At 33.6% G+C, this 51267-nt stretch overlaps 2 protein-coding genes and 2 long non-coding RNA genes across 19 annotated transcripts; all 4 read left to right on the forward strand.

The window, feature by feature from the left end:
- Positions 1-7643: 7643 nt before the first annotated feature.
- LOC107261936 lies at positions 7644-11169 on the forward strand. Of its 8 annotated transcripts, none has more exons than XR_007217492.1 (6): positions 7644-7855; positions 7984-8050; positions 8210-8337; positions 8501-8681; positions 8876-10342; positions 10937-11169. It is a non-coding gene; the product is annotated as an uncharacterized LOC107261936 (long non-coding RNA). The 8 variants fall into 8 exon arrangements; XR_007217493.1 differs by lacking the exon at positions 10937-11169 and having other exon boundaries at positions 7658-7855; positions 8876-9124; positions 9160-10785; XR_007217494.1 differs by lacking the exon at positions 10937-11169 and having other exon boundaries at positions 7661-7855; positions 8890-8993; positions 9094-10785.
- Positions 11170-22269: 11100 nt separating this feature from the next.
- Positions 22270-27437, forward strand: LOC107261935. Of its 8 annotated transcripts, none has more exons than XR_007217484.1 (4): positions 22478-22606; positions 22735-22801; positions 22961-23299; positions 26819-27437. XR_007217484.1 is itself a non-coding variant. In XM_048379671.1 (3 exons), exons 1-3 carry the CDS (start codon positions 22340-22342, stop codon positions 23267-23269), a joined length of 414 nt encoding a protein of 137 aa, XP_048235628.1. In that variant the 5' UTR covers positions 22273-22339; the 3' UTR covers positions 23270-23476. The 8 variants fall into 8 exon arrangements, 1 of the variants encoding a protein (XP_048235628.1); XR_007217483.1 differs by lacking the exon at positions 26819-27437 and having other exon boundaries at positions 22480-22606; positions 22961-23088; positions 23251-23476; XR_007217485.1 differs by lacking the exon at positions 26819-27437 and having other exon boundaries at positions 22270-22606; positions 22735-22819; positions 22961-23476.
- A 15923-nt stretch (positions 27438-43360) lies between these two features.
- Positions 43361-45538, forward strand: LOC107262683 (nuclear-pore anchor-like). Of its 2 annotated transcripts, XM_048379515.1 has the most exons (4): positions 43361-43410; positions 44027-44170; positions 45137-45264; positions 45429-45538. In XM_048379515.1, the coding sequence occupies exons 1-4, from the start codon at positions 43375-43377 to the stop codon at positions 45445-45447; spliced, it is 327 nt and encodes a 108-aa protein (XP_048235472.1). In that variant the 5' UTR covers positions 43361-43374; the 3' UTR covers positions 45448-45538. The 2 variants fall into 2 exon arrangements, 1 of the variants encoding a protein (XP_048235472.1); XR_007217418.1 differs by lacking the exons at positions 43361-43410; positions 44027-44170 and adding an exon at positions 44609-44782 and having other exon boundaries at positions 45429-45526.
- Positions 45539-45559: 21 nt separating this feature from the next.
- LOC125371059 lies at positions 45560-47190 on the forward strand. The gene is made up of 3 exons (XR_007217261.1): positions 45560-45609; positions 45716-45833; positions 45899-47190. It is a non-coding gene; the product is annotated as an uncharacterized LOC125371059 (long non-coding RNA).
- Positions 47191-51267: the final 4077 nt, after the last annotated feature.

Below are 51267 nucleotides of genomic sequence, written 5' to 3' on the forward strand. Positions count from 1 at the left end.
AAAAACCCCCATTATGATATGCTGAAAAGATTATTTTGGTATTAAATTCATTAATTTGGATAAATTATTTTCATTATCTAATATTAAATCAAGTTTGAACTAATTCTTATCTTTGAATTTAGTTGCATAAATTGTTCTGATTATGTGTATTAGTTATTAAAAATGTAAAACATTATGACTTATTTATGATTCTTTCTAAAAATAACAAATAAAAAAGACGTCTCTATGGTTCTTTTTAAGAAAGAATATGCTAGAAATTAGACCAATTTAAAAATATTAATTTAATTATCTTGAAAGAGTTTAATAGTTTTAATAAATTTAAGGGCTGAATTAAACTTTTTTATTGTATCAAATTAAATTTATAATATAAGGACCAAATAAAGCAGCTCTTTGACAGATTGACTGATAAGAAGAGATTGACAAAAGATTTAAAATTAACCAAAGCAAATATTAAAGAGGTACTAGAGTTAATTGATCTCTTTTAAACCATCAAATATAGGCTGGATTAAGTAGGTGCATTAGGATTTGAAGTTGAAGGAATTGATATGGTAGGAGCATGTGAACCATCATTAAAAGGATTCATATCATGATGATTAATGAGTGGAAGAAATTGTGTCTTCAAAGCAAAGTAATTTCAAGATGAAAATTTAATGGCAAAGCTAAAGTTTATTGTGGAGTGGAAGAAGCATCAATAATCTTTAGTTGTAGGGCTTTGATACCATGTTTAGACTTGAAAAAAGTTCTATTGGAGTGATATGAATTAAGTTACACATCAGAATATTTATAGGATTACAAAGCCAATAGCTATACAGCTACAAGCTAAGAGATATAAGACTTATCTATGTATGAAGATGATAAATATTAAAAAGGATAAGAGATAAGAGATATAAGAGATGAGAGAACTCTAAGAGATAATGGACTCTATCTAACAATTAGTTTACTTTTAGAGGACAATATTAAAATTGTAAATTTGTCCAAATCTGAGTAAGAGTAATTAACTTGTATTTATATATAAATGTATTAAGATTTAGATAAACTTCTGATAGAAGAATTTGTTATTAATAATTGATATAAAATTAATAAGATTAAGCAATACAATTGTATTAATTAGTAGAAGATATATTTTAAAAGTACAATATAAATTAGAGTATTGAGGATAATATAAATTATTTTACCAAATTTTAGAAAATAGGCCTACATTATGCTAACAATGCTAGGTTCTTTTTGAGTTACAAAATAGAGAAAGAACACTCGCACTGAAAACTTTATTTAAGTTGATATATGCTAGGTTGTTATATTTTGATTATTAATGTAAGAACTTAAATAAAATCACATGCCAACAATTATATGTAACAATTGGTATCTTGCATTTTCTTTTGGATGCATTCTAAAGGTAATTGCAAAAAGAAAACCTAAGTTCCAATAAATATATGATGAAACTTGTACCATTTTTAAAAACGATATTAAATATCAAATCTTATTTAGCAATATTAGTTGGGTGGATATTTTTGTATATCCGATTCGACCGAACTCTAATAGAACGAGTTTAGGTAATTGTAAAAGAATTTGGGACGAGTTTGAAATTGAGTTCTAATATACTCGTGTCGATTTTGGATGTGAACCCTCGTATACCCGCTCCCTACCACAATTATTTAAATGAATATAAGTATAGCTTACTTGAATCTGGTACTCGATCCCATTTAAAATTATGTAGTTTAGATTTAGTTTTCTGTTAGTATATTTTAAAATTTAATTATTATAAACGAGTATATCAGAGCATTATAGGCCAACTTGTTATGCCCGAGAAAGACGGAGGTGACCAAGTTTGTATCCACAACAACAGAAAGTCTGTAGAAAGTCTAAGAGATCGTGTCATGGACAGACTCTAGTTAGGCAGTCTGACCCAATCTAAAACTCTTGAGACAACAAAGAGAATAAATCTTATTATATCTAAGCCGACCTCTGCGGATTTTTTTACTCAAATAGACTATCAAACATCTATATAAGGAACCATATTTTCATATACATGCTACTTTACACCTTTAATATACTTAAGCCACTCTTTCACAAATTACTGACTTAATTATCAGAGTAAGTGGCTGGACAATCCCGTTCGTCGCTTTCTAAACATCTTTATAGGTACTTTGGAGATTGAAGCAACCTTTAAAGATCTTATTGATAGCTCAATCCTTGACCGAGTTATCAAGTACCTATTTAATTATTCGAATATTTATATAAATGGATATTTAACGTGTAAAGTAACTGCTACCTATTTAAATATCCATATAATTTATTTAATTGTTATATATTTTTATCAAATTCGTATAATATATATGTTGATTCCTGTTTGGATATAGAATGAATTCATATAACAAAGATAAATTTTTAAACAAATTTGAAAAAAATTCAGATAATTTTAATCGAGCTCGAGTGTGGTATTCTTATCCTAGCTATTCCCATTGCTTCTAAAAGAAATATAGAATTAGCTTGCAAATAAAAAATGATCATTGATTACTTTGATGTCCCTTTTAGTTGGTTCTAAGTGATTAGAATTACCTGCATGTATAGACTTGAGATCTTAAACACGCTGGATCTCAGTTTTGTATGAACTAGAGGAGAAAGCTGGCATCATTATGGATGAAAGAGGTACTTGTTATTTTAAACTTGAATATCTACACTTGTTTATTTGTTTATATACTTTTTTGTAAATATTAATTGGTCGTCTGTCAATTCATTTCTCTTTTTGAATGTCTGAAAGATACATTGACTATGCATCATCATCTTTAAAAGTGTGAGAACATAACATGGAAATTGGATTGTTCCTTAGAAATGACTATATCCAATGAGGGGACCTTAACATGATAGAAGCAGCGGAAGCTGAAGCAGTTATGAGAGTTGATAGGAAATCATCATCTTAGCAACCATACACCCCAATAACTAATGAGTTACGATACATATGGAATGCAAGAAAACACCCTCCAATCAAGATGATTCCAAAACCCAAGGATCTCCTCAAGTGAAGTTAGAAAAAACTAGTTCCAACAATGAAACTAGCACTTGAATTCAACTCCAAACGCCACAAACCAAGTATGATTTGATAAGTTATGAATCAAACACAAGATTTTGGTTAGAGAACGCCACAAACTAAAATTAGTTTGATAAGTTCAAAGTTCATGCAAGAACTTAAGCAAAAACACTCACAAAGAGCAAACAAAGATTATCATTCAAAATTCTATTCTTTACAAATGAATTTGGCTTTGATATTTATAGCCAAAATAAGACAAAGAAACCTAAATAGATGTCTTTTAAGCTTCCCCACGTTTTCCCTTTAATTCCCCTTAAAACTCATTAAAAATGGCTGTTTTTTACATTGATGGCCCTCATTTTGTAACTCCCCAAATGACAACTAAACATGTGGCACTCATTTGTCACTCCACACAACACACATATAACTCACACCTAATAAAATAATCCTTAATTAAATAAAAATAAACTAAAACAATTACTTAAGCTAAAACCCAAAAGATAAAAACCCATATAAATATGAATTAAGCCCAAAGGCCTAATCATAGCTGAATGGCTTTTATTCTTCAAAATGGACTGAATGCTTCATTATAAGGTTGGATTCTTATTTTCATGCATGAGTTGCATTTCCATTTTGGGCCTTTTGATGCATGCCTTTTCAATGGCATCTCATGGCAGCCTTGATTCATATCAAGAGTTCACCTAGTTGGAAATTTATATTAATTTTTCGAATCATGCTTCTTTCTTGTCTGAACTTGGTAGCTTACACTCATTAGTTTTTGTATTGTATGCCTCTAATAATATGTGTAGTATCATCCTTGTGCCAGGGTTTCTTTGCATTCTCATTAGAATGTAGTTGAAGTTCCTTGCTTAGCTTCTGGTCGCTACGGTTTGTTTTTGGCTAATCAAGGGATCATGAGTTGTTTTCATTAATTAGGAATATGAGTGGCACTTCTTTAACCACGCCATGGGTCCTGTTATGTTTCTTATGTTAATGATGGTCCGGGTACCGGGATAGTCTCAAAGAAGGTGGGCTTCCTCTACATACTATTTGTCTTGGGGGATTCCAAGGTTAAATAAATAACAAAGGAAAGAAGATGACCAACAAGATGTTTAGTATTTCAGGCGATGGGTGTCTCCATGAGGGGAATTTGAATATCTCATACTTATTTATTGTGCTGAATAATGTGCTGAATAATGGGTTAGATAGGCTGTGTTTTTTGAATTGCTGAATGTTTGCTCCAGAGTTGTTCGAAGTGGGGGGTGGGGGTGTGGGGTGGGTGGGGGTTACCTTATGATGCTTACATAAGGGCCTTTTCATGGATTGAATTATTCAGAAGTTAAATGGACAAAGGGTCAATTTGCCCCTTGAACTTATGTCCAAGGGTCAAATATATCAAATTTAAACTTTTTCAGCAAATAGCCCCCTGAACTTAAATCCAATGATCAAATACACCAATCTAAACTTTTTCAGCAAATAGTCCCATGAACTTGTGTCCAAGAGTTAAATATATCCAATTCAATTATTTTTAAAATTTAGGTTTTAATTAAATTATAAAAATTAAAAATAATATTTATTTTATTTATTTACTGGTATAATATCTGGTGACGTGCTATACAAGAGTGTATTTGAAATATTTTAGATTTTGGATTTAATTGATCCAAAATGACAAGTATTAAATAAGTCAAATTTCAATTTTCTAAGGATTAAATAAGTCAAAATTCAATTTTCTAAGAATTAAATACGTTCAATTTCAACTTTCTTAATAAATGGCCCCATAACTCATCATTTTTGGGTCAATTAAATTTGAATTTTAAATTTTGTCAAACACACTCTTGTACAGTGCGTTATTGTATATTGTATCAGTAAATGAATGAAATAAATATTGTTTTTTATTTTTATAATTCAATTAAAACATAAATCTAATATTATTTTGCTTTTAAAAAAAAAATTGTGTGTATTTGACTCTTGAACACAAGCTCAGGGGACTATTTGGTATAAAAGTTTAAATTGGATATATTTGACCCTTAGACATAAATTCAAGAGGCTATTTGCTAAAAAAGTTTAAATTGAGTCTGTTTGACCATTGGACATAAGTTTTGGAGGCAAATTGACCCTCTGTCCGAAGATAAATAGGCCTCCAACAGTTCTTGGTGGGAATATCGATATGGTTAATTTTCTGCAAATCCAAGTGAAGGAATATGGTAGGGAGTATTATATAAGATAATTGTTCAAGTTTTCAATTGTTAGTATATGTTTCTCCATTTGAAGGTTATTGTTGCGTGCTTTTAGTGTTTTGAGAGAATTCTACCATATGAAGGTTTGACTATTCTTAAAGGTTGGCTGTGGAAAGGACTGCATCAATGATCTTCTTGTTTCCCTGGTATATATGGTCTTCATTAGAACTGGTGCTTCTTTTGATAACTTGTTTTGTGGCTTAAGATGGACATCTGGTGAACTTGTGAAGGGATGGTGACAACTTATGTTGTGGCGAAGGTGGAGAACTGATGAACTTGTGAAGGGATGGTGAGATGGCAGTAGAGTGGGGATTCTGCTGTTTTTGAAGTTGCCCAAAAAGGAGCTTAAAAGCATCATTGCTGGCAGAAATCTTGGGGCCTCCTTAACAGAAAAATCTGAAATTACAGTTAAAGAACTTTGGCTTTGGTTCATTGTAGATAGGGATCATCTTAGAAGACTGCTGTTTTTTTTGCCGGGATAAAGATTCATAGATGCCTTGGTTAAATCTCGAGTTTTGATATGATAGCGTAGCTTAAAACTTGCTATTGGCAAGTGGTTATCATCATTGGGACTTTTGCAGGGTTTTAATTCTCTAAGTCATTGATATAGATGCAAATGGCAGTGGATTGCTTTGGAGAGGCCTAGGAGGGACAATTCTTTTAATTGTTCAGCATTCTATCTTGCGTTGGTTAGTGAAAGATATGGAGTCGATCAAGTGATCTTACATTCTTAAAGATGTAAGCCTGTTTTGCTACGGTGGCGAATTTATCTTAAAGATGTTGTTACTTCTCATCAGATGACTTATCATCTCTCTCTCTCTCTCTCTCTCCACATATATATATGTGTGCGTGTGCGTTTTTTTTTTTTCATTCCCTTTTTCCATGTAGTGTTTGTCTATTATTCCTCATCCGCAATAATGGAGGAAATGATAAAAGCAACAAGATATAATGTTTGTATTTGCTCCTTTTTCATTTACATGAATAAACCTAGTCCACTTTTTGTATCCGCTGTGTACATCATATAGTCGCATGCAAGTTTTAATGTTGAAAAACTATTATTGTACTGAATGTATGTGGTTCTTCTGTGGGATGTGTATTTATACTGACAAACTTGTTGACTATATAGCGGAATATAGTAGAATGGCAGAATCACACTCTGTCATCAACCAAAAGTTGCAGCATTCAATATCTGAACAGGAAAATCTACAGAAAGCAATCCAAGAACTAAAGGTTTATGTCAATTCCAGTCGGTTATACATCTTCATGTCTTATAGTTATTCCTTGCTGATGTTAACTTGCATGTTTTGGTTTCTAGGCGAATTTGAGGAGTGAACGTGAGAACTCTATGGCTCAGAAGGAGATTGTGGATCTTCAGAAACAGGCATGGATGTTAGGGGCCTTTTTCTTTCATTTTGTTTATTCAATTTTAGTGGCTTATCTTGCTTAATCACTTCCAATTTCCTTGATATGATTTTTGGTTTTCATTATCCTTCAGCCCACCCCTTACCGCCCCTTGAGGACACCGGCATGAGACTAATTTTATATAACATTGATGTGTTGACTTGGAAAAATTATTGTGACTAGGAAAAGAAAAAGAAATTCACCAAAATTGTCGATTTGAAGTATTACATGAAATATATTTCTTTCTTAAATTTTATTATTCTACATATATGCTAGCGTGTGCATTTATTATTCTAAAAGCTCTACAACCATCTTAGATGTTGGCTGTGTATCAAGGCATGTGTACATATTTCCTTTTGATAAACTATCGTTATAGTTCATTCTTTATTTTGCCTGCCAGTACCATTCTTTTAATGCTGACTATGATTTTGCAGGTCACAATTCTTCTCAAGGAGTGTCGTGATATACAACTTCGGTGCGGGTCTACTGGGCATGATGATGCTGATGATTGCACAGCAATTGTTGCTGTTGAGATGGATATGCTGTCTGATGCTGAAAAAGTAATTTCAAAACGCCTTGTAAGTTCATGTTCTCAAATTTTAAGCTTGGACATTGAAATTTTACCTATTTGTTTGTTTTCTGTGCTTAGCTTTTTATCTTTTCCTTTTCTAAGTGGGGAGGATTGGCTGTGCACATAAATTATCCTACAAATTATTCAACAAAGCCACATTTGATGAGCAGTTTAGCACAAGAATTACCAAATATGAGCAACCGTTGAAGAAACGATACGTCGTACGTAGAGGGCATATGTGCAAAATTCCTTTTTTAACCTTCCTCCTTTATTATATGTTTGCAGAAATTAATTAACTTACCAGAAACCAAAACTGCCGTTTTTTTCAAAACTTTGACAAAGGAATCCATTCCACTGTGACCGTCCATCTGAATATGCGAATCGGTAATAAAAGTAATTCAAATAAAAACGCAAACAAAAAGAAACTAGCCGTTACGGCTCACAAATTCAAATGCACAACACTAAGTTGCCCGTTTGTTTTTTCATTAAAGAGGAAGAGAAACAAATCTCTTCTTCTTCGTCCTCGAAAATACCTGCAAAATCAGTAGAAGCCATTCTCTCTCTTTCAACACTCCTCTCTCTCTCTCTCGAATACTGCATTGTTCTTATCCTGAGATTTCTGTGAGTATTGTTGTTGTTTATTGAATTTATTTCCTTAATATCGAAGCTCATGATCTTTCCTTATGTATACTGGAAAGGATTAAACTTACCAAGTGATTTATCTTCTGTTTCTTCCTTTCCCTTCTTAGATTTCCTTGCGATTGAATTATGGTTGGTTGATTTCTTTATTTGAGACGATTGCTTAATCTGGACCTGGTACTGCTTATCGAAATTGTAGATACTTGATTTTTAGTTTTCCTTTTTTTCTTTTTCTTTCCCTATTCTTTCTCGTGCTGTTTTGTTAAGTTTTCAGCAGCTTAGTTGAATTTTACAGTCATCTAATGAATGTGTACCTCATCATTTTGTTGGGTGTAGATGAAGAGAGAAATTAAAGAACTGAGGCGCCAGAGAGATTTTGCACAATCTCAAGTGGATGAGTTGCAGAAAAAACTTCAAGAGGACCAACGGCTTCAAGCACATTGGAATCAACACCACGTCCATCGGTAAAGAACTATCTCTCTCTCCTACGCTGATGCATTATTATGAAAACTTGAGAACAAGGAGATAAACCGCTGCGACAGAGCAAGGAAAACTATGTTAAGGCAATACATCATCAACTGCACCTTTTACTCTAATGCATGAAATCCGTAAACTCGAACATCTCAGGAGCAACTTGGAGCTCTAGAAGTATTGCAAAAGGAAAGTCATAGTCTAGGTGATCGAGATGCAGCGGAGTCCATTGCCAAGCTGCAAGGGAAATGCAACCTATTCAAAAAAGATTGTTGATGTTGTTGAGAAGGAAGAAGGGGAGTTAGAGGAGGTGAGATTGATTTGGATATGGAACCAGGTGAGAATATATGAACATTGATGGGTTTTTTATGAAGTTGCTTTGGATAGTGTAACTGTAAAAAAAGAAAATGATGCTTTGGAGAGTGTAACTGTAAAAAGTAAGCAAAATTTGCTCATGTTGAACTTCTTGATGAAGTTGTGGGTTGTGGGATAAGTTGTTCTACAAGTGATTTTTGTTTTGATTTGTTGTAGATCATTTGATGCAGTTTGTAAATTGGAGGGCTTGCAGGAAGTTGTTCTGGGAAATAGCATTTCCAATAAAGATGATCTTATTCAATTGTCATTCACTGCAGTTCGAGTGATTAATTCTGTGAGTTGTGTTCTACGAGGTTTATCCTGATTTTATTTCTTGGTTAATTGCAATGCTGATTATTGTCATTTACACGTTTTCTCCTCGATGAACCATATAGTAAGAGAACATAACAGGGACAGCTTTTCAAGGTGTCACTCGTCATCCCTTCTGTTACATATTGTAGACTTCTTTCTCTGGTAAATAGGTTCCTTCTCTTTTCACCCCTGAGCATTCTGAAGAGGTATGGCTAGTGTAATTTCAATCTTAGATCTTGTTGTTTCCTTTGTTACTTGCTATGGTATTACTGTCACTTGGGTTGATTTTCTGTCATTAAGAAGTCTAGAAGTGGTATATGTTTCCACAGATTGAGATCGTGCTTGCCTCTAGAGATTCTTCTGGTGTTTTTTTTTGAGTTCTTAGAAGGATAATGATGTGATTGGTAAAAGTTCAGGTTACAGAACTGAAGGAGTTTCGGATTTTAAGAATATGCTGATCCAATTTCAAATTTTAAGAATAGATCGGCTTTGCTTCCTTTATTGGATCTATACCTCTACCAATTGTAGCAGCTATCTATTTCATCTAGACCATATTTAGACAGCTTCTGCTGTCCTTGGTTTCTCTTTATGTTCTGTAACCTCCTGAACAGTTTCAGGATAAAGTTCATACTTGGCTTCTCTTTCTTCATGGGCATTTCAGTACTCCAATACTTCAGATAGTACTATAATCAAATAGGATCAAAATGCGGGTCATGTTTACACTGGTTCCTTTGTTAGACCTCCACAAATATCAGTACCCAATTATTAGGCTGCCTGTCATCCATCACCTACACGGGAATCAGCACTTCCTTTACAGTATAATATTTGCGGTTCATTTGGTTCTCTGTAATATTAGGAAATTCCTTTTCATTTTCTTCAGCTGGATATAATCTTGAGGATGAGGAGGGCATTATTGAATCGGAGCAACAAGTTTCCTGGCAGAAAACTTTTAGAGAGCAACAAAGATAGCAGACTATGGGATGTATGCTTTGTATCCGTCATCAGTAGGACGCAGTTTTATTTGTTATTCACATAAGCTGAGCTTAGGCGCTTGAATTGGTTACAACAGCATTTGGCAATGCATCTTGGAGATGAGCCTGCAATTTCTCTATCCTGAATGTTTTCTTCTCTCTTTTTAGCCTGCGAACTTACACGAACTGACACATTTCTTGCAGTTGTTAATATCGAATGAATGCTTAAATTAAATATATACCCTATCGGGACTCCAAGCTCACTCATATATTGCAGCACTCTCTCGGCAGGAATGCACAAACTGAGCAGAACCACAGCCTCCTGACCCTTCAAAGGAGAAAGACTTAAAAAGTTCAGCAGGTGAGTTTCAACAGCTTAATTGTTGTCCAGTCATCTAATGAATGTGCTATATATACATCTCTTTATTTGAGACGAGTCTATCAATTGCTTAATCAAAATAGTAAATTATTATGATAATTAGACAAAGAAAAAAGCGGCTCTTTTTTAAAAAAAATGATTGTGTGAAAAGTGAATAGATGGCAATTAAAGTACATTACTTGATTTTTTAATGGTTACCAAGTGAAACACTTTATTTTTGTGTTGGTTTAGCATGTCAGTGCAAGTAACTAAATTAACATGTCGTGTTGCCTCCCAAGACAAGTTTATTTTCTGTTATCATCTTCCGTAGTTTTACTATTTGTTTTATATATTTAATATTATTCTTAATTTGCTTTTAATTTCTGTTTATTCTATAGTTTATTTGTTTATTTGCATATTTGCACTTTTATTTTCTGTTATCTCATATTTCGTAGTTTTACTATTGTTTTATATATTTAATATTATTCTTAATTTGCTTTTAATTTCTCTTTATTCTATAGTATCTTTGTTTATTTGTTTATTTGCACTTTTATTTGCTAATTTTGTTTACTAATCTAATTCTTTTCATAGTGACAGGTTCTAATTACCCAGTTTTGATATCCTAAGCGGTCTTTTATGGACTTTTAGGATTAATTTAGTTAATTAATTAGTTAATTCCTTATTTGACTTTTTGAGGCTTTTAAGCTATGGTTGTAATTAATTCCCCCTTAATTGCCCCGATCTCCTTAATCCCTTTCTGGATTTCTCTTTTCTCCTCCCCCCTTCTATGTATGTTTTATTTTATTGTTTTTAGATTTTCACAACATATATTTAAGGGAGTAAAATCAATTTAGGATTTATGAGCAATCATTCAGCATGCCTAACATAAAATGAATAAAGCTTACCAAAGTAAGCTTCTGGCACCTCATATCTGCATTCACTTTAAAATGCTAATTTATCACTTAAATTTAGGTAATAAAATTGGATTCAAATTTGGCCACCTTGCATGTGAAAGACAAAAAATCTGAGTTACCAAAGTACCTTCCGTCAGGACTAGTTTTGAGTGCTAATATACCTCCTTCTATATAGCTTTGGACTTTTAGGATTAGTTTAGTTAATTAATTAGTTAATTTTTTATTTGATTGTTTTGGCGGTGGTTGTAATTAATTCCCCTTGATCGCTCCGGTCTCCTTAATCCCTTTCTAGAATTCTCTTTTCTCCTCTCCTTTCTATAAATGTTTTATTTTATTGCTTTTAGATTTACACTACACATGTCTAAGAGAATAATAAAATTAGCTTAGGATTTTTCAATCACCCCACAATGTCAAACATAAAATGAACAAAGCTTACCAATGAAAGCTTCCCGCGCCTTATATACGTATTCACTTTAAAATGCTAAGATTATGAATCCCACACCTAGATAGTATCTAAAGTACCAAAGTACCTCATTCTAGGACTGGTTTCGGGTACCAATGTACCTTTTTCCAAGTTAGAATTGTTTGTTGACCTCACATATTATATAAGATAAAAAAGTTCGTGCTTAAATAAGTAGAAGTGACTAGATTAAGGTAATCTTGTTAGGCTAGCAAACATTCATTTACTCTAGCGGATGCCTAGGCATGTGCCTCATGCATTCCTTATTCATACCCTGAGCCCCCATAATTTTTGACATTGGGGAGGGAGAATTTTAGGCTCTCCGCGAGGGGTATAAAGCTACCATTCTTACTCTTCAATTTGTCTCGACGTTTAGGGTGTTGACTCCACTTCACATGATCATTGTGGTCCTTTAGGTCTCTTAACCATATGACTTATTTCAAAATGGACCTAGTACTAAGAACGGTTCCTCGACACAACGATGAGGTCGTAAATCAACTAGGGCCGAGCCTAAAAACCTATTGTGCTCACACATTCTTATATAGTAAAGAGAAGAAATTTTTTTTAAAAGAACTAGAATACCTTTAGTTAATCTAATTATTTATTCGAATATAATTTTTAATCTTAATTCAATCCTAATTTTATTATAATTTCATATGCAATTCTAGTCCTACAAAAGATTGATGAGTATCACTACATTAATTTAATTAGTGATTCATCCAATTGATGAATTTAATTTCATATATATAAGAAATTGATGAATTAGTTTATCATAGACCTATGAGTTTATGAGCATTAGTAGGTTTTTAGGGCCAACCCCAAGTGATTCGCATCCTCGTCACGTTGTTAGAGAATTTTTAGGCTCGTTTTGAAATAAGTCGTTCGGTCGAGGAACCTAGAAGACCACAATATTCATTGGACAATCGAAGAAGTGGAATCGCCACCTAAGATGTCGGGTCAAGTAATAGGTTTCAAAAATTAGGTACGAATAAGGAAGGTTTATGAAGTGCCCTGGCCTAGGCTACCTAGCCTCCTTAGTGCATCTGGTCCCTTTATTGGTTTAGTGGTCATCTTCGCCACTTTATGCAAAATCTCAAAATTAGAGATGGTCTCATTGGATAGTTTCCTTGTGGCTGCCCAGTCCTAAGTACTCACTTCCACTTTAGTAGTGCTCTGTACCCATATTGGCCTACAAATCTCTCAGTCATATCTTTCCAATTATCTCTTAGTTTTTCATTCAACTGCTAGTACCAACAGGCAACAATGCCGATCAAGTAGACGCTAAAAAGTATTGGATTATCTGCTGCTTGGTCATATTAGTGCAGGTACCAAATTAGTAAGCATTCAAGAAAGCCTAAGGATCATCAGAACCATCGAATTTCTACAGGTCAAGAAGATCCACTTTGGATGACTTCCCATTATTGAGCAACTTTTGCATATGTCCATTTGTTTAATAATGTCTTTGAGTCGAGGATTTTCTGCGAGAGGTGCAGAAGAAGAGCTAGTATGCTTTAAGCGAAGAAGCGGCAACTTCATCGTCACCATCAACAAACTCAAATGGATGAGTTTGTGCGAGCTCGGGGTTTAGAAGCCTTAAAAAATCAAAGCGTTGATGTTTTCTTTGAAACTGGACAAATTTAACGGTGCATAACTATGGGTCGAACCAACGTGAGTTCAACTCACAGTAAGCAAGAAAAACCAAATTTTCACAAACATATCATAAAAAATCCAAGATGAAAAAGAAAAACAAGAGGAACAAAAGTTTCTAGCACTCTTAAGACTTAGAAGTCTTAGTTAAAAATTTCCAAACTTTTTAATTAGACTACTTATCTAAATTACAAATTAATGGTAAACTATATATATATATATATATATGTATATAAAATATTTTAATTGACCAAAATGCAATTTTTCTTAAATCATTTTAGCCCTCCACTTTCTCTCCTTTTCATTGTTTGCTCTCTCTCACCTCCCTTTTTGTTCAAGCACCAATCTTATTGTGATATTGGAATTCAATTGAGATTGTTGTTGAATTATTGAATATTTTTGGATTATCAATGTGTTTATAAGCATATTAAATTATTTAAATGATGAGATTTTTGTATTATTGTGTGTGGTGGAAGATTACTTGGATATCAATAATTTAATTATTTAGAATTAAGGTGTTGTAATAATTTATTTAAGTCTAGATATTATTATAATTTATGTGCGAAAGTCAGGTGGGGCATGTTGATCGTGTTGTGCTTTGCATATGATTTAATTGGGTGTATTGTGTAGTTTTGAGGTCTGAATGGTTTTTGGATGGATATAAAAATATTTTCTGCAGGTTTTCGACTCGTTTTACCACGGAATTAGTCCGATTTTAGGAGAGATGCTACCCGATTTTCTGTAGATATTATAGGAAGTCATTTGCATTTGCATGTGAAAGACAAAAGATCTGAGTTATCAAAGTACCTTCCGTCAAGACTAGTTTGGAGTGCTAATATACCTCCTTCTATAGCGCTCTTCTTTGGACTTTTAGGTTTAGTTTAGTTAATTCTTGTTTTGATTGTTTTGGCCGTGGATGTAATTAATTTCCCTTGATTGCTCTGGTCTCCTTAATCCCTTTCTAGAATTCTCTTTTGTCCTTTCCCTTTCTATAAATGTTTTATTTTATTGCTTTTAGATTTACACGACACATGTCTAAGAGAATAAAACAACTTAGGATTTTTCGATCACCCCACATGCCAACATAAAATGAACAAAGCTTACCAATGTAAGCTTCCCGCGCTTTATATATGTATTCACTTTAAAATGCTAAGATTATGAATCCTACACCTAGATAGTATCTAAAGTACCAAAGTACCTCATTCTAGGACTGGTTTCGGGTACTAATGTACCTTTTTCCAAGTTAGAATTGTTTGTTGACCTCACATATTATATAAGATAAAAAAGTTCGTGCTTAGGCTAGCAAACATTCATTTACTCTAGCGGATGCCTAGGCATGTGCCTCATGCATTCCTTATTCATACCCTGAGCCCATAATCTTTGATGTTTGGGAGGGAGAATTTTAGGCTCTTGGGGTATAAAGCTGCCATTCTTACTCTCCAATTTGTCTCGATGTTTAAGGTGTCGAACTCCACTTTCTTGATGATCACATGATCATTGTGGTCCTTTAGGTCTCTTAACTATATGACTTATTTCAAAATGGACATAGTACTAAGAACGGTTCCTCGACAAAACGATGAGGTCGTAAATCAACTAGGGCTGAGCCTAAAAGCCAATTATGCTCACACATTCTTATATAGTAAAAGAGAAGAAATTTTTTTAAAAGAACTAAAATACCTTTAGTTAATCTAATTATTTAATTGAATATAATTTTTAATCTTAATTCAATTCTAATTTTATTATAATTTCATATGCAACTCTAGTCCTATAAAAGATTGATGAGTATCACTATATTAATTTAATTAGTGATTCATCCAATTGATGAATTTAATACTACATAATTTAATTTTATATATATAAGAAATTGATGAATTGCTTTATCATACCTATGATAGAGTTTATGAGCATTAGTAAGTTTTCAGGCCTAGCCCCAAGTGATTCGCATCCTCATCACGTTGTTAGAGAATTTTTAGGCTCGTTTTGAAATGAGTCTTTCGGTCGAGGAACCTAAAAAGACCACAATATTCATTTGATAATTGAAAAAGTGGAATCGGCAGCCAAGATGACAGGTCAAGTAATAGGTTTCAAAAATTAAGTACGAATAAGGAAGGTTTATGAAGGGCCCTGGCCTAGGCTGCCTAGCCTCCTTAATGCATTTGGTCCCTCTATTGGTTTAGTGGTCATCTTCGCCATTTTATGCGAAATCTCAAAATCAAATATGGTCTCATTGGATAGTACTCACTTCCACTTTAGTGCTCTCTGTACCCATATTGGTGGCCTACAAATCTCTCTGTCATATCTTTCCAATTGTCTATTAGTTTTTCATTCAATTGCAAGTACCAACAGGCAACAATACTGATCAAGTAGACGCCTGCTGCTAAGGTCATATTAGTGCAAGTACCGAATTAGTAAGCATTCAAGAAAGCTTAAGGATTATCGGAACCATCGAATTTCTACAAGTCAAGAAGATCAATTTTGGATGGCTTCCTATTATTGAGCAGCTTTTGCATATTGTCCATTTGTTTAATCATGTCTTTGAGTCGAGGGTTTTCCCCCAAAGGTGTAGAAGAAGAGTATATGCTTTAAGCGAAGAAGCGGCAAGAACGAGCACTTCATCGTCACCATCAACAAACTCAAATGGATGAGGTTGTGCGAGCTCGGGGTTTAGAAGACTTAAAAAATCAAAGCGTTAATGTTTTCTTTGAAACGGGACAAATCCAACGGCGCACAAGTATGGGTCGAACCAACGTGAGTTCAACTCACAGTAAAGCAAGAAAAACCAATTTTTCACAAACATATCACAAAAAATCCAAAATGAAAAAGAAAAGAAGAGGAACAAAAGTTTAAAGATGAAAATAATTTGAAAAAATCGATCAAATATCAACTTTAGCCCTCAAGTGGCGGCTTTAGTGTCAAAAATTAAATTAAAATGCTTGATTAATAGAGAATAGGTGTTTAATTTGCAAATAAAAGATAAAAAAAGTTATACTTAAATTTTCTCCATTTTATAAATTTTCTCCATTTTAAAATTTCAAGTTCTTTTATATTAATTTGGAATTGTATTGGAGCTATTGATGGTACCTGTATTCCTGCGATGGTTACTGGACGTGACATTAGTAGCTATCGCAATCGTTATGGAATAACTTCGCAAAATATTTTAGCAGCTTGTATTTTTTATTTGGAATTCAAATATGTGCTTAGTGGGTGGAAAGGATTTGCATATGATTCAAAAGTGTTAAATAATGTCTATCAAGGAGTAATAGATTTAAAATGCCACAATAATGTACTTTTAATCTACTTATTGCAATTTCAATTTATTTTCATTTTTTATATATATTTTTTGTTTTCTTATCATATTTTTTTTATTATATTTATGTTAGGTAAATAATTTTTTGGTGTATTGTGGATTCCCAAATCGACTTCAGTTTTTAGCTCCTTTTCGAGGTGTTCGCTATCATCATCTTCAAGATTTCCAAAGTCAAGGTCGTCGTCATCTTGAAAATGCATTTCATGCTTCTTTGAGAAATAGAGTTGAGAGATCATTTGGTATTTTTAAATCACGCTTTAAAATTTTTAAAACAGTTTCTCCATTTCCATATATAGCGGGCAAGCAGAGCTAGTGTTGGCATGTGCAGGATTGCGCAACTTTCTCCGACAAAAGTTTCATTCGGATGAATTTCCAGTTGAAGCAGATAGTGAAATTTTATGATTTCCAGCTATACCAGTTAATCAAGAAGAGAATTTCGTTGAGGCTTAAAAGCAATAAAGAAATACTGCCAATGAATGGAGGACTACTATAGCTACTAATACGTGGAATGATGTTAATCATGTGGATAACTAACTCCATGTAACAAAATTTAAAATAATCTACTAACTGAAATAATCTATTATTTTAAATTTTGTTACATAGAGTTAGTTAGATTATTTCAATTAAAGACATCCACTTTGATTAATTACCTTAAAATTTGTATTTTATCATTATGATAAAAATTATTTTATTACATCAAAATAATAGCAGCAGAGTCACTTTGAGCGATCATACTTCTAATGTCACATTCCCAAGCGGTGGATCAACCATACAGAATTGCCATAGCCTCTGCCATCTCAACATCCAAAACTTCATTATTTTTTTTAGCTGAAGCAATAACATTTCCAGCATAATCTCAGATGATTACATCCAATCTGGTTAACTTTAATTCCTGCTTCACCAAAGCATCAATGTTGATCTTGTAATGTCCTTGGATCGGTGCTTTCCAATGAACACTAGTTGGTCTTGTTTGAGGAAGATTAAATCTGATGAAATCTCCATGATCCCCCTTTCCATTAACAAAGTGGTTTTTGGCATTACCAAAGCATAGCATACCAAACTGCACGAGACCATGGACATTCCTTAAAAACATGGAATAATGACTCCTCACCAAACCACCATTAAACTTCGCTCCTAACTTCAATTTGATATTGGAATTAAATTTGATATTCAATTTGATATCGTTTCTACTTCAATTCAAGTTCTTATTTGGAATATTATCTTATTTTAGGTAAAGATTCAGAGTCTGTTGTGGATCCTAGTGATCCATTAGTCTGCTAGGAGTTTTTTCTCCGTTACAATTCAAGTGAGTGGATAAGCTATAACAACATATAATTCGATTAAAACAATTGGAATATTTTCTAAGAACTCAAGAACAGATAAATGGTAATTTGGATTTTGTATTTATATAAATTAGAGTTTATACAGTTGGATGAGTGGTGTACACGCATTTACGTACCCTGTAGGATCACACTTGGTGTAAAGTATTGATTCAGTAATAGAAACAGATGATATTTTAGTATGCACGCATTGGGCGTATACTGGGCAGTCCCCTTTCGAGGGCATTACCGGCAGGCATGACAGAGATTTGTGCTTTGGGTTGCTAGGTAAGAATTATCAACTTTATCACTAACATTTATCTAGTTGGTTAGAGTTTTCAGACTGTATTTATAGTACGAGATATGATATTAACTTCCTTATATATTGCCCTTTATCATCTCATTAAGTTTCGTACTCACCCCTTTATTTTTAACATTTTTAAGATATATCTTGTTGTTCTGTTAGTAGATCCCTATAAAGCATTATCCTCATTTCTCCTTCTTCAAAGTTACTCCAACAAACTTTATTATTATTTCTGTCGTCTCCGGCTATATATACCCCTAAGTAATATTTAAATATTAGATTCCTTATGATAATTTTTGAATGTCACGATTCAGTAAATATTTTCATGTTATTTATTAGTGTATGGTTGTCATTATGTTTTAGTAGTAAGTTTAGTATCGTCTTTTATAATATTAAATTCACAGAGTTAGTCCTTTAGTACCTATCTATCCGTATAGGGTTGGGTCCATAGGTAATCGGAATATGAATAGGAATATCATTGCTGATTATCATAAAATAGTTAGGGTTAATTACTAATACCTCTTTAGATTTGAATAAATTTACATGTCCAATTTTATTTTTTCAGAAATGAACTAATACTCCTTTTATATTTGGTTCTATTAACCATCGACCCCTTCCATCATTTTTCTCACCAGTCTACCACTCAAAGAGCTTAATTGATAAAATGAAAGTTCAATTTAGTCTTTATACTTATTATAAGTTTAATTTGATCTAATTAAGAAGTTCAATTTAGCCGCTAAACATATTAGTAAGAATTAAATTTGTCGAAAATATGTAAATTAGTATTTTTTAATTGTTCCCATTTTCTTAGCATGACTTTTTTATACAAAAAAATAAATTTGTTTATTGGTAATTAAGAAAAAATAAAATTTTTCCCTTTAAAATTTCTATGCAGTATTTAATTTTTTTCTTAACTTTTTGTTTTATAACTAAGAATAACGAGATTCCCACTGTCCCTGTCTACTATCCAGCGAAACCACAGCCAAGGGAACGGGCTTGGCGGAATCAGCGGGGAAAGAAGACCCTGTTGAGCTTGACTCTAGTCCGACTTTGTGAAATGACTTGAGAGGTGTAGGATAAGTGGGAGCCTTAACCGGCGACGGTGAAATACCACTACTTTTAACGTTATTTTACTTATTCCGTGAATCGTAATCTCCAAACTATTTAATTCTAATGAGAATAATTAATTTTTTGTTATTTTTTTATCTTGAACATTTTAAAATATCTCAACTATCAATTTATTCTTATTCTTTTAATGCAGAGCTAATTCCAATACTTACTACCATTACCATTACCGTCCTAAAATCAGTTTAAAGAACCCCGATATGCTGAAAAGATTATTTTGGTATTAAATTCATTAATTTGGATAAATTATTTAAATTATCTAATAATATTAAATCAAGTTTGAACTAATTCTTATCATTGAATTTAGTTGCATAAATTGTTTTGATCATGTGTATTACTTATTGAAAATGTAAACATTATGACTTATTTATGATTTTTTTCTAATAATAATAAATAATAAAGACCTCTCTATGGTTTTTTTAAAAAGAATATGCTAGAAAATAGAGCAATTTAAAAATATTAATTTAATTATCTTGAAACAGTTTAATAGTTACAATAAATTTAAGGGCTGAATTAAACTTTTTTATTATATCAAATTAAATTTACAATATAAGGACCAAATAAAGTAGCTCTTTGAAAAATTGACTCATAAGAAGAGATTGACAAAAGATTTAAAATTAATCAAAGCAAACATTAAAGAGGTACTAGAGTTAATTGATCTCTTTTAAACCATCGAATATAGGTTGGATTAACAGTAGGTGCATTAGGATTTGTAGTTGAAGGAATTGTTGTGGTAGGGCTGTGTGAACCATCATTAAGAGAATTTATATCAAGATAATTGATGAGTGGAAGAAATTGTGTCTTCAAAGCAAAGTAATTTCAGGATGAAAATTTAATGGCAAAGCTAAAGTTTATTGTGGAGTGGAAGAAGCATCAATAATCTTTAGTTGTAAGGATTTAATACCATGTTTAGACTTGAAAATAGTTCTATTGGAGTGATATGAATTAAGTTACACATCAGAATATTTATAGGATTACAGAGTCAATAGCTATATAGCTACAAGCTAAGAGATATAAGACTTATCTATATATGAAGATGATAAATATTAAAAAGGATAAGAGATAAGAGATATAAGAGATGAGAGAACTCTAAGGGATAAGAGACTCTATCTAACAATTAGTTTACTTTTAGAGAACAAGATTAAAATTGTAAATTTGTCAAAATCTGAGTAAGAGTAATTAACTTGTATTTATATACAAATGTATTAAGATTTAGATAATCTTCTAATAATTAATATAAAATTAATAAGATTAAGCAATGCAATTGTATTAATTAGTAGAAGATATATTTTAAAAATATAACATAAATTAGAGTATTAAGGATAATATAAATCATTTTACCAAATTTTGGAAAATAGACCTAGATTATGCTAAAAATGCTTTTTTTGAGTTACAAATAGAGAAAGAACACTCGCACTGAAAACTTTAATTAAGTTGATATATGCTAGGTTGTTGGATTTTCATTATTGATGTAAGAACTTAAATAGAATCACATGCCAATAATTATATGTAACAATTGGTATCTTGCATTTTCTTTTGGATGCATTGTAAAGGTAATTGCAAAAAAATAAAACCTAAGTTCCAATAAATAAATAATGAAACTTGTACCATTTTTAAGAATGGTATTAAATATCAAATCTTATTTATCAATATTAGTTGGGTGGATATTTTCGTATATCCGATTCGACCGAACTCTAATAGAACGAGTTTAGGTAATTGTAAAATAATTTGGGACGAGTTTGAAATTGAATTCTAATATACTCGTGTCGATTTCAGATGTGAACCCTCCTATACCCGCTTCCTAACACAATTATTTAAATGAATATAAGTATAGATTACTTGAATCCGGTACTCTATCCTATTTAAAATTATGTAGTTTAGATTTAGTTTTTCTGTTAGTATATTTTAAAATTTAATTATTATAAATGAGTATATTAGAGCATTATAGGCCAACCTGTCATGCCCGAGAAAGATAAAGTTGACTAAGTTTGTATCCACAACAATAGAAAGTCTAAGAGATCGTCTCATGGACGCACCTTAGTTAGAGAGTCTGACCCGACCTAAAACTCTTGAGACAACAAAGAGAATAAGTCTTATTATATCTAACCCGACCTATATTTGCAGAGTTTTACACTACACCATATTTTTAGATACATGCTACTTTACACCTCAATATACTTAAGTCACCCTTTCGTAAATTACTGACTTAATTATCGGAGTAAGTGGCTGGACAATCCCGTCCGTCGCTTTCTAACCATCTTTACAGGTACTCTCGAGATCGAATCAACCTTTGAAGATACTATTGATAGCTCAATCCTTGACCGAGTTATCAAGTACCCATTTAATTATTCGAATATTTATATAAATGGATATTTAACGGGTAAGGTAACTGCTACCTATTTAAATATCTATATAATTTATTTAATTGTTATATACTTTTATTAAATTCGAATAATATATATGTTGATTCTTGTTTGGATATAGAATGAATTTATATAACAAATATAATTTTTTAAATAATTTTAAAAAAAATTCAGATAATTTTAATCGAGCTCGAGTTTGGTATTCTTATCCTAGCTGTTCCCATTGCTTCTAAAAGAAATATAGAATTAGTTTGCAAATAAAAAATAACAATTGATTGATTTTTTTTTTCAATTCGGATATTTACCGTATAAACGAAAAAAGATACAATAAATAAAATAGCTTCAGAGTTCAGCAAAGCCACAGTTAATGAGCAGTTTAGCACAAGAATTACCAAATATGAGCAACCGTTGAAGAAACGTTACGTCGTACGTAAAGGGCATATGTGCAAAATTCCTTTTTTAACCTTCCTCCTTTATTATGTTTGCAGAAATTAATTAACTTACCAGAAACAAAAAAAATGCCGTTTTTTTCAAAACTTTGACAAAGGAACCCATTCCACTATGACCGTCGACTGGATCGTCGATCTGAATATGCGAATCCGTAATAAAAGTAATTCAAATAAAAACACAAACCAAAAGAAACTAGCCGTTACGGCTCACAAATTCAAATGCACAAGACTAAGTTACCCGTTTGTTTTTTCATTAAAGAGGAAGAGAAACAAATCTCTTCTTCTTCGTCCTCATACCTGCAAAATCAGTAGAAGCCATTCTCTCTCAACACTCCTCTCTCTCTCTCGGATACTGCATTGTTCTTATCCTGAGATTTCTGTGAGTATTGTTGTTGTTTATTGAATTTATTTCCTTAATATCGAAGCTCATGATCTTTCCTTATGTATACTGGAAAAGATTAAACTTACCAAGTGATTTATCTTCTGTTTCTTCCTTTCCCTTCTTAGATTTCCTTGCGATTGAATTATGGTTGGTTGATTTCTTTATTTGAGACGATTGCTTAATCTGGACCTGGTACTGCTTATCGAAATTGTAGATACTTGATTTTTAGTTTTCCTTTTTCTCTTTTTCTTTCCCTATTCTTTCTCGTGCTGTTTTGTTAAGTTTTCAGCAGCTTAGTTGAATTTTACAGTCATCTAATGAATGTGTACCTCATCATTTTGTTGGGTGTAGATGAAGAGAGAAATTAAAGAACTGAGGCGCCAGAGAGATTTTGCACAATCTCAAGTGGATGAGTTGCAGAAAAAACTTCAAGAGGACCAACGGCTTCAAGCACATTGGAATCAACACCACGTCCATCGGTAAAGAACTGTCTCTCTCTCCTACGCTGATGCATTATTATGAAAACTTGAGAACAAGGAGATAAACCGCTGCGACAGAGCAAGGAAAACTATGTTAAGGCTATTATCATCAACTGCACCTTTTACTCTGATGCATGAAATCCGTAAACTCGAACATCTCAGGAGCAACTTGGAGCTCTAGAAGTATTGCAAAAGGAAAGTCATAGTCTAGGTGATCGAGATGCAGCGGAGTCCATTGCCAAGCTGCAAGGGAAATGCAACCTATTCAAAAAAGATTGTTGATGTTGTTGTTTATTGAATTTATTTCCTTAATATCGAAGCTCATGATCTTTCCTTATGTATACTGGAAAAGATTAAACTTACCAAGTGATTTATCTTCTGTTTCTTCCTTTCTCCTCTTAGATTTTCTTGCGATTGAATTATGGTTGGTTGATTCTTTATTTGAGACTGTCACGACCCCACCCGTGGGCCCGTGACCGGCACTAGGGAATGGGTAGGCTTAAGGCCACCGAAACCCGTAGTAAGCCTGACACTCACTGATTTAAACAAATCTCATCTCAAATTAATATTATTAAAGCCACAATTTATCTTAACAGCTACATTCTACATAAATACTTCGGTCTGCCAAAAAAACTAGGCGAGACCTGAAACTCAGAAAATTTACAACTGATACATCTACTATTACTACTGCGGAGAATCTAAGATTTACCAATTTACATACCAAATCAAATACATCACCCGATGATGAAGGAGTCGGGTTACTGAATAAGAGTCGCGAGAGGACTAACAGTCACGAATCTGAAAAACAGTAAAAATGAGACTGTCAGTCTCGAGAGTGAGTTAAAATCAAATAATCTGGGGACTATTGCATTCTTCTCAGAAAATATAGATTATTCAAATCAGTATATCAAACCATGCACGTAAATACAAATCACATTATAATCAAATACCATAATAAATAAATAAATAAAAATATATATTTACTTTTACGGGACGAGTGGCTCAGTAGAACCCTAACCCCAAATTCTAACAGCCATTTTGGCTCTCTTAATCCAATAAGACTGGCGCCCCGAGAGCAATGCTCGACCAGGGACCTTACCTCCAGTCTGGTCACTTAAGTATCCAAATAAGAAATCTAGTAGCCATTCGGCTCTCTTAATCCAATAAGACTGGCGCCCCGAGAGCAATGCTCGACCAGGGACCTTACCTCCAGTCTGGTCACTTAAGTATCCAAATAAGCCGGCGCCCCGAGAGCAATGCTCGACCAGGGACCTTACCTCCGGCAATTTACACAAATCAGCCCAGAGAGCCATGCTCGACCAGGGCAAACCCATAAAAATCTGATTACATGTCCATGATCATTACCGGTGCGCACGCGGTCCTGATGTAACCCATCAGGCGGCATGTTCTACGAAAGCCACATCCCCAAATCGAAATCATCACATATAATAAATATCATTGTATAATGAAATCATTCAACCATATCAAAATAACAATTAACAATTAAGAGTAAGACATCAGGCAACTCATATGGAAAACTGATTATATTTGGTATCATCATAACATTACTATAATAATAATTATATTACCTTTAATAATGAATAATTCAGTGAAATTATTTACGTTGCGATACTAATAACCATATTAAGCATGAACTTTCAAAATAGCATATTAAAATCAAACTTAGCAATAGCGCAATGATTAAATGACTTTAACTCACAGAATTGGGCGACCTCCTAGCTCTGCTCCGGTGCCTCAGTTGGAGCGAGCCGAACAGACAGATCATCTAATCACAGAAAACAATTTATCAAAACGCTGAAGCAATCGATCATTAATCCTAGGTCTAGACTCCTAGGACTGACTGTCTAAGAATCTCGACTCAGGAGAATTCTACCGAGAATCCGGCAGAACCTCCCCTACAACACGAACATTACCCCCTGTAAAAACGGGTCCAGGACCTGCCAGAAGAACACTCCAAATATCCAACAATTTAAACAACGGGAGTTGGGTCCCCAAACTTCACTATTTCCGACTCGCCACACAAAGACAAAATACGAGGCGTAAACCGATGACAATTATTTTTGACTCACAATATCATCAAATACTCGATATAACCCAATAGACACAAATTAAATCAAAGACCAAGATCAACGGCCAGAGAAAATTACCGAGACGCTTGATCGCTCGGTCGACTCGCCTCCAGCCGCCGGAGTCCGATCGACGATTCGAACACACCATCGGACTCACAACGACGCGCTGATGACGATCCCTGCTTCCGATTTCTCGATCTGACACCCGATCATCCGGAGAAATTTGCGGACGATCACGGTCGTCGATTTGCAAACGGAGCCCGATCGCCACCAAACCGGTGCCATTTCGAAGCTTGAGCTGAGGAGAGTCGGGATACGTCCTCCGATCGTCCATCCTCCGCCGGAGCTCGCCGAAAAAACCAGAAAACACGGCTGCCACCACTTCGCCAGAACTCTCTCCTCCGGCCACCAAAACCGACGCCGCTGCCGCCAAAAGGAAGCTCTCTTCGAGGGGAGCTGATCGCCACCGAGATCGGCCGAAAAGGCCGCCGGAAAAGGCCGGAACGACGCTCGGAAGCCGCTGCCACACGTCACGCGATTCCGCTACCTGCGGACGCCATCGTGCCGCCGCCACGCCGCGCCCCGCCGGCTGTCCGCGGAAGGACACTGCCGCCGCAACACTCTCTCTCTCTCTCTCTCTCTCTTCCTCTCTTCTTCCCCGATTCTTTTCCTTTCAATATCGAAATTAGGCCCCCGAACTTTTTTTTATTACAATTTGGTCCCTCAACTTCTTTAATTACTTACAATTTCATGCTGCAGAACTTCAATTTAACCCCCAAACTTCTTTCTAGCCTTTCAATTAAGCCCTTAACTATTTAATTTGGGCCAAATCCGAATTATTGAAAATACACAATTACAAAAATACCCCTGACCGACATATTTATTTATAAAAATACCAAGCTCACAAATTTCCATTAAAACCCCATAAAAATAACATTATACTTTCAATCCTTATTCCAAAATATAATTTTACTTATATAAATATGCATTTGGGAAAATTTTGAATAACCAAAATATAATCATTTCTCAAATAATTTACTTGAATAATTTCTTAAAATTTCAAACTAATTGGGTATGGAAAATAACTCATTTATTAAATATATAAAAATTGGGGGTATTACAGAGACGATCGCTTAATCTGGACCAGGTACTGCTTATCGAAATTGTAAATACTTGCTTTTTAGTTTTCCTTTTTTTCTTTTTCTTTCCCTTTTCTTTCTCGTGCTGTTTTGTTAAGTTTTCAGTAGCTTAGTTGAATTTTACAGTCATCTAATGAATGTGTACCTCATCATTTTGTTGGGTGTAGATGGAGAGAGAAATTAAAGAACTGAGGCGCCAGAGAGATTTTGCACAATCTCAAGTGGATGAGTTGCAGAAAAAACTTCAAGAGGACCAACGGCTTCAAGCACATTGGAATCAACACCACGTCCATCAGTAAAGAACTGTCTCTCTCTCCTACATTATTATGAAAACTTGAGAACAACGAGATAAACCGCTGCGGCAGAGCAAGGAAAACTATGTTAAGGCAATACATCATCAACTGCACCTGTTACTCTAATGCATGAAATCCGTAAACTCGAACATCTCAGGAGCAACTTGGAGCTCTAGAAGTATTGCAAAAGCAAAGTCATATAGTCTAGGTGACCGAGATGCAGCGGAGTTCATTGCCAAGCTGCAAGGGAAATGCAATCTATTCAAAAAAGATTGTTGATGTTGTTGAGAAGGAAGAAGGGGAGTTAGAGGAGGTGAGATTGATTTGGATATGGAACCAGGTGAGAATGTTAATAATGGGGGATTTTTTCAATATGAACATTGATGGACTTTTTATGAAGTTGCTTTGGAGAGTGTAATTGTAAAAAGTAAGCAAAATTTGCTCATGTTGAACTTCTTGATAAAGTTGTGGGTTGTTGGATAAGTTGTTCTACAAGTGATTTTTTTTTTTTTGGTTTGTTGTAGATCATTTGAAGCAGTTTGTACATTGGAGGGCTTGCAGGAAGTTGTTCTGGGAAATAGCATTTCCAATAAAGATGATCTTATTCAATCGTCATTCAATGCTGTTCGATTGATTAATTCTGTGAGTTGTGTCCTACGAGGTTTATCCTGATTTTATTTCTTGACTAATTGCAATGCTGATTATTGTCATTTACAGGTTTTCTCCTCGATGAACCATATAGTAAGAGAACATAACAGGACAGCTTTTCAAGGTGTCAATTTTTGTAATACTTATTCTTTCCTATAGTGAAAATTTTTACGTCACCAATGTGGAATAATCCCTTCTGTTGCATATTGTAGACTTCTTTCTCTGGTAAATAGGTTCCTTCTCTTTTCACCCCTGAGCATTTTGAAGAGGTATGGCTAGTGTAATTTCAATATTTGTTGTTTGCTTTGTTACTTGCTAGGGTATTACTGTCACTTGGGTTGATTTTCTGTCATTTCTAGAAGTGGTATATGTTTCCACAGATTGAGACTGACTCTAGAGATTCTTCTGGTGTTTTTTTTGAGTTCTTAGAAGGACAATAATGTGATTGGTAAAAGTTCAGGTTACAGAACTGAGGAGTTTCGAATTTTAAGAATATGCTGATCCAAGTTTCAAATTTTAAGAATAGAGCGGCTTTGCTTCCTTTATTAGACCTCCACAAAGATCAGATGAGGTCAAAGTTTTATCTTTCTTTTTATGGTTTTTGCGGTACTTGCATCTATACCTCTACCAATTGTAGCAGCTATCTATTTCATCTAGATCATATTTAGACAGCTTCTACTGGCCTTGGTTTCTCTTTATGTTCTGTAACCTCCTGAACAGTTTCAGGACAAAGTTCATACTTGGCTTCTCTTTCTTCATGGGCATTTCAGTACTCCAATACTTCAGATAGTATTATAATCAAATAGGATCAAAATGTGGGTCATGTTTACACAGGTTCCTTTGTTAGACCTCCACAAATATCTTTTCACCCCTGAGCATTCTGAAGAGGTATGGCTAGTGTAATTTCAATCTTAGATCTTGTTGTTTGTTTTGTTACTTGCTATGGTATTACTGTCACTTGGGTTGATTTTCTGTCATTAAGAAGTCTAGAAGTGGTATATGTTTCCGCAGATTGAGATCGTGCTTGCCTCTAGAGATTCTTCTGGTGTTTTTTCGGAGTTCTTAGAAGGATAATGATGTGATTGGTAAAATTTCAGGTTACAGAACTGAAGGAGTTTCGAATTTTAAGAATATGCTGATCCAAGTTTCAAATTTTAAGAATAGAGCGGCTTTGCTTCCTTATTAGACCTCCACAAAGATCAGATGAGGTCAAAGTTTTATCTTTCTTTTTATGGTTTTTGCGGTACTTGCATCTATACCTCTACCAATTGTAGCAGCTATCTATTTCATCTAGATCATATTTAGACAGCTTCTACTGGCCTTGGTTTCTCTTTATGTTCTGTAACCTCCTGAACAGTTTCAGGACAAAGTTCATACTTGGCTTCTCTTTCTTCATGGGCATTTTAGTACTCCAATACTTCAGATAGTATTATAATCAAATAGGATCAAAATGCGGGTCATGTTTACAGCACTTCCTTTACAGTATATAATATTTGCAGTTCATTTGGTTCTCTGTAATATTAGGAAATTCATTTTCATTTTCTTCATCTGGATATAATCTTGAGGATGAGGAGGGCTTTATTGAACCGGAGCAACAAGTTTCCTGGCAGAAAACTTTTAGAGAGCAAAGATAGCAGATTAATGAACTATGCTTTGTATCCGTCATCAGTAGGACGCAGTTTTATTTGTTATTCACATAAGCTGAGCTTAGGCGCTTGAATTGGTTACAGCAGCATTTGGCAGAAATTGGCAATGCTGATGTTAGAAATGAGCCTGAAATTTATCTATCCTGAATGTTTTCTTCTCTCTTTTTAGCCTGCGCACTTACACGAACTGACACATTGCTTGCAGTTGTTAATATCCAATGAATGCTTAAATTAAATATACCCTATCGGGACTCCAAGCTCACTCATATATTGCAGCACTCTCTCGGCAGGAATGCACAAACTGAGCAGAACCACAGCCTCCTGACCCTTCAAAGGAGAAAGACTTAAAAAGTTCAGCAGGTGAGTTTCAACAGCTTAATTGTTGTATGCGTTATATATACATCTCTTTATTTGAGACGAGTCTATCAATTGTTTAAACAAAACAGTAAATTATTATGATAATTAGACAAAAAAAAAAGAAGCTCTTTCTTAAAAGAAAGTTTATGTGAAAAGTGAATAGATGGCAATTAATATAATGATCAAGATATTAAAGTATATTACTTGATTTTTTAATAGTTATCGAGTGAAACACTTTATTTTTGTGTTGGTTTAGCTTTCTATGCCAGTGCAAATACTAAATTAACAGGTCGTGTTGCCTCTAAAGACAAGTTTATTTTCTATTATCTCATCTTTCGTATTTACTATTGTTTTATATATTTAATATTATTCTTAATTTGCTTTTAATTTCTGTTTATTTTATAGTTTATTTGTTTATTTGCACTTTTATTTGCTAATTTTGTTTACTAATCTAATTCTTTTCATAGTGACAGGTGCTAATTACCCAGTTTTGATATCCTAAGCGGTATTTTATGGACTTTTAAGATTAATTTAGTTAATTAATTATTTAATTCCTTATTTAACTTTTTGAGGCTTTTAAGCTATGGTTGTAATTAATTCCCCCCTTAATTGCCCCGATCTCCTTAATCCTTTTCTGATTTCTCTTTTCTCCTCCCCCCTTCTATGTATGTTTTATTTTATTATTTTTAGATTTTCACCACACATGTTTAAGGGACTAAAATCAACTTAAAATTTATGAGCGATCATTCAGCATGCCTAACATAAAATCAATAAAGCTTACCAAAGTAAGCTTCTGGCACCTCATATCTGCATTCACTTTAAAATGCTAATTCCCACTTAAATTTAGGTAATAAAATTAGATTCAAATTTGGCCACCTTGCATGTGAAAGATAAAAAATCTGAGTTACCGTACCTTCTGTGAGGACTAGTTTTGAGTGCTAATATACCTCCTTCTATAGCGCTCTTCTTTGGACTTTTAAGATTAGTTTAGTTAATTAATTAGTTAATTCTTTATTTGATTGTTTTGGCCATGGTTGTAATTATTCCCCTTGATCTCTCCGGTCTCCTTAATCCTTTCTATAATTCTCTTTTCTCCTCTCCCTTTCTATAAATGTTTTATTTTATTGCTTTTAGATTTACACTACACATGTCTAAGAGAATAAAATCAACTTAGGATTTTTCGATCACCCCACATGCTCAAAATAAATGAACAAAGGTTACCAATGTAAGCTTCCCGCACCTTAAATATGTATTCACTTTAAAACGCTAGGATTATGAATCCTACACCTAGATAGTATCTAAAGTACCAAAGTACTTCTAGGACTGGTTTCGGGTACCAATATACCTTTTTCCAAGTTAGAATTGTTTGTTGACCTCACATATTATATAAGATAAAAAGGTTCGTGCTTAAATAAGTAGAAGTGACTAGATTAAGGTAATTTTGTTAGGCTAGCAAACATTCATTTACTCTAGCGGATGCCTAGGCATGTGCCTCATGCATTCCTTATTCATACCCTGAGCCATAATCTTTGATATTAGGGAGGGAGAATTTTAGGCTCTCCGCAAGGGGTATAAAGCTGCCATTCTTACTCTCCAATTTGTCTCGATGTTTAGGGTGTCGACTCCACTTTCTTGATGATCACATGATCATTGTGGTCCTTTAGGTCTCTTAACTATATGAGTTATTTCAAAATGGACCTAGTACTAAGAACAGTTCCTCGACACAACGATGAGGTCGTAATCAACTAGGGTCGAGCCTAAAAGCCTATTGTGCTCACACATTCTTGTATATAGTAAAGGAGAAGAAATTTTTTTAAAAGAACTAAAATACCTTTAGTTAATCTAATTATTTAATTGAATATAATTTTTAATCTTAATTCAATCCTAATTTTATTATAATTTCATATGCAATTCTAGTCCTATAAAAGATTGATGAGTATCACTACATTAATTTAATTAGTGATTCATCCAATTGATGAATTTTAATACTACATAATTTAATTTCATATATATAAGAAATTGATGAATTACTTTATCATAATATACCTATGAAAGAGTTTATGAGCATTAGTAGGTTTTCAGGACTAGCCCCAAGTGATTTGTGTCCTCATCACGTTGTTAGAGAATTTTTAGGCTCGTTTTGAAATGAGTCGTTCGGTCGAGGAACCTAAAAGACCACAATATTCATTTGATAATCGAAAGACTGGAATCGACACCCAAGATGTCGGGTCAATAATAGGTTTCGAAAATTAGGTATGAAGGTTTATGAAGTGCCCTGGCCTAGGCTGCCTAGCCTCCTTAGTGCATCTGGAGGGCTATTGGTTTAGTGGTCATCCTCGCCACTTTATACGAAATCTTAAAATCGGAGATGGTGTCATTAGATAGTTTCCTTATGGCTGCCCAGTCCCAAGTACTCACTTGCAATTTAGTTCTTTGTACCCATATTGGCCTACAAATCTCTCGATCATAACTTTCTAATTGTCTATTAGTTTTTCATTCAATTGCTAGTTCCGATAGGCAACAATACCGATCAAGTAGACGCCTACTGCTTGGTCATATTAGTGCAGGTACCGAATTAGTAAGCGTTCAAGAAAGCCTAAGGATCATCGGAACCATCGAATTTCTACAGATCAAGAAGATCCATTTTGATGGCTTCCCATTATTGAGCAGCTTTTGCATCATGTCTTTGAGTCGAGGATTTTCCGCCAGAGGTGCAGAAGAAGAGCTTGTATTCTTTAAATGAAGAAGCGGCAAGAACGAGCACTTCATCGTCACCATCAACAAACTCAAATGGATGAGCTTGTGCACGCTCAGGATTTAGAAGCCATAAAAAGTCTAAGCGTTGATGTTTTCTTTAAAACGGGACAAATCCAACATCGCATAAGTATGGGTCGAACCAATTTGAGTTCAACTCACAGTCAGCAAGAAAAACCAAATTTTCACAAACATATCACAAAAAATCCAAAATGAAAAAGAAAAGAAGAGGAACAAAAGTTTAAAGATGAAAATAATTTGAAAAAATCGATCAAATATCAACTTTAGCTCTCAAGTGGCGGCTTTAGTGTCAAAAATTAAATTAAAATGCTTGATTAATAGAGAATAGGTGTTTAACTTGCAAATAATACTACCAAAAGAGTAGAAAAGATAAAATTATACTTAGATTTTCTCCATTTTATAAATTTTCTCCATTTTAAAATTTCAAGTTTTTTTATATTAATTTAGGATTGCATTGGAGCTATTGATGGTACCCGTATTCCTGTGATGGTTATTGGACGTGACATTAGTAGCTATTTGCAATCGTTATGGAATAACTTTGCAAAATATTTTAGCAGCTTGTAATCTTGATTTGGAATTCATATATGTGCTTAGTGGGTGGAAAAGATCTGCATATGATTCAAAAGTATTAAATGATGTCTAACAAGGAGTAATAGATTTAAAGTGCCACAACGTACTTTTTAATCTACTTATTGCCATTTCAATTTATTTTCATCTTTTATATATATTTTTTATTTTCTTATCATTTTTTTATTGTATTTATGTTAGGCAAATAATTTTCTGGTGTATTGTGGATTCCCAAATCGACTTAAGTTTTTAGCTCCGGTTCGAGGTGTGCTACAAATTTGAGCAATGCAAAAATATTAATTTAATTATCTTGAAAGAGTCAATAGTTATAATATAAATTTAAGGGCCAAATTAAACTTTTTTATTGTATCAAATTAAATTGATAATATAAGGACCAAATAAAGCAGCTTTTTGATTCCCATTCCTCGTCACTTTGAACTTGAGGTTGTGTAGATGTTACTACATTTACTTCGACTCTTATATATCGACAGTCTCGGGCATAATGGCCTCGTTTGCCATAATTGTTGCATTCAACATCATGTTGCCTAGATCTTCTATCTTTCTTATCCTCCAGCTCTTAACGTTGTTGAGCTCCCCTTCAATATGGACTATCGCCTTTCCACCACCTTCTATTTTCTTCCATATTTGCTTACAATTCTTCCTCATTTGGCTCACCTTTTATTGAAATTCCAGCTATTTGTTTAACTAACATCTCTTGATTAGCTAATAAATTTTCTAACTCATCAAGTGATGATGGTTCTGAACTGCCGTACTAAAACTTCTATATTTTGATTTAGTTCCATAGATAATTTATTTTGTTAAATTTTATTATTATTGATTGCACATACTAGGCAAGATTCTGCTCCATGAGATTGAAAATCTATATGCATCTATCCCAAGAGATTGCATCAGTTCAATATCTTCATGTGCATACAAAATTAAAAGAAAGTAAAACAAATTTTTAATTAATTAGTTTTGAAGTTTATGAGTGGAATGCGAAATAGACAAAGAAAATAAAAACTTCAAAGTAAAAAAGATATACCAAGAACATATGATAATGATTATAGATTGACTGATAAGAAGAGATTGACAAAAGATTTAAAATTAACGAAAGCAAACATTAAAGAGGTACTAGAGGTAATTGATCTCTTTTAAACCATCGAGTGATAGGAAATCATCATCTTAGCAACCATACACCCCAATAACTAATGAGTTACGATACATATGGAATGCAAGAAAACACCCTCCAATCAAGATGATTCCAAAACCCAAGGATCTCCTCAAGTGAAGTTAGAAAAAACTAGTTCCAACAATGAAACTAGCACTTGAATTCAACTCCAAACGCCACAAACCAAGTATGATTTGATAAGTTATGAATCAAACACAAGATTTTGGTTAGAGAACGCCACAAACTAAAATTAGTTTGATAAGTTCAAAGTTCATGCAAGAACTTAAGCAAAAACACTCACAAAGAGCAAACAAAGATTATCATTCAAAATTCTATGTCTACAAATGAATTTGGCTTTGATATTTATAGCCAAAACAAGACAAAGAAACCTAAATGGATGTCTTTTGAGCTTCCCCACGTTTCCCCCTTTAATTCCCCTTAAAACTTATTAAAAGTGGCTGTTTTTACATTGATGTCACTCATTTTTGTAACTCCCAAATGACAACTAATTATGTGCATCCATTTTGTAACTCCAAATTATGACTAATTATGTGCATCTATTTTGTAACTCTAAAAGACAACTAATCACACCATAACTTAAGAAAAAACCTAATAAAATGAAAATAAAAAAAGGCTTCAAATGAATCTTATTGGACCTATGAGTTCAGCCCAAACTTATTGCACTAAATTGATGATTTTGGATCCTTTTTGCAATCCTAAATCTTGGACTGAGCCTTGTTGTGTTTGAACACTCCAAATGTCTTTAATTAAGCCCAACAAAGCTTCTTGCATACTTCTGGACTTGGATCTTGTCATTGGACCTCCTTGAAAGCTTAAAGGATCATTTGTAATTCTTGTCTTTATTGCATCATTCCCTCTCTCCTCGTAAGGATTCGTCCTCGAATCAGCCTCATTGTCAACTTCATCACCTACATCAAATAAAGAAAGATCAGCAACATTAAAAGAAGCACTCACATTGCCATACTCACTTGGCAAATCTATCTTATAGGCATTGTCATTAATTCTTTTAAGAACTTGGAATGGCCCATCCCCTCTTGGCATTAATTTAGACTTCCTTTGGCTTGGAAATCTTTCCTTTCTCAAATGTACCCAAACCCAGTCACCCGGTTCAAATACAACTTTCTTTCTCCCCTTGTTGTGTTGCTTTTGATATTGTTGATTTCTTTTCTCTATTTGAGTACGCACATTCTCATGTAAGCTTTTAACAAATTCAGCTTTCAAAATTAGCCTTATCAATGGGTAATGGCAATAAATCCATTAGAGTTAATGGATTGAACCCATATACAATCTCAAAAGGTGAACAATTTGTTGTACCATGAATACTCCTGTTGTATGCAAACTCAACATGTGGCAAACATTCTTCCCAATTCTTCAAATTTCTTTGAATTATTGCCCTCAATAGTTGTGAGAGAGTCCTATTAACCACCTCCGTTTGTCCATCCGTTTGTGGATGACAAGTTGTTGAGAATAGAAGCTTTGTTCCCATCTTGCTCCAAAGTGTCTTCCAAAAGTGGCTAAGGAACTTGACATCTCTATCACTGACAATTGTCCTTGGAACCCCATGCAATCTTACAATTTCTTTGAAGAACAACCCCGCAATATGAGTTGCATCATCTGTCTTGTGGCATGGAATGAAATGTGCCATTTTGCTAAACCTGTCAACAACAACAAAAATAGAATCTTTCCCTCCCCTTGACCTAGGTAATCCTAGAACAAAGTCCATAGAAATGTCTACCCAAGGTTCATTAGGTATGGGAAGTGGAGTATACAACCCATGAGGCATCACTTTAGATTTAGCTTGTTTACAAGTGATGCATCTCTCACATATTTTTTGAACATCTCTTTTCATTTGTGGCCAAAAGAAATGATTTTCTAAAACATCTAAAGTTTTTCTCACACCAAAGTGTCCCATCAAACCCCCACCATGTGCCTCCCTCACAAGCAACTCTCTTAAAGAAGATTGAGGCACGCATAACTTATTTTCTTTAAAAAGAAAACCATCATGTCTATAGAACTTGTCAAACCCCCCTCTCTCACATGCCCCATATACATTAGCAAAATCATGGTCTGAATTATATAATTCCTTAATGAACTCAAAACCCAATAATTTTGCTTCAAGTGTAGAAATTAGAGCATACCTTCTAGATAGAGCATCGGCAACAACATTCTCTTTACCTTGTTTGTACTTGATATTGTATGGAAAGGATTCAATAAATTCCACCCATTTAGCATGCCTACGGCTTAGCTTCCGTTGTCCTTTGAGATATTTCAAAGACTCATGGTCGGTGTGTATAATGAATTCCTTATACCAAAGATAGTGCTGCCATGTCTCTAAAACTCTTACCAAAGCATAAAACTCTTTGTCATAAGTTGGGTAGTTTAGACTTGCTCCACTTAGCTTCTCACTAAAGAACGCAATTGGTCTTCCTTCTTGCATCAAGACTCCATCAATACCTATTCCACTTGCATCACACTCAACCTCAAAGGTTTTAGCAAAGTCAGGCAAAGCAAGTAAAGGTGCTGAACTAAGTTTTTCTTTTAGCAAGTTAAAAGCATCATCTTGTTCTTTTCCCCACTTGAAACCCACATTCTTTTTAATGCATTCAGTTAAAGGTGCAGTAATTGTAGAGAAATCTTTAATGAATCTCCTATAAAAGCTAGCAAGACCATGAAAACTCCTAACATCATGCACACTAGTAGGTTTTGTCCACTCTCTAATTACTTTTACTTTTTCTTGATCAACATGAATTCCCTTGTCATTAACAATATATCCAAGAAAAGTAATTTCATTAGTGCAGAAAGTGCATTTCTTAAGATTAGCATATAATGTCTCTTGCCTTAACACATCAAAAACCAGCTTTAAGTGTATTACATGCTCATCTAAAGATTTGCTATACACAAGAATATCATCAAAATAAACCACTACAAACTTTCCAATGAAAGTGCAAAACATGATTCATCAATCGCATAAAAGTACTTGGAGCATTAGTTAAACCAAACGGCATGACTAACCACTCATATAATCCATGTTTAGTTTTGAAAGCGGTTTTCCATTCATCACCCTCACGCATTCTTATTTGATGATATCCAGATTTTAAATCCACTTTAGAAAACACACAAGCACCGTGCAATTCATCCAACATGTCATCTAGCCTAGGTATAGGATGGCGATACTTTACCGTTATTTTGTTGACGGCACGACAATCAACACACATCCTCCATGAACCATCTTTCTTAGGCACTAAAATTACAGGAACCGCACAAGGACTCATGCTTTCTCTTACGTACCCCTTATCCATAAGCTCACTCACTTGCCTTTGGATTTCTTTTGTCTCCTCGGGGTTGCATCTATATGCTGGCCTATTAGGTATGCTTGCACCCGGAATGAAATCAATTTGATGTTCAATTCCTCGAATTGGTGGTAATCCTTTAGGCACATCTTCGGGAAATAGCTCTTCATATTCCTGCAAAAGCTCAAGAACAACACAAGGCAAATCCTTATTAAGATCATTAGAAATCATCAAAACTTCCTTGTACATGAGTACAAGTAAGGGCTGCCTCAAGGTTAGTGTTCTCCTCACATCACTTGGCTTTGCATACACATTCATCTTTCTTTCATTCTCATCTCCCTTGTTTTCTCTCACCTTGTGTTTCCCATTACACTCACTTTTACCACTTACCTCACCTTTTTCTTTTTTCACTATTTCTTGCTCCCTCCCCTGATATTCCCCATATGAAGATTCAAGCTCTTCATATTGTTGTTTAATTCTCACTTGATCATCAAAAATGGCCTTGGGAGGTAATGGTCCAAGATTGAACTTTTGTCCATCAATAGTCAAGGAATATCGATTCTTGAACCCATCATAAATCACACGCCTATCATATTGCCAAGGTCTTCCCAATAAAACATGTCCGGCATACATGGGAACTACATCACAAAGCACCTCATCCTTATATCTCCCAATGGAAAAAGAAATTAGCACTTGCTTATTTACCTTCACAACACCACTATCATTCAACCATTGCAACTTGTAAGGCCTTGGGTGTTTGGTAGTTGGTAATTTCAATTTCTCCACAAGCAAAGTACTAGCAACATTAGTACAACTTCCACTATCAACAATCATGTTACACAACTTATTAGCAATTAAACAATGAGTATGAAACAAATTCTCACGCTGCTCTCGATGTTCATCGTGTTTACATTGCAAACTAAGTGTGCGTTGTACTACTAACACATCCCCTTTAGCATACTCAACATCACTAACATCCTCTAAAGTTGGCATGTCATCATTCTCATCATCATTTTCATTTTCACTTTCAGATTCAACAATTCCATCTCTAACAATCATGGTCCTCTTATTAGGGCAATCACGTGCATAATGACCATGTCCAAGACACTTAAAACACTTCAAGCTTCTAGATTGATTAGCTTGATTCTCAACTTTGTTTTTGCTGCCTATTTCATTTTTATTCTTATTCTCATCCACTTTAGGCTTAGCAAATTTATCATCCTTTTTACTCCAATTCGATTTCCAATTAGAAGAACTAGAACTCGAATTAAGTTTAGAATCAAACTTACTTGCACCTTTTCGCTTGAGTTGCCTTTCAATTTTCATGGCCACATTCACCATGTCCTCAAGCTCCACATAATGTTGCAACTCCACAAGATCAGCAATATTCTTGTTTAGACCATTCAAGAATCTTGCCATGGTAGCCTCTCTATCCTCCTCCATATTTGCTTTAATCATAGCCATTTCCATTTCTTTGTGGTACTCCTCCACACTCATGGTTCCTTGCCTTAGAGTTTGCAATCGTTGATGCAAATCTCTATAGTAATAGTTAGGAATGAACCTCTTCCTCATAATGCGTTTCATCTCCATCCATGACCCTACGGGTCTTTCTCCATTCGTCTCCTTTCCCTACACAATTGATGCCACCAAACACTAGCGTAATCACAAAACTCAACGGCAGCAAGTTTTACCTTTTCTCCTCCGAATAGTTATGGCATTCGAAGATCATCTCCACCTTTTGCTCCCATTCCAAGTAGACATCAGGATCATTCTTTCCTTGAAAGGAAGGAATTTTCATTTTGATGCTGCCTAGGTTGCGATCTACACCATCTTGCCTTGATCTCCTATTGTGTCTCCTAGGATGGTCATCTCCACCAAAAGTGGTTGCTTGGTCATCCTCCAAATCATCTTGGCATCATAATCCTCTTGTTCAAAGGCTAGTTGCCTTTCTCTTCTAGGCTCGTTTTGAATTCTTGTAATAGTTTCACCTTGCCTTCTCACACTTTCAACAACATCATCCATTCGCCTATACATTCTTTCAAACTCTTTTTGCATTGCTTGCAAAGTTTGCTCAATGGATGCTCCAACACTACTTGAAACTTGTTCTTTTGACATTGTGCAAAAAACTTGAAAAACAAGTTAGTATAGCCTCACAAAAAACACTCGCTCGCGTGTGTCTCTCAATTAAAATGTCACACCGCTCGTGTTTCACTCAAAGTTTTGGCTTTTCTCGATGCTAGTCTCACCACTATTGCCTTTTACCTCTCTTGCTTTTGCTTTAGGTTCTTAGATGAACTAATCACCTAAACAAGCCAAATCAGATTATGGCAATTCAATGGAGTGAAAAGAAGAAAGAAAAAAAAGGTTGGTCTAGATTAAGTTGTTAGGTCAGGCCAAATTTAAAGTAGCTAGACACAAGAAAGCAATAGAATAAAATAATATAATATGATTTCTATGCTACCCAAACTTTCTTTTTTTTTTTTGATCTTGTGATTCTTTTTTTTTTTAATGATAATAACACAACTGAAAAGAAATTATGAACAACATAAATTTTTTTTTTTTTTTGCAAGGGACAACGAAGTTTTACTTTATGCGCACAAAGGTGTATACTTTGAAAAGAATGAGTACTTAGAAGGAAAATATTGAAACAAGAAGAATTTGGCACAAAAAAAAAAAATAAAGAAGATGAGAAACTTTAATAACACACAAAACACAAAGATAAGCAAACCTCAACTTGAAGCAAGCTCTGATACCAAATGATAGGAAATCATCATCTTAGCAACCATACACCCCAATAACTAATGAGTTACGATACATATGGAATGCAAGAAAACACCCTCCAATCAAGATGATTCCAAAACCCAAGGATCTCCTCAAGTGAAGTTAGAAAAAACTAGTTCCAACAATGAAACTAGCACTTGAATTCAACTCCAAACGCCACAAACCAAGTATGATTTGATAAGTTATGAATCAAACACAAGATTTTGGTTAGAGAACGCCACAAACTAAAATTAGTTTGATAAGTTCAAAGTTCATGCAAGAACTTAAGCAAAAACACTCACAAAGAGCAAACAAAGATTATCATTCAAAATTCTATGTCTACAAATGAATTTGGCTTTGATATTTATAGCCAAAACAAGACAAAGAAACCTAAATGGATGTCTTTTGAGCTTCCCCACGTTTCCCCCTTTAATTCCCCTTAAAACTTATTAAAAGTGGTTGTTTTTACATTGATGTCACTCATTTTTGTAACTCCCAAATGACAACTAATTATGTGCATCCATTTTGTAACTCCAAATTATGACTAATTATGTGCATCTATTTTGTAACTCTAAAAGACAACTAATCACACCATAACTTAAGAAAAAACCTAATAAAATGAAAATAAAAAAAAGGCTTCAAATGAATCTTATTGGACCTATGAGTTCAGCCCAAATTTATTGCACTAAATTGATGATTTTGGATCCTTTTTGCAATCCTAAATCTTGGACTGAGCCTTGTTGTGTTTGAACACTCCAAATGTCTTTAATTAAGCCCAACAAAGCTTCTTGCATACTTTTGGACTTGGATCTTGTCATTGGACCTCCTTGAAAGCTTAAAGGATCATTTGTAATTCTTGTCTTTATTGCATCATCGAGTATAGGCTGGATTAATAGTAGGTGCGTTAGGATTTCTAGTTGAAGGGAATTATTGTGGTAGGGGCGTGTGACCCATCAATAAGAGAATTCATGTCATGATAATTGATGAGTGGAAGAAATTGTGTCTTCAAAGCAAACTAATTTCAGGATGAAAGTTTAAGGGCAAAGTTAAAGTTTATTGTGGAGGTTGTTGTTGGAATCTTTATTTGTAGGGCTTTTGATACCATGTTTAGACTTGAAAATAGTTCTACTGCAATGAATTGAGTTACACATCAGAATATTTATAGGGTTACAGAGTCAATAGCTATATAGCTACAAGCTAAGAAATATAAGACTTATCTATGTATAAAGATGATAAATATTAAAAAGGATAAGAGGTAAGAGATAAGAGATGAGATGATAACTCTAAGAGATAAGAGACAAGATTAAAATTGTAAATTTGTCCAAATTTGAGTAAGAGACTTATATTTAAATGCAAAATGTATTAAGATTTAGATAATTTTCTGATAGAATAATTTGTTATTAATAATTAATATAAAATTAATAAAATTAAGCAATGCAGTTGTATTAATTAGTAGAAGATAAAAGTATAACATAAATTAGAATATTAAGGATAAAATAAATCATTGTACCAAATTTTAGAAAATAGGCCTACATTATTATGCTAAAAATGCTAGGTTTTTTTTTGAGTTACAAATAGAGAAAGAACACTCGCACTTAAAACTTTAATTAAGTTGATATATGCTAGGTTGTTAGATTTTGATTATTGATATAAGAACTTAAATAGAATCACATGCCAGCAATTATATGTAACAATTGGTGTCTTGCATTTTCTTTTGGATGCATTATAAAGGTAATTGCAAACAAACAAAACCTAAGTTCTAATAAATAAATGATGAAACTTGTACCAATTCTGAAAATGGTATTGTATTAAATATCAAATCTTATTTAGCAATATCAGTTGGGTGGATATTTTCAGAAATCCAATTCGACCGAACTCTAATAGAACGAGTTTGGATAATTGTAAAAGAATTTGGGACGAGGTTGAAATTGAATTCTAATATACTCGTGTCGATTTCGGATGTGAACCCTCGTATACCCGCTCCCTAACACAATTATTTAAACGAATATAAGTATAAATTACTTGAATCCGGTACTCGATCCCATTTAAAATTATGTAGTTTACATTTTATTTTTCTGTTAGTATATTTTAAAATTTAATTATTATAAATGAGTTTATCAGAGCATTATAGGCCAAAATGTCATGTCCGAGAAAGACGGAGCTAACCAAGTTTGTATCCACAACAACAGAAAGTCTAAGAGATCGTGTCATGGACAGACTATAGTTAGAGAGTCTGACTCGACCTAAAACTCTTGAGACAACAAAGAGAATAATAAGTCTTATTATATCTAACACGACCTATATTCGCAGAGTTTTACTTCAAATAGACTATCAAACATAGATATAAGGAACCACTACACTATATTTTCAGATACATGCTACTTTACACCTTCAATATACTTAAGCCACCCTTTCACAAGTTACTGGCTTAATTATCGAAGTAAGTGGCTGGATAATCCCGTCCGTCGCTTTCTAACCATCTTTACAGGTACTCTAGAGATTGAATCAACCTTTGAAGATCTTATTGATAGCTCAATCCTTGACCGAGTTATCAAGTACTCATTTAATTATTCGAATATTTATATAAATGAGTAAGGTAACTGCTAACTATTTAAATATTTATATAATTTATTTAATTGCTATATATTTTTATCAAATTCAAATAATATATATATGTTGATTCATATTTGGATATGGAATGAATTCATATAACAAAGATAATTTTTTAAACAAATTTGAAAAAAATTCAGATATGTATATTTTAATCGAGCTCGAGTTTGGTATTCTTATCCTAACTCTTCTCATTGCTTTTAAAAAAATATATAGAATTAGCTTGCAAATAAAAAATGACAATTGATTGATTTCTTTTCAATTCGGATATTTACCGTATAAAAGAAAAAGATAAAATAAATAAAATAGCTTCAGAGATCAACAAAACCACAATTAATGGAATTATCTTAAAGATGTTGTTACTTCTACTGTAGATTTTGGACTTATCATCTCTCTCTCTCTCTCTCCACATATATATATGTGTGTGTGCGTTTCTTTTTTATTTCATTCCCTTTTCCAATGTATTGTTTGTCTATTATTCCTCATCCGCAATAATGGAGGAAATGATAAAAGCAACAAGATATAATGTTTGTATTTGCTCCTTTTTCATTTACATGAATAAACCTAGTCCACTTTTTGTATCTGCTGTGTACATCATATAGTCGCATGCAAGTTTTCATGTTGAAAAACTATGATTGTACTGAATGTATGTGGTTCTTCTGTGGGATGTGTATTTATACTGACAAACTTGTTGACTATATAGCGGAATATAGTAGAATGGCAAAATCACACTCTGTCATCAACCAAAAGTTGCAGCATTCAATATTTGAACAGGAAAATCTACAGAAAGCAATCCAAGAACTAAAGGTTTATGTCAATTCCAGTCGGTTATACATCTTCATGTCTTATAGTTATTCCTTGCTGATGTTAACTTGCATGTTTTGGTTTCTAGGCGGATTTGAGGAGTGAACGTGAGAACTCTATGGCTCAGAAGGAGATTGTGGATCTTCAGAAACAGGCATGGATATTAGGGGCCTTTTTCTTTCATTTTGTTTATTCAATTTTAGTGGCTTATCTTGCTTAATCACTTCCAATTTCCTTGATATGATTTTTGGTTTTCATTATCCTTCAGCCCACACCCCCTACCGCCCCTTGAGGACACCAGCATGAGACTAATTTTATATAACATTGATGTGTTGACTTGGAAAAATTATTGTGACTAGGAAAAGAAAAAGAAATCACCAAAATTGTCGATTTGAAGTATTACATGAAATATATGTGCCCTTATTTATGACACTAATTATAAGTATAGTATTTTTCTTGTTGCTATTAAGCGTTTATGCTAAATTGCTTTGATTTCTCTAAAAGCCCCATTACTTTTTTCTTACGATTATGTCCTTGTCGATTAAAAAAAAAAAAGAAATTATTAACTGCTCATCTTCTTTTCTTTTTTTTATAAAAAAGATCTCTCTTTCTTAAATTTTATTATTCTACATATATGCTAGCGTGTGCATTAGATGTTGGCTGTGTGTCAAGGCATTTGTACATATTTCCTTTTGTTAAACTATCGTTATAGTTCATTCTTTATTTTGCCTGCCAGTACCATTCTTTTAATGCGGACTATGATTTTGCAGGTCACAGTTCTTCTCAAGGAGTGTTGTGATATACAACTTCGGTGCGGGTCTACTGGGCATGATGATGCTGATGATTGCACAGCAACTGTTGCTGTTGAGATGGATGTGCAGTCTGATGCTGAAAAAGTAATTTCAGAACGCCTTGTAAGTTTACGTTCTCAAATTTTAAGCTTGGACATTGAAATTTTACCTATTTGTTTGTTTTCTGTGCTTAGCTTTTTATCTTTTCCATTTCTAAGTGGGGAGGATTGGCTGTGCACATAAATTATCCTACAAATTATTCAACAAAGCCACATTTGATGAGCAGTTTAGCACAAGAATTACCAAATATGAGCAACCGTTGAAGAAACGATACGTCGTACGTAGAGGGCATATGTGCAAAATTCCTTTTTTAACCTTCCTCCTTTATTATGGTTGCAGAAATTAATTAACTTACCAGAAACCAAAACTGCCGTTTTTTTCAAAACTTTGACAAAGGAATCCATTCCACTGTGACCGTCGATCTGAATATGCGAATCGGTAATAAAAGTAATTCAAATAAAAACGCAAACAAAAGAAACTAGCCGTTCACGGCTCACAAATTCAAATGCACAACACTAAGTTGCCCGTTTGTTTTTTCATTAAAGAGGAAGAGAAACAAATCTCTTCTTCTTCGTCCTCGAAAATACCTGCAAAATCAGTAGAAGCCATTCTCTCTCTTTCAACACTCCTCTCTCTCTCTCTCGAATACTGCATTGTTCTTATCCTGAGATTTCTGTGAGTATTGTTGTTGTTTATTGAATTTATTTCCTTAATATCGAAGCTCATGATCTTTCCTTATGTATACTGGAAAAGATTAAACTTACCAAGTGATTTATCTTCTGTTTCTTCCTTTCCCTTCTTAGATTTCCTTGCGATTGAATTGTGGTTGGTTGATTTCTTTATTTGAGACGATTGCTTAATCTGGACCTGGTACTGCTTATCGAAATTGTAGATACTTGATTTTTAGTTTTCCTTTTTCTCTTTTTCTTTCCCTATTCTTTCTCGTGCTGTTTTGTTAAGTTTTCAGCAGCTTAGTTGAATTTTACAGTCATCTAATGAATGTGTACCTCATCATTTTGTTGGGTGTAGATGAAGAGAGAAATTAAAGAACTGAGGCGCCAGAGAGATTTTGCACAATCTCAAGTGGATGAGTTGCAGAAAAAACTTCAAGAGGACCAACGGCTTCAAGCACATTGGAATCAACACCACGTCCATCGGTAAAGAACTGTCTCTCTCTCCTACACTGATGCATTATTATGAAAACTTGAGAACAAGGAGATATAAACCGCTGCGACAGAGCAAGGAAAACTATGTTAAGGCTATTATCATCAACTGCACCTTTTACTCTAATGCATGAAATCCGTAAACTCGAACATCTCAGGAGCAACTTGGAGCTCTAGAAGTATTGCAAAAGGAAAGTCATAGTCTAGGTGATCGAGATGCAGCGGAGTCCATTGCCAAGCTGCAAGGGAAATGCAATCTATTCAAAAAGATTGTTGATGTTGTTGAGGAAGGAAGAAGGGGAGTTAGAGGAGGTGAGATTGATTTGGATATGGAACCAGGTGAGAATGTATGGGGGATGTTTTCAATATGAACATTGATGGGTTTTTTATGAAGTTGCTTTGGATAAGTTGTTCTACAAGTGATTTTTGTTTTGGTTTGTTGTAGATCATTTCATGCAGTTTGTACATTGGAGGGCTTGCAGGAAGTTGTTCTGGGAAATAGCATTTCCAATAAAGATGATCTTATTCAATTGTCATTCACTGCTGTTCGAGTGATTAATTCTGTGAGTTGTGTTCTACCTGATTTTATTTCTTGGCTAATTGCAATGCTGATTATTGTCATTTACAGGTTTTCTCCTCGATGAACCATATAGTAAGAGAACATAACAGGGACAGCTTTTCAAGGTGTCAATTTTTGTAATACTTATTCTTTCCTATAGTGAAAATTTTTACGTCACCAATGTGGAATAATCCCTTCTGTTACATATTGTAGACTTCTTTCTATGGTAAATAGGTTCCTTCTCTTTTCACCCCTGAGCATTCTGAAGAGGTATGGCTAGTGTAATTTCAATCTTAGATCTTGTTGTTTGCTTTGTTACTTGCTATGGTATTACTGTCACTTGGGTTGATCTTCTGTCATTAAGAAGTCTAGAAGTGGTATATGTTTCCACAGATTGAGATCGTGCTTGCCTCTAGAGATTCTTCTGGTGTTTTTCTGAGTTCTTAGAAGGATAATGATGTGATTGGTAAAAGTTCAGGTTACAGAACTGAAGGAGTTTCGAATTTTAAGAATATGCTGATCCAAGTTTCAAATTTTAAGAATAGAGCGCTTTGCTTCCTTTATTCTACCTCCACAAAGATCAGATGAGGTCAAAGTTTTATCTTTCTTTTTATGGTTTTTGCGGTACTTGCCTCTATATATCTACCAATTGTAGCAGCTATTATCTATTTCATCTAGACCATATTTAGACAGCTTCTGCTGGCCTTGGTGTTTCTCTTTATGTTCAACCTCCTGAACAGTTTCAGGACAAAAGTTCATACTTGGCTTCTCTTTCTTCATGTGTATTTCAGTACTCCAATCCTTCAGATAGTACTATAATCAAATAGGATCAAAATGCGGGTCATGTTTACACTGGTTCCTTTGTTAGACCTCCACAAATATCAGTACCCCCAATTATTGGGCTGCCTGTCATCCATCACCTACACGGGAATCAGCACTTCCTTTACAGTATAATATTTGCAGTTCATTTGGTTCTCTGTAATATTAGGAAATTCATTTTCATTTTCTTCAGCTGGATATAATCTTGAGGATGAGGAGGGCATTATTGAACCGGAGCAACAAGTTTCCTGGCAGAAAACTTTTAGAGAGCAAAGATATCAGATTAATGAACGCAGTAGGACGCAGTTTTATTTGTTATTCACATAAGCTGGCTTAGGCGCTTGAATTGGTTACAGCAGCATTTGGCAGAGATTGGCAATGCTGATGTTGGAGATGAGCCTGCAATTTCTCTATCCTGAATGTTTTCTTCTCTCTTTTTAGCCTGCGAACTTACACGAACTGACACATTGCTTGCAGTTGTTAATATCCAATGAATGCTTAAATTAAATATACCCTATCGGGACTCGAAGCTCACTCATATATTGCAGCACTCTCTCGGCAGGAATGCACGAACTGAGCAGAACCACAGCCTCCTGACCCTTCAAAGGAGAAAGACTTAAAAAGTTCAGCAGGTGAGTTTCAACAGCTTAATTGTTGTCCAGTCATCTAATGAATGTGCTATATATACATCTCTTTATTTGAGACGAGTCTATCAATTGCTTAATCAAAACAGTAAATTATTATGATAATTAGAAAAAAAAAAAGAGAGGCTCTTTTTTTAAAAAGGATTGTGTGAAAAGTGAATAGATGGCAATTAATATAATGATCAAGATATTAAAGTATATCTTGATTAAAAATAAACTTGATTTTTTAATGGTCACCGAATGAAACACTTTATTTTTGTGTTGGTTTAGCTTTCTACGGCAGTGCAAGTACTAAATTAACAAGTCGTGTTTCCTCCAAAGATAAGTTTATTTTCTGTTATCTCATATTTCGTAGTTTTACTATTGTTTTATATATTTAATATTATTCTAATTTGCTTTTAATTTCTCTTTATTCTATAGTATCTTTGTTTATTATTTGTTTATTTGCACTTTTATTTGCTAATTTTGTTTACTAATCTAATTCTTTTCATAGTGACAGGTTCTAATTACCCAGTTTTGATATCCTAAGCGGTCTTTTATGGACTTTTAGGATTAATTTAGTTAATTAATTAGTTAATTTCTTATTTGACTTTTTGAGGCTTTTAAGCTATGGTTGTAATTAATTCCCTCTTAATTGCCCCGATCTCCTTAATCCCTTTCTGATTTCTCTTTTCTCCTCCCCCCTTTCTATGTATGTTTTATTTTATTGTTTTTAGATTTTCACACCACACATGTTTAAGGGACTAAATTCAACTTAGGATTTATGAGCGATCATTTAGCATGCCTAACATAAAATAAATAAAACTTACCAAAGTAAGCTTCTGGCAGTTCATATCTACACTCACTTTAAAATGCTAATTTACCACTTAAATTTATGTAATAAAATTGGATTCAAATTTGGCCACCTTGCATGTGAAAGATAAAAAATCTGAGTTACCAAAGTACCTTCCGTCAGGACTAGTTTTGAGTGCTAATTACCTCCTTCTATAGCACTCTTCTTTGGACTTTTAGGATTAGTTTAGTTAATTAATTAGTTAATTCTTTATTCGATTGTTTTGGCCGCGGTTGTAATTAATTTCTCTTGATCGCTCCGGTCTCCTTAATCCCTCTCTAGAATTCTCTTTTCTGCTCCCCCTTTCTATAAATATTTTATTTTATTGCTTTTAGATTTACACTACACATGTCTAAGAGAATAAAATCAACTTAGGATTTTTCGATCACCCCACATGCCCAACATAAAATGAACAAAGCTTACCAATGTAAGCTTCCCACGCCTTATATATGTATTCACTTTAAAATGCTAAGATTATGAATCCTACACCTAGATAGTATCTAAAGTACCAAAGTACCTCATTCTAGGACTGGTTTCGGGTACCAAATGTACCTTTTTCCAAGTTAGAATCGTTTGTTGACCTCACATATTATATAAGATAAAAAAGTTCGTGCTTAAATAAGTAGAAGTGACTAGATTAAGGTAATTTTGTTAGGCTAGCAAACATTCATTTACTCTAGCGGATGCCTAGGCATGTGCCTCATGCATTCCTTATTCATACCTTGAGCCCCCACAATCTTTGATATTGGGGAGGGAGAATTTTTAGGTTCTCCGCAAGGGGTATAAAGCTGCCATTCTTACTCTCCAATTTGTCTCGATGTTTAGGGTGTCGACTCCAATTCACATGATCATTGTGGTCCTTTAGGTCTCTTAATCATATGACTTATTTCAAAATGGACCTAGTACTAAGAAAAGTTCCTCGACACAATGATGAGGTCGTAAATCAACTAGGGCCGAGCCTAAAAACCTATTGTGCTCACACATTCTTATATAGTAAAAGAGAAGAATTTTTTTTAAAAGAACTAAAATACCTTTAGTTAATCTAATTATTTAATTGGATATAATTTTTAATCTTAATTCAATCCTAATTTTATTATAATTTCATATGCAATTCTAGTCCTATAAAGATTGATGAGTATCACTACATTAATTTAATTAGTGATTCATCCAATTGATGAATTTAATATTACATAATTTAATTTCATATATATAAGAAATTGATGAATTACTTTATCATACTAAGATATAGTTTATGAGCATTAGTAGGTTTTCAGGCCCAGCCCCAAGTGATTGGCATCCTCGTCATATTGTCAAAGAATTTCTAGGCTCGTTTCGAAATGAGTCATTCGGTCGAGGAACCTAAAAAGACCACAATATTTATTTGATAATCGAAAAAGTGGAATCGCCACCCAAGATGCCAGGTCAAGTAATATGTTTCGAAAATTAGGTACGAATAAGGAAGGTTTATGAAGTGCCCTTAGTGCATCTAGTCCCTTTATTGGTTTAGTGGTCATCTTCGCCACTTTATACGAAATCTCAAAATCAGAGATGGTCTCATTGGATAGTTTCCTTGTGGCTTCCCAGTACCAAGTACTCACTTCCAGTTCAGTGCTTTATACTACAAATCTCTCGGTCATATCTATCTTAATGTTCTGTTAGTAGATCCCTATAGAGCATTATCCTTATTTCTCCTTCTTCAACTTCAGCTTTAGTGGAAGTTTCGCCAACAAAATTTATTATTATTTTTGTCATCTCCGGCTGTGTATACCCCTAAGTAATATTGAAATATTAGATTCCTTATGATAATTTTTGAATGTCATGATTCAGTAAATATATTCATGTTATGGTTGTCATTATTTTTTAGCAGTGAGTTTAGTATCGTCTTTTATAATATTAAATTCACAGAGTTAGTCCTTTAGTACCTATCTATTCGTATAGAGTTGGGTCTCACAGGTAATCGGAATATGAATAGGAATGTCATTGCTGATTATCATAAAATAGTTAGGGTTAATTACTAATACCTCTTTAGATTTGGATAAATGTACAAATCCAATTTTATTTTTTCAGAAATGAACTAATACGCTTTTTATATTTGGTTCAATTAACCATCGACCCCTTCCATCATTTTTTTCACCAGTTTACCAGTCAAAGAGCTTAATTGATCCTTATACTTATTATAAGTTTAATTTGATCTAGTAAGAAGTTCAATTTAACCACTAAACTTATTAGTAAGAATTAATTTTGTCGAAAATATGTAAATTAGTATTTTTTAATTGTTTCCATTTCTTAACATGACTTTTTTATACAAAAAAATAAATTTGTTTATTGGTAATTAAGAAAAAATAAACTTTTTCCCTTTAATTTTTATGCAGTATTTGATTTTTTTCTTAACTTTTTATTTTATAACTAAGAATAATAATGAACCTATTTAAATTCTAATGAGAATAATTAATATTTTGTTATTTTTTATCTTGAACATTTTAAAATATATCTCAACTATCAATTTATTCTTATTCTTTTCATGCAGAGCTAATTACAATTAACGTCCTAAAATCTGTTTGAAAAACCCCCATTATGATATGAAAAGATTATTTTGGTATTAAATTCATTAATTTGGATAAATTATTTTCATTATAGAATATTAAATCAAGTTTGAACTAATTCTTATCTTTGAATTTAGTGGCATAAATTATTCTGATTATGTGTATTAGTTATATTAAAAATGTAAAACATTATGACTTATTTATGATTTTTTCTAAAAATAAGAAATAAAAAAGCTATGGTTCTTTTTAAAAAGAATATGCTAGAAATTAGAGCAATTTAAAAATATTAATTTAATTATCTTGAAAGAAGAGTTTAATAGTTTTAATAAAATTAAGGGCTGAATTAAACTTTTTTATTGTAGTATCAAATTAAATTTATAATATAAGGACCAAATAAAGCATCTCTTTGATAGATTGACTGATAAGAAGAGATTGACAAAAGATTTAAAATTAACCAAAGCAAAACATCTAGAGTTAATTGATCTCTTTTAAACCATCGAATATAGAGTGGATTAAGCAGGTGCATTAGGATTTGAAGTTGAAGGAATTGATATGGTAGGAGCATGTGAACCATCATTAAGAGGATTCATATCATGATGA

Source organism: Ricinus communis, chromosome 9, assembly GCF_019578655.1.
Source record: "Ricinus communis isolate WT05 ecotype wild-type chromosome 9, ASM1957865v1, whole genome shotgun sequence".
Lineage (NCBI taxonomy): Eukaryota > Viridiplantae > Streptophyta > Magnoliopsida > Malpighiales > Euphorbiaceae > Ricinus > Ricinus communis.

What these genes read in the sequence shown, in the direction of transcription:
- LOC107261935 (XM_048379671.1), top strand. Translation starts at nt 22,340, where the DNA reads ATGACCGTCGACTGGATCGTCGATCTGAATATGCGAATCCGTAATAAA. An exon ending in GTTCTTATCCTGAGATTTCT is followed by an intron (nt 22,607 to 22,960) that starts GTGAGTATTGTT and finishes TGTTGGGTGTAG; the next exon opens with ATGAAGAGAGAAATTAAAGA.
- LOC107262683 (XM_048379515.1), top strand. Translation starts at nt 43,375, where the DNA reads ATGGCTCAGAAGGAGATTGTGGATCTTCAGAAACAG. An exon ending in TTGTGGATCTTCAGAAACAG is followed by an intron (nt 43,411 to 44,026) that starts GCATGGATATTA and finishes ATGATTTTGCAG; the next exon opens with GTCACAGTTCTTCTCAAGGA. An exon ending in AAGTAATTTCAGAACGCCTT is followed by an intron (nt 44,171 to 45,136) that starts GTAAGTTTACGT and finishes TGTTGGGTGTAG; the next exon opens with ATGAAGAGAGAAATTAAAGA.